The sequence below is a fragment of the Odontesthes bonariensis genome, chromosome 12, assembly GCF_027942865.1.
Source record: "Odontesthes bonariensis isolate fOdoBon6 chromosome 12, fOdoBon6.hap1, whole genome shotgun sequence".
NCBI lineage: Eukaryota > Metazoa > Chordata > Actinopteri > Atheriniformes > Atherinopsidae > Odontesthes > Odontesthes bonariensis.
The window spans coordinates 27,252,172-27,313,119 of NC_134517.1; the positions used below are offsets into that span (position 1 = coordinate 27,252,172).

Below are 60,948 nucleotides of genomic sequence, written 5' to 3' on the forward strand. Positions count from 1 at the left end.
GGGGTGGTCACACACACAGACACACAACACATGGCAGGCTTCAGTGAATACCCACAGTGCCCTCTACTGGGGACACAGAAATTAACCTTTCCCATTCATCTCTTGTCAGGAGTGATATTGAACAGGAGTCCCGGTTTTTGGATGGCATTCATGTCAATAAAAGATGGAAATTTTCTCATCTGTGATTGAACTGCCTTTTGCCTCTGCTGACTTTAATTTAACAACTGTGAAACTGTTAAAATATCTCATAAATCTTGTTCCCTCATAAAATCTCTGAATGTTCCTACATTTGGAACATGCATTTTGAAATACTGGATTTTGGGGGTTGTTGTAAATCTGTTTTGAACATGAGGGGGGAAAAAAGAGCATCACACACTGCGCAGATGTTCTGACTTCACAATGTGTGGTCCACTCTAGCTGAGTATCCAGCTCACTCAGAGCAAAGGATGCTGATGTGTTAGTGAACATAACTATACTTTGACAAGACATCAATATACATAAGACTGTTCTAATGCAGGAGCTGTCTGGCAGCTACTGCCAGCGCAGCAGAAGCAAATACCCGACCCGCCTTAGGTCAGGGTGTTTCTCAGATGCTTTAATCTTAGATGTACAGAATGTGCAGAATTATGATCTTATGGAAATGATGCAAATAATCACACTGCCGTTCTCCATTAGTATGTGACAGCCTTGCATTATACTATGTTATGCATAGTGTTCTCTCCACCCACCGCTAGTGCATTCAGAAAGCAGAGTGATGGTGTGCATGTCTAATAAATATTGCAGGAGGATACATTTGGTCCATCTACCTAACTGCATAAATCAAGAAGCTTTCCAGCCAAACACATTGGGGAGGCTTCAATTGGCTGCATGGCTGCTTGGCCCCTCTCTCCAGAAACTCTCCGTGGTTACCCATAAACATCTGTACCCATAAGTATACCCACATGTTTGTTCACTTCTTCTATGGATTGATCCCTCTGTCACACAACATAAAGGTCAATGAGAAGTTGTAACTGTGGGTCTGGTGATTTTCAAATAGCAAACCTGGATATTTGTGTGGTTTGCAGTCGTGCTCTGTGCCATCAAATCCCATTATGGATGCTGTTTGAGTAGAGCATTACATTTACATTGTTTATAAAAAGTAAACTGCAACATGAAGAGAAATCAGAAGTATAGAAAAATACACATAATGATTTTCTCCAATTTAGTCAGGTGAAACATGGTAGAAGCAAAACTATTGCTTTACACTGTACAATTAAAGAAGGGACCTATTTCTATTCTGTATTCCTATTTATTATTTGCTACTTTATAGCTATAGACTTTAAGTACAATTGGGTACAACTTGAGTAGTATTAACATGAGGGCAGGCTCAGAATTTAGTACTCTGTTGGCTTCCAGTAGCAGTAGATACAGCTGATATCTGCTATCTTTATATATATATAACTATATATATATATATATAGTTATAACCACAGTTATGTCCACTGGCTAATTTGGACAATAATGTCTTAATGCACATAATATGTTCTTATGTTTGTCTGTTATTAGCCAGAATACACGATGAATCAATATGAGCATTTGGTAGTAGTTCTGTTCAGTTCTCCTGACTGTGTTTAAAAGACCAATGTGTCCTCTTGCTTTGCTTTTTTATAGTGAGCAGAGGGCAACAAACGTGGTTGCAAAACAATATAGAAATAGATAAATGAAAAAGTCTATAAGAAAAGGGGCTTACTTTTACTTTGATTTATTAGGATAATGGTCTTAACTATAGTTTCAAGTAAACAGGATTCATATTATGTCAAGTCCACAAAACAATGAGTGATGTCATCGTTTCATCAATTGTATTCATACAGCCAATGAAGACCCTGAAACCCTTTTGTCCAAACAGTGTTGGTGGACTGCAGTCAGATGACCCTGAACAGGTGAGTATGAAGATTTGTTGTGGTTGTAGGTAAAGACAGTTGCTTTGTGCAATGTTGAAAAACAGCCTTATCTTTGTAAGTTACTTTATCATTTACAGCATAAAATCCCAAACACTTCCAGACACCAGCTGTACTCTTACAGCTTTGCTTGCTAATTTCCTCATTTTCGTTGCAACGTAGCAACGTAGCTTATTTTACAGAGGTTATCAGGACATGTACTGGGTAAAGCTGATACTAGATTGCCGTTTTCTGAAAGTTAAACTGCCTCTAACGGTCTACATCCATCCATACCACTTGTTTTCTGAAGCACTCGCAGATAATTTGAATTCTAAATTAAAAAAGGTTTCTGACAAACAGATGTTCGAACTCGGAAGAAAAACGACTGCTCTAATTCTGAGGTAGCCATCCTTTATTTGTTTTCCTACTTACTGCAGCCTACTACTTCCTCCTTCAGCAAAACAGTTCCAGAGCATCATACTACCACCACCACACAACTGTTGCATTGGACTTATAAGGGGTTGGATGCCACACCTCTTAAATTGTTTATTTTTTGGAGCAAGGCCGTCTTCCTAGAATGGCAGCCCACCAGTCTATGGTAAGTTAAAGCTTAACAGACTACAGACCGTTTGACTGTCAACAGCCTGGTGAGTTTTACATCACTTCCAGTTTGTGGCAAACCTGTATTTTTCATTGTTCCTGGGTTGCTCCTGGCATACAAACCAACTTCCTCTCAGCTGAGGGTGACAGATTAGGTCTTCTCCCAGACTTTGGCAAAAGTGGTTACAACTCCAATTGACTCCCTTTAATTGAGAACTTAGAATCTTAGGCCTTGTTATCAATGGCTCTAATAGATTTTCTTCCCTATATTCCACTAAATTCCTTTCAGCACCATTATTTGAACCACCATAAATTAAACACATATGTTGTAAATGACTCTACCTCAGAAAAGGAACAGTTCCAACAAATCATCAAGCCCAAATTTAGAGACCCCAATATTGTCATACCATTTATGTCAATCATGAGTGTAAAAAAAACCTTTGACTAAAACTTTAACGAACTGATGTTTTAGATTTGACCTGGCACTTCCTGTTATAAATAGGCTTCCCGACATTACACTGAACTTTTTTATCCCTATTCCAGATTTCTCCGACCATCAGCTTTCTTTTCAAAAGTAGCGGGTGATTCAATATTTGTTTAAAAAAACTGTACAGTACTCTGTGCTTACAAGTTTGTTATGGCATTCTGGATTGTGAAGTAAAGGTAAGTGCTCAAGCACTTAAAGAGCTCCACATTTGCTGTCTTCTTTTCATTTCAGACATTGGGTTTAATCTTGTATTAGAGGTATTTGACTAAAAAGAGAGCAGCCGAGTTTATGGAAGTTCAGTCTACTGAGAAGTGGAACTAAGACTGTTTTCAGTGTAGGGATTCTGACTTGGCTGAGCCAATCTGAATTAGACTCGCCAAAGTATATAGAGAAAAACAAATGGAGGTAAAAGACACATTTTACTTTTTCTTTTTAAAATCCAGCCACTTGGCATTCATCTCCAGAGCTGTAACTAATGCTGAATTTAAAGCCCAATGAAAAGGGTCAACTGTAGAAGTGCGGTCTCAATGACAGCACACAGACTCTTCATTTTTTCAATGCTGGGGTCTAGTGCCATGAAGGCATGAATCACAGCAATATTAGTCAAACGTGTGCAAAAATATATAAGCTCTGTCTTCATTTTGCAAAACACTGCCTCGATAAGTATGCCCTGCAGAGATTGAAATGAGCAGCTTGTGATTACACAATGGTGCAAAATTGTTCACGAACAGTTTTACTGTCATACATTAACTGGTTAAAAAAAAATGTGGTGATTTTTTAATAAACTGAAGCTTTTTCAGTATTAATAGTCAGGTCATTCAAGAATGGAAAATATATTCTATTTCAAACATCATTAAAAAAAATGTTGAAATATATCTGTTAATGTTTGATTTTATTTGGGTTTTGGATTGCCTTGCATTTCAGTATAAAGTCGGCAAGCAACAGCTCTAACTTCACATTCCGACAGCACACCACATCTGCTGAGTAGGAACAAAATCTCCTGCTTTACACCTCTATGGGAATCTGGCACACTTTGATGTTGCAGAGTGCAGTTTAGCAAAACATTAGCATTCGCTGGTGATGCATGACAGTTGAATGTTATTTTTTCCGCACTGCATGAATTTGAGCTGTGAAAGATGTCAGGTTCTATTTGACAGCTCATTTGTCACTCCTGCAGGCTTTTGTTAGTCATCATCCTTTTGGTGTCCAGACAAGCAAACCCTCCACTTGCCCCCTAAGGTGGAAACATCCTTGGACCTTATCCTATAGTCTTGTCATGCCTCTGCTGCGAGAGCTCCTACACGCACTCACACTGTTGTTTGGAGCAAACAAAGTCCACAAGAGCAGATTTTGTTCATTTTTTTCTTTATAATGAAATTGTGTTTGTCCACTAAAGTCACACCCAATCCTTTCATTTGGCTGCTTTGATTTATTTCAAAGCCAAGCGACGTGTGAGTGAGCATGCGTGCCACGTAGGAAATGTGTCCGTATTTCCGTTTATGCAACAAATGCTCAAAACAACATGATTATCTTTGGAAGTTTGTCGAGCTCCTAATATTGAGCTGTGCAAAGCTGACACTGTTGGGCAAAACATTTATGAAAACCAATGTGCCACAAAACCTTTTACTCACTGAGTGTGTATTGCATCTGACGTGTAGATGAGTTGCTAAAGTTCATCCATCCATCCATTTTCTACACCTGCTTAATCCAACTCACGGTCACGGAGGGGGGCTGGAGCCTATCCCAGCCGTCATCGGGTGAGAGGCAGGGTACACCCTTGACAGGTCGCCAGTCCATCACAGGGCAACATAGAGACAAACAACTACTCACACTCACTCCTAGGGACAATTTAGAGACATCAATTAAGCTGACATGCATGTTTTTGGGCGGTGGGAGTACCCGGAGAGACATCACGCATACATGGGGAGAACTTGCAAACTCCACACAGAGATTTGAACCAAGAAACCCCCTTGCTGTGAGGCGACGGCGCTAACCACCACACCACCAGGCCCATCACAGAACATATATGCTCTATTTACAAACTAGCATTAGTGCACCTTTGTTAGTAAAGGAGTCACATTAATTCACTTGTGATTTTTTCTTTTTTCTATGACATGAATATAAATACTCTCATGCAGAGATAGCCCCACTATTAAATAATAATAATAACAACTCATTATGAGGTTAGAGGCAAAATTATAGCTTTATACTTTACAACAATTGTGCAGACCTATTTCTGTTCTGCATCCCTGATTCATATTTGCTACTTTATAGCTGTAAACTTTAAGTAAAAATTATTATTACTTTGGGCTTTGGTACCCTGTTGGCTTCTTAGCAGCAGTAGATCCAGCTGATGTCTGCTTTCTGGTCTTTTACTCCAATATGTATCTGAAGTCTCTACTGGCTAATTTGGACTACAATGTCTTAGTGTACATATTATTATTAGCCAAAACTCATGATGGCTCAGTATAGGTATATGAGAATACAATATGTGCAGTGGGTTAGTTTAATCAAATTCCCTAAGTTCAGTTTGCCTGATAATAGAGCGCATTTAAAAGACAAATGTGTCCTCTAGCTCTGCCTGCTTTCATTTTAATAGTGAGCAGAGGGACAAGTAAAATTAGAGGAATGCTTCTTTAATCATAGAGTATTTATGTACTGATACTTAGAAAAAGGCATTAGTGCACCACTGTTTTACTGTTGTACAGGAGTCACGAGAAAAAAAAGAATCTCATGCCTTAATAAACTGACAATTAAAAAGTCATATGTACAAGCATAATTCCTCATAAAGTTTATAATTCCAGACATAGAACAAGAACAGATCATTTCATTAGCATACAGTTAGTTCGAAAAGCATTTCACACCATCACCATTTTTTACTACCAAATTATTACTTATTACTAAAATCAGCGAATTGGATGAGATTAGTTTGCAAAGCATTTTTCTTGATGGAAGAAGGTGTAATAAACTGATTACAGAGTTCTAATCACCTCTTATTGCTTATTTTTTTCCATCATATCTCAGATTAGAGTATCAGAAGTGGTGCTGCTGGAGGGAATGCGTTTTGCTTGTGCTCAGAAAAGCCGAGTATTGTTTTCTATGGCCGATGCATGGATCACTTTGGAGAACTGAGAGCACTGAGGACCTCATCACATTCAAACTCCACAGCAATTTAATGGAAGCTTTGTGTATTTAGAGTTAGCTTAGAAAGATATTTGAAAATAGAAATAATTTGGATGTTTAGCATAACTACAAAGAAGCTTGTAGTCTCAAAATACAAATACTGCTCATACAGTCACACAGCAAAGTGAATGAATGATAAGTGTCACATTTTCAAAAGGCCTTCTGAAAGCCTTGAAAGTCAAGGCTTATGCTCAAGTTTTTCATGGGGTCAGTGGCAATAAATAAAAAAAAAGTTGAACATTGCTCAGTGGCCAGAAATTTGAAGCATATGTGCCGCAAGCCGGACCCACATGACCATGACCTTAATGTTTCTGGAGGTGAGGCCACATAACTGGATGTAACCAGACAGCAGATCAATGGTTGCTGAATGGATCTCGATAAGTACACAATAAAACGCCGGGCTTTGACAAAAGCCCATCTGAGAACTCTTTATGGAGAGCATCAGCTGCCAAAATAGATGAAATTTAGAGGTTGGCCCTGATATTCTATTTATTGCTTAATTGAATTCATTCAGTAAATGTCAGTTCTTTTTTTCTAATTCCTCACTGTTCAGTGATACATGCAACAATTGTTGATTAAAAGCATTTACTTTTCCCCATCCATTGTTATTCCTTTATGACAAACATAAAAATGTGTGAGGGGTGTTCAGAAGTGTTCACTTGGGAGCGTGCCACTTAGCATGTCAGTGCATGCTTTGACAGAGCTCATGTAAGCATGGCTAGAGGATCTCACCACCATCAGTTCTGTGCCCTCATTTATTTTTCTCATTGTAGATTACTTGCGTCTCTGTTTACTGCCCTCTGGTCACCTCATTCCTAACAGCTCACTGGAGGTTATTGTCGTAAACAACTACATTCTGGAAACTTTGCAAAGCCTAATAGATACATTTAGACTTTAGTCATGTTTCATTCACTTGTTGCGCTTTGCTGACTACCCACTGTTGGGCACATTCTGCATCACAGCAGTGATTTGTCAGAGGGCGGAAATTTGTTTTATAAATGGCTGAAATGGAAATATGTAATGAAAATAAAGGTGGTGAGCACCTACAACATATGCAGTCCAATAGAACAGTTGCTCAAGAAAAAATTGTGTGTGTTAACGTTATTTTAAATGTGGGTACACCCGCTAAGGCAAGAAGATTGAATCCTTTCCAAGTCATGTATTTACCCTTCATGCTCTGGGGACAACATAAATGGGAGCATTACAGTGTATCATGCGAGCTAAGTTGGAGCAAAGCAAAATGTATTGTTTTTGACTGGACTGCAGAGGTTACCGCCACACAGCAGGACTGAAACAGAGCTGCCACCTGCCTTGTGGACATTAAAACATAATCATTTCTTCTCTTTTGTAAATCTAGTTTTTTTTTCTGTCAGTTTCAGTGCCTCCAGGTGACATTGCAGTCATCAAACACTACACACGATACAAGGACATGCCCAGTGAAAAGCCAATGTTTGTTCAACCACTAGAATGTCAGTCCAGCTGTGGCAGCTGTTAGCATCCCAGTAGTGAGTGGCAGGTTTAATGATCTCCCAAACACACCACAATCAGAATTAAACCACTCCAAGACATAAAGATTTTTTCTTTTTGTTTTCCCTCTCCTCAGGGGTCTGGTGGCTGGCACAAAAAAACTTACAACCAGAAGCAGCAGTTTTTGTCATACGAGCTAGAGTTATTCTTGATAGATCGCAACAGTCTTTTCACAAACGAAGGATGTGGGGGTACATAGCGTTACGGAAGTTTTCTTCGACACAATTTCCTGTTCTTTTTCTATAAGTTTGATTTAGGTCCTAGCCAAATGAACCAGTTTGTCACCTGTGGACAAACTCTTGGACGGGCTCTTAAAGGTTTGCAAAAACCACTGCCCTCTTCTTTCATTGGGTCTCCAATTTAATTTCAAATTTATTATAAACTCACCTGTTAATTTTACATCACTTCTGATCAACATTTACCTTCTTTTCTCATGAACCATTAACCATCCATCACCACATTAGGATGAGTTTCATATAACTAATAGCAAACACATGTTCACTGTCCCTCACCCTCGGCTGTTCATTCAACATTATGTAATCCCCATAAAGGCAAATGAAGGTCATCAACAACAACAAAAATATTTATAGGTATCCCTGTATTGTGTTTAACAATCATTTATTAAACAGCTGCTAACATTGTAAATAAGAGGGCTGTACCTGCTCCTGCAGCACTCTCATTGAAAATGAGTGCGCATCTGGAGGTCATGTTCCCATCAATGCCAATCAGAGCCAGAGCCGATAAATACATGGCGGTTATTGCGGTTTCATTTGAAGGGGGAAATGAATACTGATTAAACACTTCCACACTGCACTCAAAAGGCCGACATTTACAGATGTTAGTGGGGGTTTTTTTCACCAGTGTAAAAAGTGCTTAAGTGATATACAAATGGGTGTATTTAAACACTGTTAAAGGGCAGCTTTTTGTCACGTTTTCATACTGTTGTGAAGACTAATTTGGCATTTGTCTGTTTTTTTTAGAAACATAATCATATAATGAGCAAAGCTATGTCATGGAACAATTGGACGGTGTGTGAAACTATACAGAAAGGCAAACACAGTGACAACAAAGAGAGGTTATACAACCATCAGCATAACACCACTGACAGGAACAGTAAGAGACGCTGCTCATCTTGTTAGAACATCCCTCTGGGGAAACCTACAACCTGGAAGTCATGTTGATATTACTTAGCAACCTACCTAAACATTTTTGCAGATATGTCAGTCCACCCATTCAACCCTTATTGGTTTGTCTCGTATATTTGTGAACTTCCTGCTCCACGCAAATCTGCTGAGATTTGAACAGTAACAAGTTTCACTATGAAGCAGAAGAAGAAAAAAAAAAACTAGATAACATGTTATTCGGTGACTAAAAATGGTTTTAAGACCTGTAAATTGTAGCCCCACTGTGAACAGTCCTCAATGCTAAGTTTTATTGTCATGGTAGGGGAAGGTTTATTTGATCTACAGGTAATTAATCTCTAATTAAGGACTGCCTTTCATGCGAGTGGCATTCGGGTTTTAGACTTGCTGACAAGTATCCCACCAAGGGTACAAAAACACTGTAATGGGGGCCTCCAGACTGAGACAAGGCAGCTTTTTGAAGCAGCAAAGCACCTGAATCTACTCCAAAGAACACAGTTAAAGCCTCATATAAACTCACGAATAAAAGACAAACATTAACATGTTGAGAGACATGATTAAAACACATTATGCAGCTGTTCCATTATAACAATTTACATCACTTCTTAAGAGACACTCTTGTGGCAATAATTTCAACGAAAGTACTGAAGTGATCATCAGTGCTCGAGGGCTTAATAAGCAAATGTTAATCTGCTGTCTAAATAAATTGGAACAGCTTCTCCAGTGATTGCGAGTACACAATTTTAGCATGCACGTCTTGGGGGGAGGCAGGATGAGGCGGGGCAGCACGTTCAGGTTTTTTTTTTTTTTTTGAAAGGCAACATTATTTGATTGCAGCGTAAATCTCAACCCTGCTGATTTATTTTGATGATATTCAATTTTTGAGACCAACAATGAAGCTCCTAAAAGCTTTCAATCAGAGCTCCATAGAAATGATCGTGTGTTAAAATTAACTGCAGTCGTCAACCAGCGATTTTTATTTTCTAATTACTCTTCTCGTGTTTAAGTAGCAAGTCAAGACTGTCGAGAATAACCTTGAAAAGCAGAGGATAGTTGTATGTAAACTTTTTTTTAATAAACATTAGATCCAGCTATATATATTACACTTGTGTCCGCTGTCATTTTACAGTTGAGTTAAGTTGATAAGAGAAAAAAAAAAAAAAAAAAAAAAACACTAAAAACCTCAGGCATAACAGCACTTCAAGGTGAACCAACATGGATGATTAGCTGTGCTCTAATGCTGTTGACACCCAATGTTGAATCTAGGCCTGAGGACAAATATATAAAAATTCGTCATTCAAAACAATTTAATGAAGGCTCCATATATTTATTTTTGACATCTTATATACAGTAACTCTGAGACAGTGCCAGGGATTGGACAGCAGCATCCTTCATCAGTGACAGTCGGAAGACAAACTAGAGAATAATTTGGTTTTTAAAACTGCGGTTCAGGTCTTTGTGTGGAAGTACAATTGAGTTTAGTATGATCACTTCAGATGGGATGGTCACATTACAACCTGAGGAGACAAAACAAAGCAGCATTATATGTTGGTGTAATGTAGAACTGTGCAAATGACAAAGGCTTTATGTCTGTTTTAACACTCCCTCTCATTCATGACAGACAGGATTATATATATTTATGGTTTGTTAAGAACAAAAAAAAAAAAAAAAAACAGTGTATAACAACTAACATGTTACACCAAAGAGAAAACTCTGATTCATAGACACATTAGATAACTGTACCAATACACGCTGTAGACCGATTCAGGCATTGGTCTAAAGGAAATCCTTGACTAAACCAAAACTTAGTACACAAGATCATCAAGTGTACTGTGACACCTCTGTGATCTCATAGCTGAGTTAACTCCAATGTACACAAGAATCACTACAGCTGCAACTGAAACATACTTGTAGAGTGAGGTACTATGCAATGCATGCGCACAATGAATCAAGCCTGATCAGTCTGTGCTGGGTGCATGGTCACTGACAAAAAGTTCAAAAGAAAATTTTAAAAACTCACACACAGAGTCACACACACACACACACACACACAATGATATTTACTTCACACAAACACACAGTTTTTTTCCCCCCCGAGCTGGGTAAATTCTGAGTTGGCTTTTCCATTATATGGAACATTATTTCTATTATTTGAGAGCCCAAGGAATATGTCACATTCCTCCGTGACCTTGTAATGATGTAATAAATAATCAATATAACCTGTGACAGTGGGTGCATACACATGTTTTACAGAGACACCATTTCACAAACAGAGCTTACCGAGAATAGTAATAGAAGGTGTGAGTTTTCCTTCTCTGAAAAGTGTCTCGCTGTCAATCTTTGCAAAGGGATCATTTGGATTTGGGTCACTTGGAGTTCCTTCTACTCTGGCCCACTTGCCAATGGTACTGTCCCAGCCCACAATGCTGTTCAAAACGCAGCAATGATCCTTAAAGAAAAACAATATCACAAATATCTTATGTTAAAGGGCTGCAAAGAACTTATTATCAGATAATTGTACGATGATTTGTTTCAGATATCCAGTCTGCCCTATAAAATGCTGTTCTTACATCTGAATACGCATTGCACTTTACAACAGCAAGAGGTTTATTTTTTAAAGTAAGCTCATCTAGGTAAATGTCCTTGCAGTCTTTATGCAATAAAAACTAGTGAATCATCAGAAGCATAAATTTATTTTGAAATGGCCTTTGTCCTCGTTCTCGCTGGAGAAAAAGGATTAAATCAGACCAGCCTCAAAATCATTTAAAATGACATCTTTGTGCGATAGAAAGGCATTTCTGGTGAGACAGATGTGTGTAACAATACATTTCAGAGCTGAACTATTGATAATGTTACGAATGAAATGTAATGGTGCCACTGAAAGTGAACAGGCAGATCAAATCCCCTTCTACTGAATCAGTGTGAGATCCACTCACTGTGGGCGGAGCTCAGAATTTCATCAAACATTGCTCTGATGGAATTCAAGATCTAAATCTTAAGTTCTAAGATTCAAATGAGTTCACTTGGTAATGTGGCAAATGCGTGGCAACACACCAAAATAACAAACAAGCACACACACAGATTTACACATACTGTGCTGTCCTGTAAGTGATGGGAGAACTCTTTTCCTATATGTAGTAAATATTAATCAAAATACTGAAGGGCTCACCTGTAGAGTTGCACCATGGAGAATGATGGATTCTCGAACTCTGACCCCAGCCCCAATAGTCACTCCTGTGCCAATGGAGACGTTTGGTCCCAACTACACACAGAAAAGAAATAAACACATCAAAATGACAAATAACACACTTCGAATAAACTTCAACCCTCCATTCAGGTGTTAGAACAACTGGTCGACAGCTACCAGTTACACTGTGTTAAGATGGTCACAGTATGAAGGAGCTCTTACCATAGCAGTGGGATCAATATTGGCTGTGGGATGTATATAGACATTACCTAAACGAGAGGAAAGTGGGAATGAGCACACTTGTTTGTGTCAGTATGAGAAAGGAGCACAGCTACAGAGGTTTAATAAATGGTACCGCTTATTTTGGGTCCTCCCTCCTTATTTGTAGCCAGCCTTTCAGTATGAGTTGTGTGATACTGGTTGAGGTACAATCGACTGGCATAAATTGCAGACCTGTAAAAAAAAAAAAACAACAACAAATAATAACAATAAAGGACGTTCATTATAATCAAAGCAGTGATGTACAATTTGTCTAACTTGGGATGCAACAGGTGAGGCGACGCTCACACGGTGCATAAGACTTTAATGGCTTAAGCATTTAGGCAAATACGAATTTGATCAAATGTCTCCCCTCTTCTTCTAACATTTGACAGACAAATGTAGAAAGTATTTCGCTCACCCTGCAGATTTAATCTGGCTCCAGAAGCTGAGGGTTTTGTACACATAGAGTTTGCCCTGACCTGCTAGGGCAGTAAAAATATCCTGCTCCAGCCTGATGGCCTCTGCTCGGTGCCAGCCGTTGGTTGGCTCCTCGCTGCAAGAAAATAAATAAATAAATAAATAAAATCAGCCTGTGAACTATGCTGCAAACCTTATTTAGATAATTCAAATATTGTATAAAATGTGACAGGTTTGACTGCCTTGATTGTCCACACTCTGGCAGCTGAGGTGATCAATGTTGGTGTTTGCATTGCTTCTTTTTTGAATTTTCTTTTCAAACTTTTTTTTTTCTTTTAGAAATAGATTTGGGCTCCATTAAACATTGTGGCCCATGAGCCAGGTGGCTGACATACCATATGATTAAATATAACCAAGTCGGTGATAAGACGCTGAAGTCAAAGGCTGTCCCTCTGCCATCATGCAACCTGGCTCTGGCAAAAACAACTTTCCTTTAGCAGCTTCGGTTGCAAGTCAGTTGTGTAAAACAAACAAAGAAAAACCCTGATATTAATAACAATAATCATAATGCCCTACTATCCAGAATTTGGATTGAGAAATGAGAGCTAAAAAGCAGAAACAAACTTTGATGGTGTCAGTGCGGGGTTGAGACCAAAGCTGATTACTTGGCATTAATCCGAAACTTAAGTAGAAGAGTATACATGTTCCATATTAATCAGGGTCTCTGGCATGGTGTATTGTAAGAGCCTCGAGATGAAACAGCATTTTAAATATTGATGAAAAGAATATGTTAAAAGCTTGCACCCATAACCGAAGTTTTACCAAAAAAGGAGGGGATGTGATTGGAGGCAAAGCAGTCCCTGAGAGACTGCGGTGAAAATCTTCTCATTTCTATCAAGTATCTCTGATGTGTTCCAGGGTTTCGCTGAATCAGCACCCAGTTTGAATTAAGTGCTATTGATGTTAGTAAGTGAATTATGCATAGCGTGGTTTGTCTTTTTATAACATATTTAAGGTGTCCTTGGTGTGCTAATTGTTAGGTCAGCTACTCTAAGGCAAGAGTTAAAATACATAAGAAGTGTCGGAGATAGCTTTTGAAAAAAAAAAAAAAATCCATATATTGATCAACGGTGCTGTTTTTAGCTTCTGTGTGAGGCTGCTGGGACTGTACACATGCATATTTTTCTAAAATCCAAAAGAAGAGAACATCTGGAAGTGCAAAAAACTAGCAAAGCAAGCACTTTGCGAACACAATTCTCACTGGCTTCTACTGAACAAAGTTTGACAAACTCCATTCTATCCAGTTAAGTTGCTAAAGTTCTGATTAGCTTTAACAATAAGAACAGACCAATGTAAAATTCAGCAGAACAAGTCACAATATTGATGACATGTTTCAAGGAGAGAGCTGTATGATAAGATCACCACACTTAAATATGAGCTGGCAGCCATCAAGCTTAACAGGGAGAGGACTGGAAACCGTGCAGACACTAGCTTGAAACTGCACAATAGCTTAAGTGTAAAATGGGAAATGGTTGAACTTTGGACTGTTTCTTAGTTCTAATCGTTTACCCAAAACATCATCAAGTAGATAAATGACGTTTCTGCCATTTATCGTTCTAACAGATTAATCAAATGAGTCATTTTTGTGTGGAACTTGTCACCTCAGGACAGAGCCAGGCTAGTTTTTATGCACATTTCCAGTCTTGATATAAAGCAACACTATCAAATTCATGGCTGTAGCTTCATCTTTATCAAATACATATAGGAGATCTGCTCCTCTAACTCAGACACAAATAGTGAAAATGCATATTGCTCAAAAAGTCAAGCCAGCTAATTAGCCAAATACTTAATTCTCAAAAATAAGGAAAAAGAAGAGGTGCATTTGGTGAGAATGAGCGTACAAAGAGGACAAAGGACAGGACACATTCACACAGAAGCCTATGCCATCTCACCTTCACCGTGGATAATATGGCTACAGCTCACATCATATGCCAAGTGCTCTACAACCACACCGTGCAGCCTAAATGTACCAACTTACCCATCATATGGATATCTGATGATTATATGAGGAAACAGAAAACATGGCATGGAGGAGAAGGGAAGGAAAAAAAGACAAATGAAGGAACCAAAGAAATAAGCAAATGGTATTCACATGCATTCCCAGTCATGGGCCCCAATGAGGGAGGGAGTGAGACAACTTACAGCAACATGTCCTGTTGATTTTTCTGAAAGACGGTGCCGATGTGCTGGAAGATCTCGGGGCTAAAGAGATATATGCCGCAGTTGATGATGTCACTCACAAACGTGCTCGGCTTTTCCACATAATGCAAGACCTGCACAAAGAGAGGAACTTTCTATTATGTTAAGGTTCAACAGTAATGAGGGACTATGCATGGAGACAAGAAAATTGTTAAATGCCTCATTTGTGTCCTCGTTTTCCACAATACAGCCATAATTCATGGACTGCTTCCTGTTTGCCTGAGAAGGAAGGAAAGGTGGTATGATATTTAAATATCAAAGATCTAATACAGCGGTTCTAATCACTCGAGCGGACTAAACAAAAGCGTTAACATTTACGACATTTCACAAGCTCTTGACAGTGGCTGGTCCTTAAATCTCACCGTTGTTCCGAGGATGACGAAGCTGTTGGGTTCTCCGTGTTCTTTCTGGAAGCTGAGCATCTCAGTGAGGGGAAATGCCGAACAAACGTCTGCATTCAGGACAAAGAAAGCCTCTGGACTACCAGAGACAATCTGATCTCTGAAGTGATAGATGCCCCCTCCAGTACCCAGAGCTGCATACTCCTGTAAATATCTGCAGTGAAGAGTCAAGAAGAGTGGCATACCTGAGGTCATTCTGCAAAGTTTGTGCAAAGAAGCAGGGAAAGTGCTTCTACAGGCACGGATGACACTTAACTTCAAAAGAGTCAACACACGTCGTTAGTGACATCTTGTTTATTAATTAATCCGGACACCGTCATAATACATTCCCACAAGGTCCTAAACACTTGTTTAAGAAGAAACACAAGCCATTGTTACTCATTCGTAGTACCTGATGGAAATTTTGAACTCCTGCTGTGCATTAAACAGGAACCTGTTCAGTTCTTCGTTTGGCTGATAAAAGCCGATGAGCAAAATCTCCTTCAGATTCGGTACCTGTAAAAAGTTGTCACTTATTAGACTGATCTCATCAGAGGCTGCTGTCTGCATCGGGGGGGAAAAGATTACCAACTTAGACGATAAGCTGTTTACCATTTCAACCTCCAACTGACTTAATTAAATGACACTTGAAACCAAGCCAAAAAGCATTTGCAGAATAACATGAGGCCTTATTTGAAAATTACCACAAAACTTAATACTAGTTAGCAATAATTAAGATAGATAAATCTAGAACTTTTCATTAAAATTAAGAATACTTAGTGTATAACCATAGAATGTTATACTCGTGTTCTGCCGTGATTACACTAACTATGCAGCACTGCAAAATTAAGTCTACCATTCTGCAGAGGTATGTTGTTGCTGACCATGTGACGGTTTGTTTTTCTGGTCCAAAAACTATGAAGGTGGATTGTTTTCTGAGGAGCAGCCCTATACATTTTGATAATGAGGAGGATTGCTTTCTTTAAAAATCACAAAACAGGGTTGTGCTTTCTGAGTGTCATTCTACTTTTGCATATTAGTACAACTCACCTTGGCACATGCTTCAATGTGGTGCTGAAGCATGGGAACACCAGCTACTGGAAACAAGGGTTTGGGCACTTCAAATGACAGTGGCCTGAACCTCGTGCCTGAAAAGCAATGCCGCAGATTATTCACAAATCAGATTACAATGTGAATCCCCCCTTCTCAGGCCTCTACTAGTTCGATTAGAACCCTTTGCTAGATTATATTAGATGTCATCACCTCTTACAGTATACAATACCTCTGTATTTAAAAACAAAAAAAGCATCTAAATGTGTTTTTTTGTTTTCAAAGCACTATATGGAGAACTTCCAGCAATTCCCCTCAAAGCATCTACTCTTTCAGATAAATTGAACGTTCATTCACCAGGGCAAGGTGGTCTGAATGTGTACAGAGAGCATCAAAACTCCCGAACAATTACACTTTTATTCATTTCTTATGGAGGCTTTATAAAATGCTGATCATCTTAAAATGAGACTATTTCTAATGAATAAAGGTGCCATTTAGTTGTTCGGGAGAACAATACATTATTCAAATCCTAAATCAAGTGCAACGTATTCCTCAAACTGTTCAGTGCATCGGCAGAGCTGTTATCAATCAGTTTTCAGTCAGTGCTGTGGCCCTGAAACATTGTTAGATAAAGCCGTGTTGTTGATTATTTGTAAGGTGTCCTCGCATTAACGAACTTGTGCCACGTCAGTCATAAACAAGTTCAGTCAGTTTGTTAGCATTAGCCGCCTAGCATCGCTTTAACAACAAACCCATTACTGACTACAGAAACAAGATGACGGTGACATCATTTCTCACCTTTCTGGGGGCCTCCAATTAGAATGACTGCCTTCAACATCTTATTTGAGAAGCTGTTTTTACTACAGAGGAGGCACCAGATAACCACCTGCAGCAGCTGTGTGTTATATTTTCACATCCACTTCCTACTCGTGACGTCAACGAGATTATCGAAAAAACACGGAGGGGAGAACCGTTGGGGAGCGGAGTGGGAGAAGGGCTCCGTGGTTTTTTGTTTGTACGTTTTTTTAGCCCCTAGGAAGAGCACGGACACTTCACTATATTGTAATAAAATGCACAATGAAAGAAAATATCGAGCTATGAATTGTTCTTTGAGACTAAGCTATCAATAAGAAAATATGTAACAGTAGTACTTTTGTGATTACTAGTATTAAAAGAAGCGTATTGTCAGTAGGCTACTGTATTAACTGATTTCAATTTGAAAAACTTCCAGGCCTGTAGACTGTCCAGGGAGAACATTTTTTTTGTGTAATTAACACATCATGAGATGACAGCGAAAATGTGACATGCTTGGTTGCATGTTGGGAAGGGAGTGCCACCTTGTAGCTCAGACTATTTTTTGCTTTGTTGTTGTCTGGTTGGTTGGTTTAAGTTTAGTTTGGCTTGGAGGTGGACATTTTAATGAGATAAAAAAAAAAGAAGGATTTCAAAAAAGGACCTATCAGACACAAATTAAAACGCACCACCAAGGAACATATAAAACAACATTGATCCACAAACCAAATTACAAAGCTGACATTTATGCTTACATTGTTACACACAAAAACTATATTTTGTAGGTATTTGAAAATTGTATCTTATCTTTTTTTAATTTACAGAGGATGGCCATGTTTTTGTTATGTCCAGAAGAAATGGAATGACAGTTGATTCTAGAAGTTAGTCTTAGGTATGTGCAAGAAAATACGATTCTTATGATAAGTGTGTAAGCTCCTGACATACTAAAGACAGACTCAGTGTTAGTTGGATACTTACAATATCATGCATAAGCAAAATTCAATGTGTCGTAAATCCAGCGACACACTCTCCATGGTTTATGGTGGTTTACTTCTCCAAAGGCGAGAAGGCGAAAACTGCATAATTTGGTAACCAGCAAAGTTATTCAACCCCCATGCATTGGCAACCTTGCTGGCAATTATATATAAAAGTGTACGTGGGCAGAGCACTGTTACATGATGACACATTGTGGATGGATCACTAACTTTAATCTCAAGCTAAGCCACAACCAACATGCCAGTCTAGACTCTTTTTTTTTTTTTTGTCAAGTTGGTTAACCCCACTCATTTATCTGCATACAAATGTACAATATACACCTTTACACACCGAATACTTAATAATTGCATGTATGCTCAATTCCAAGCAATAATGTCTAATTCTAGGCATACCTTGGACTGTGTTCAGTGACCTACAGACCTCTCACTGGTATCTTAATGTTGTTAGCAAGAGAAAGAACATCGATATTAACTTGACCTTCACCTCTGTTTTGTTCTGAGAAATGAAGAAGGCATAAACCGGGACACAAAGGTTGTGATCCCAGAGCTTTATGCAATGTTTTATTACTGTGCTTTGTCAAGTGAAGCCTCGGTTCATCTTTTTTTCTTTCAGAGTATTTTCTGCATCTGCATGAAGTAGTTTATGCTCCTATTTGAACTGAGGAAAGTTATAGCGGTGGGGGAATATAACTCAGCTGTCAGTTGAGAACACTCATAAAGACAACAAATAACGCAAACACAGCCCTGCCTTCATATTTTCTCATTAAAACGTAACCTGAAGTAAAATAGTCACCCGTGTGGTGATATTCATAACTCAAACATATGCAAATAAGGTGCAGATCCGCATCAAACAGAATAACATTTTAGTCAACAATTACCAAGGGAGAATGTTTTCTGTTACAGACTCCTGTGCAGGAGTGACAGAGGAGTCTGAGGAGCTTTCAAACCTTTGCCAAAGTATAAACATTTATTTCCCCTTCATTCTTCTTTCTGGTCCTTCATCCTCTAACAGAGGGAGCAGTCTTTTATAGCATCTTTGAACCACTGTGTTTTTCTCCATCGTGTTAGTATATTGACGGGCATGGTTGAGAAACATGTAACCAAGTCTATAATTAAATCTGTTCATAAAATCCAAAATCATTTTAGGTTTTGTTGCAGGAGTTTTGTTTTCTGGCCATTTTCCTGCACCATCCGTGTACTATGATGTACGGCTTTTTGTGCAGGTGAAAAGTCTTCAGTTGTGATCGAGTATTTTCTATATTTTTGCAAGAAGAACTCGATGAAAACAATTTGCCTTCATTTCTGCCAGTGCACAGCATGAGAAAACCCATTTATTTAGGATGAATTGCCGAGTATGTGAATTCCATGAAACGGGGTCCTTAACAATTTTCACGTTTAACTTTCAGTTCACATATGTCTTTTTTGTAGTAGTATTTCGAACAAGCCAGTGGAAAGGATTTATTTTTGCACTTACGTTCGTTAGACTCAGGTTAATTGAGAAATGACCCTTGTAAGGTTTTGTTAGATCTTTTTAGAGGAAAAAAATATTTCCACTTGTTTCTTGAAAGGGAGATATTGAATCTACAATATAATTGAAAAATATAATATATATAATGTACGTTTATCTCTGTGCTTAACTGACAGGTCAAAAACACAACTGCAACAGCGAACTAATTTTCACAACCATCTTCAAAATTAGACTGCTTGAGAGTAGTTGATTAATAATCAACCTGAGTGACGATGAGAAGCCTAAAAACGTTACCAGCGTGTTTCCCACAGTATCACAATGAGTTCAAAATAAAGTTTCAAAGAAAGGTCTTAAAGTTTCAGGGCATTGTGCAAACCGTGGGGCTCATCCAAAAAATCCGATGCCAGTTTTCGTCACGGCTGAGAATGTCCTTTAATATGTTGAAAATATGCACAATTTTCGATTTTTTTTTTTTTTACAGTTTTTATATTGGTCATAAAAACATTCCATGAAAATGAATTCCAGTCAGTGCTGTACAGTGTCCTCAAAATATTTAAAAGAAAACCAAGTTTCATCACAATCTCAACATCTTTCAACCTCGATTAGAATTGGAATTTTAAAGGCTACCATAAGAAAATAGTCCCTTCAACAGCACTTCAGTTATGTTTAATACATCACAGCACATTACCAGTCAAAACCTGCATTTTTTTCAGTTCACATTCATGTAACAAATCGAAAAAAAAACCCAAAAACTTAATTATATATGGAAAATCAGTTGACACTAGATTTTAGCTGAGACGCACAGCAAAGTTCTTTACTTGAAAATATGTTTAGATGTTTTCACCCATTTGATAGTTTTATTCTCGTAAACTATAACATATATATATATAGATATATATATATATATCTATATATATATCTATATCTATATATATATATCTATATATATATCTATATATCTATATATATATCTATATATATATAGATATATATATCTATATATATATCTATATATATATATCTATATCTATATCTATCTATATCTATATCTATATATCTATATCTATATCTATATATATATATATATCTATATATATATCTATATATTTGTATATCTATATCTCTATAAAGATAAAGATATATATATATATCTTTTATTTTGGCATTTTAAAACATTCTCATTAACCTCATGCACAAAGTTTTATTTTTTTCATAAACTGTAGTACATCCACAAAAAGTATCCAAGAGGATTTTAGGATTAGTGTTGCCATGACTCTTAAAAATAATATTAAAAAAAATTCTAAATCAAACGCTCCAATCACTCGGTCTCTGCTGTCAAAACATTTTTACAACTATTCAGCAGCCCCGTAAATGTGAAACGAAGCCAGAAAATAAAGCCTGCGTACCATAGATTGTCCAAAAAAAGGCTTTTGTAAACCATTTCTTACTTGACCTAAGAACTTAAACTGTAGAACAAACTGTACAGTACCTAACAGGTTGAACTACTGAAAGTAGTGCGTTGGCTCCTTTTCTCCCTGGGTTTCACAACCCAGAATAAAAAATGTGATTGTACCCATTTGTAAAATAACCATTATCATTAATACTGTAAATCACTAAGGTGCACTACTTTGTACATAAACACGATATCACAGACAACTAAAGTACCTGCAGAGGTAAGTGGACTTTTATTAATGGTATTGAGAAGTAATGAAGACGTAATTATCGTCCTAGTGGTCACAGAATTAAGTTGAAAAGAGCTAAAAAATGTCCTAATGCCGATCAGCTTAATCTTCAACTGAGGATTACTCATTCACATCACGGCCCACTGTAGGCGAGCCCTCGCCCTGGTTCCCTGCTGCTTGTGCAATTCTCTGTACTACTATCTCCTGTTGTACAGGTCTTTGCGTTTTCGTAGCTCCTCCAACACCCGTGCCCTGAACTGGGTCCAGTCTTCATCCTGGAATTGCTGGATCCCCAGAGCCTGATGGAGCTCCACAGACTGGCTCCGCAGGAAAGGGTTATACTGCTTCTCTTCCCCGACAGTGGAGGGACACTGAAAAGAGAGTGCCAATGAAGTCAAAAAGGAGCCTTGCTCAAAACTGATGTGCTGTCTCTCTCAAGAATTATTTTCACATCGTTCATCTAATGGCAGAGAGGCATTATCTGCAGTTAGTTACTCATGCGTCTTATATCAGCACAGCTTTGAGCTTCTGCACGTTTGACCCAATTCAGCAGCAAAACATCTCGTCCATGACAAATCACCCGTTAATTCCCCTTTTAAATGCAACTACTTCAATACAGTCCGCAGTGATTGACAAAAAGGATTTATGCAACTCTCCTTTTGAACCACAAAGCTTAATCAAATATGTAGGTAATGAGTATCTATCCACAGTAGAATGTTTAACGGCAGAGACTGAATGAGACTGAATGATAAAACCATCCCGTCACGACGGGACGAAAGCAGGTGAAAATGGAAAATATGAATGAACTGTGAGTCCCATTTAGCTGCTTCAGTTTCAGAGTGCTGGCACTGTGCACGCTGGCTTACCACCACACTGTCACAGCTTACTGGGACAATACAATGAAGCCACAGTTAATCTTATTAGAAACACCTGTGGTTTCCCTGCTACGGAAAGTCAAAATGTCTAACTAAAGTGAGATCTGCTGTCCTCCCTCCAACAACACTCCCAGAATGTAAGCCAGTAATATTTGGGAAAAAAATGTATCGTTTTGAAGTTTCCCTTTTTGGAAGGTAAAAACTGGACATACTTGAAACACAAAACGCATACATCTCTGACAGCAGAAACCAGCTTTAATGGTAGAAACTGATTTCTTTTTTCAACGTATTACCTGACCAAGTGGTTAATGGCACATCAGCTTTAAACTCCTTTCTCACAATAGATGTCTTACTAAAACACTGTTTTGTTTTTGTTTTTTCTTTTAACGAAAGCACGCACTCTACGCAGAGGAAACAACACTGTTAATCATTTCATACGTTTCGGGAATAGAAGTTGACAAAATTCAGGAAGGCACAAATTTGCAAAGCAGCCTCTCGAGTCATCTAAATTCTGAATAAGCCCTTCACTGAACCTCTGCACTGTTGCAAACTGTATCTCAGATTAAAGTTGACAGGAAGCTGAAGAAGTAAGAGTGGCTTAGACTGCGATAAGCCCATCTTCCCCGGTGCAGGGCAACACGTATCCCCTTCTGGGATGGCGTGAGAGGCCTAATAACAGTGCTACATCATTCTTACCGTACAAAGCTTCTGGCCTCGCTGCTGCAGCACCCACTGATATTTGTTTTCTCGGGTAGCGTTGCGTGGCTCAACCTCAGCAGCAAACAGCAAGTTGTCCTCTGCATACTCATGACCTGTGGGATAGAAAAAGAACATAAGAAAGCCAACGAGTATTACTAAAACTAAAAGCTTATACTAAGGGAGATACCCATTCAACTCCTTCTTATGTTTTGACCATGAAGTGATGCGTTGCAAACTTAAGGTAAAAAAAACAAACAAACAAAGAAATGAGCATTTAAATCACACTGAATCACAGCTGAAAAGATTTTCCCACCAGGCCATAAGAGGGTATCGTCACTTAAGGAGCCAACGGTGTCCAGAGAAGAAAGCATCGTTGTGGCGGTGCCCTCAAACATCCTCCCTAAAACAATAAGAACAGATTAACAAGTTATTCCAACTGCAAAACAGGTCATCTATGGTGTCTTATCTGCAAGTCAAGTCTTACTTTCAAGGGCTTTTTAACTGCTACTAAGAATTCAATTCAACAGTTTTAGATTTTTTTTTTTATCTGTCCATTTTGAGGGGAAAAAAATAACACATTTCAGTCTGCCCAGCTGCCTAAAGGGGTAGTATGCCAGTAAAATGGGAAATAGTAAAAAAGGACACTAAGCTGCATTTGTAAATATGGTTGGATGATTCTATCATTCTGTACACAAAGAACACAAATCCCGCAAAATAAGGAATTTAAAGATTCTTCAGGAAAAACTTTCAAATGATTTTGTAGTAAATTCTCTCAACACGTTACTCAAAATCTCTGACAAATAAGGCATTAGAAAGCACAACTGCACATCAGTAAAATTATGGAAGCAGTCCGATTACAGTGTATGTTACAGAAATTAGCCATGCTCAACAGTTCCATTTGAAAAAAAAAGTTGAAACACTGAAACGTGTACAGAAAAGCTGGAAGCAATGATTAACAAAACACGTACATTTTGACTTGGGTATTGGCCAGTTGCCGATTCTTTCCTCATAAAATGACGCATGTAGGTGGTAGACAATAGCTAGTCTTCAAAGTATGCAAATAAAAGCCTGCGAAGCCTGACTAACTATTCTCATTTCTTAGTTTGACATTAACAGAAAAACAAGATTATTCATACACAAACAAATCGGCACTGTTCGCATCTCTACTGCATAACCCACCACATCCTGAGAGGAACACCAGGTCACCGGAGAAGAGGCTGGAGGGGGCACCGACTGCTTGGCCATCCAGGAGGTAGATCATGTGGCCCACTGTATGTCCAGGAGTGAACAGGGCCTTAAAGTGCATTCGACCAACTGCTACCGAGTCCTTGTGTGAGAGAGGGCTGGGAGGAAATAAAAAAAGAAATAAACCAAACTGATCTTAGACTAGTAACAGAGTTTCACAGTACATTGGATATTTGTAGCAGGTCCAAAAAAAAGGATCTGAAGTTGGTTCAGTTGGTCACCAAAGAGTCCAGACCATAACTCTACTGAGAATCTTTGACATTTGCTGGAGAAAAATTTATGCAAAATACTGAAGTGTGTGACCTTATTTTGGCCCGGTATTTTATAACCCAGTATAAATAAAAACTACACGAGGGTGAATGAATTACAGAGTAAAGGAAAGACAGATTAAGAAGTAATTATCACATGTAAAGCCACCAGATTTACTGTGGCAAAACAAATGGCGATTAAATAAAAAAACAACACATCTTTTAAAATTTAATTTATCTACTCTAAAACATAGAGAGAGTTTTCTGGTAAATTAGTCAACACCAATAAAATGGCTTCCAGCGACCATAGGATGACCCTCTATCTTAGGTCACAACCCCCCGAGACAATACTGAAGTTTATCATCCCATGGCAAATTACTGTGAAGTCAGCTGCTATGAGTGCTGACAGAAGGGAACAACACAGGACTCAGTACAGCAAGAGGGAAACTGTGTGTAAGGCTGCACTGCTGGGACTTACTGTGTGAGACCAGGAATGTTATCAGCTGCGTTTCCATACACTCGGCATGAGCTGTGAAGCCTTTTCAACCACTTGTTTCCCCCGCTATGGTCCCTGTGAACAGAACAGAAGGCAGAGGAAAGGTGCAGGGATTGACCAAGAGCATCCACACTTGTGCAGACACATTTGAAGCCGACATAAACTTAATATTTCTAAAAAGAGGGAAAAAATGTCTTACATTCAAAATGTCAAACATTCTTACCTACACGCACTTGATGACATGAAAGAGTTTTACAGTCAGTCATTTGGCATCTGTAGCCCTACATAAAATCTTAAAAACAAACCACACCATAAAATTAAAACAGAAAGGCTGTAAGAAATCTAATAAACTCACCAATGCTTGTGTGTGCACAAGATAGCTTCTAACAGCACTCCCTCTTCTTCAAGGGCTGACTGAAAAGTTTCAGTGAGAGCTGTTTAATTTTCAATCACCATCCAAAATCAACAGCTCAGCATAACGGGCTGCAAAACACGGATTGTCGACGCAGTAAAATCTTGATGTGCTCATTTTTTAGTACAGAGACAACGATTGGCAGTTCATAGAACATAGGAGCTGCGGATAAGATATCATGGCACCCAACGCTATCCACAATGATAACAAATTTTGTGTCGATATCCATAAAATATGTATTTGAATGCAGGTGCAGTATGGATGAGAGTGGAAAACAACGTAGAGGCCAGCAACAACAAATACTTTTAACAAATGTGATTAGCACACGTTTGTTTCCCCAAGGATATTATAGACATTTACCTGTTCTATTCATACATAGTCTCATAGGGACATTCTCACATCTGGATCCTCAGTAGGAATTTCTGTGCAAATGAGTCTTAAAACGACCAAAATGCGATGTGCAGGGATTTTACACAAACGTGACAGCAAAGGCCCTTACCTGAACTATTTGAGGGTCTGCAGGGTCCACTACAACTGCAACACTGGAGGCTGTGTCAATAATAAGGTAGCTGTAGTTGTCAGACAACACTGAAAGGGGGATTATTTTGATACCTGTGAACAGACACAGAACATATACATGTGTACATTTTCAATAATGTCAATCATTTCAACATTGATGAGCCACATAGGACCTGGCCTTGCATGAAAAAAAAAAAACTGATGAACACTGATTAATAAAACCCATGCTTGTGTGTTGCATACCATTGCACTCAACAGGACAAGATATGGAATGTCCGGCAGGGTAATGTTCCCTGGCTTTCCTCATTTGCCTCTTGTAGTACATGTACCCAAGTCTTGTCCGGGTGTAGAGTGTGTACCTGGGAGGAAAACCATTTGGCATGGAATTACTCTGGTTAGATAGGGTTTATCGAGGCTACATGTATCATATTCTGAGGAACACTGGGGTCACTCAAAATTAAGCAGGTTATCTGTTTATTCAGTCAAAACAAAAAAAAATATTTAAGTCAATTTAACTAGCCTTTAGCATACAAACCAAATAAAGAAGCCATTGTCGGTTTGGGAAAGAACCTAAATCTAAAGAGTGATGTTTCTGTCTACTAATCACACGCTTATAAATCACAACATCTGCTGAATTCAATTTGGTAGGACTGCCCCCCCTACAAAAAAAAAAACAAGATATATGTAGCTAAGCTTAGCTTGGGAATTGCTGGGAACACCAAAATATGTTGTTATTCAAAGCAAGTCATGCTATACTCACGCGATTCGGAACAACGGCTTCTCTGTGCGGGCCATTATATTGCTAACAAATTTCCTCCAAAACAGCTGTGCGGTTCGCCTGTACCGCACAAACAAACATATGAAACAGAAGAGGGATGCAGTGGCCAACAGTGTTACTATCCAGTCAGGAAGCGCCATAGCCACTGAGCAGAGCGTAATGACGTATTCAGCCATACGCTAACCCCGGAAGCGAGATGTTGCGCGCTAGATTGGATCGGAGGGTGACAGAGGTTTCTTTTGCCGTGTCGTCTTTCAGATTGGATCAACTGGGGGGACACAGCTTCTATTGGCTTTTAGGATGTTTTCCAAGCTGCCGACTGCCTCACTCGAGGCAGCAGCTAACTATGAATTTCTATTTTCTGAATGTAAATAAAAATGTGAGAAAAAATAAATATTTTCCATGAATTAAGTAATGAATTCTTAAAATTCTAAACGTTATTCCTTGGAGTTACAGGTTTATCTCTATTACACAGACAAAAATACATATGTACATGCATATATATACATGTATGTATATAAGACTTGATAAAAGTAATTTGTTGCATTTTTCCATCTGTAACTTTTTTTAGACTGGCAATTTCACCTTTAATAAGCATTTTATTCTCATTTTTGGAATCACATGAGGTTTGTGCAATTTTAAAATAATTCTGTGATGCCCATCTTTGGAATTGGTGTATTCACAGGCTTCTTAAAGTTGATTGTAGTGTTTTAACAGCATTTTGTTGTATTTCTAAATTATACTGGCCATTTAAATTGTTTTTATTTATGATAACTGCGAGACTAACTAAACAGGAAACAACAGAGTGTTGATGTATGGAAACATATGAACCCATCATTTTGTTTTTTTCTTTAACAACTGCATTTGTATTAGACTGAACAGGAGCCAGAGCAACTAGTCTGCATGCTCTCTGAGAAAGAGTAGTGTGAGTTTCAGTGAACATATCCAGTTACAAAGATGACATCTTTCTGTGCTGCAAGTCTGCAAACCTCTGAAGAGTCAGGACTGAGGTGCACAGTTCTGTCATCGTTGGCTAGATCCACAAGGTAAGTAACCCTTTCTGGCTGTTTATGTTTAATTTGTTCATGCACGTATTCGGATCGGTTTATAACATGAATTTGAGCCACTGTTCTTATGTGCCCTGCTCTTATGATGTGGTATATATTTACAGAACTACACAGACAAGACTTTTCAGAGGAAATTATGAACAGAACTTTATTTGAAAAGTGTGTTGTAGCTTTCCCATTAGAATATAAGAACAAGATATTGTTCTGTAACTGAGACAGAAAAGAAATGCACAATGATTAGAAGACAGGTAGTCACCATATCCTCCTGTCAACGTGTGTCACCAAGCCACCAGTACAATACATGTGGAGTATAATTCTGATGTAACTGTTTATCTTATCCTCTATTCATGGCAGTCCAGAAAAATGACTTCTAAAACTGACAGTCCCCCGTCCTATGAGGACGCGCTGCATCATCCTAAGTCTGGTAATGACCCCTACCAGCCACAGCATGGCGCCCCTCTTCCTCCTCCTCCTTACAGTCCCAGTCCCGGCATGTGCCACGGCCCGCCTGGCTGCTGGGGCCAGGGGGGCGTCTACCCGCAAGCCAGCATAAATCCAGGCCGTGGCTTCTGTCCAACTGGGATGCCCATACCCACTTTGTCTGCAGGAATGTCTGCGTCCAACCCAGGTTTAGAGGACTTTTCACAGGCTTCAATCAATCACTCCAGTATTATCATTATATTGGCTCCTAGATATTATAAGTTTAAAGTATCACTTTGCTAATCCCAAATTCTGCAGGAGACATGGATGATTTTTTCAGCAACCAGTGGGAAAGCACATCTGTTCGGCATGCCTTCATCAGAAAGGTAAGGAAATTGACCATTCCTGGTGCCACATTCAAAGGCAAACACAACACTGTTCTGTTTCTGAGTGCCACTCTTTCTGTTCGCTCATCTAAGCTTTTCGATTTGTGTTTGCGGACAGGTTTACTTGATTTTGACTGCTCAGCTTTCAGTCACCTTTTCAGTTGTTGCGGTCTTTACATTTGTGTAAGTCTCCCTATTCACACCAGTACAACATCCATCTTGCTCCTGAAAATATTCGATGAAGGGCGAGAAGCTGTACTCCTCAGTGATCCATTATTAACTGTCCTTACACAGTGACCCAGTGAAGCTGTTTGTCATCAAATACCCTGGCATCTACTGGGCATCTTTGTGAGTAACTCTTGAGCAACAACAACTAAATGTAGATAATACAAAGTCATGTTACAAGACATACTGTACAAGAGGCTGTTATATTATACATGACATTGATGGTGATTTATTTCCCTGTAGAGTGGTTTATTTTTTGGTTTACTGCATCCTCGTCTGCTGCAAAGAGCCAAGGTAAGAAAGGCCTCTCTCTGGATAACTTTACTGTATAACTATAGATAATTCTCTTTTTCACTCATATTAAAATATTCCTCTTAAATTTTCTTTAGGAGGCGCTTTCCATTGAATCTTGTGCTGCTGGGAATTTTTGTAAGTATTGTTCATTGGTGTGTGAGTCAGGTGAGGGTCCAGTTAGGGGTCCATGTGGGAACGCCAGGTGATGAGTTAGTATTTGAGATGAAGATTGGCAAAGTAAAACAAAATAAAAGCGGCCAATCAAAAAGAAAGGTTGAACAAACTGTTATTTAAGACGCTGATTGTTTCTATGTTTTATCCTACAGACTCTTGCCTTGTCTTACATGGCTGGAACAATTTCAAGGTTTGTTTCTGGCTCTCATTCAGTGCATTTATAATCTCCTACATAGATACAGTCTTTTCTTGATAATATATGTGTGCATTTCTTTTGCTTTAATCACACTATATGTGTCTCTTACAGCTATTATGAAACAAAAGCAGTGCTTCTTGCCATGGGGATAACAGCAATAGTGTGCATTGCGGTGACAATCTTCTGCTTCCAAACAAAGGTAGATGGAGATGTAAAGTGTTTCGCTGCAGCTCAGTAGCCTGTGGCTTGTCAGAGGATGTCTTTGTTGTCAGTGTAAAAGAACTCCTTTGTCTCATATTACAATGGGGCACTGAGTTCCTTTAAATATTTATAACATTTTGGGATAAGATGTGAATCCATCTTCTCTGCCTGATGCAACTCGAGATACATAAGTTACATTCTTGGCTCGTACATGACAAATCCGTCCCATTTTATTTTTTTACTTTAAACCTTACTCTGATCCTTTCTCAACGTCCTCCCATTGCTCCTTCATGTAGCTTGAAGCGTATTAACTTCCCTTTCATCCTGTTAATGGCTTGTTTCTCATCACAGGTGGACTTCACCTCCTGCGGGGGATTTCTCTGCATCGCTGCCGTTCTGCTCATGATCATTGGGATTGTTACAGCCATCGTGCTCTCCTTCCAATATGTGAGAACTCTTTTGTCAAATCCCTTAATTCAGTCTCTGTGTTCATGGTGTGAGCGGCAGCAGCAGCTTTGAAGGGTGTATCTGAGAGAGCGATTTCACATTCAGAAGCCTTTCTTATGTCACTCAACAGGTCCCTTGGCTGCATATGCTCTACGCTGCAATTGGAGCCATCGTTTACACTCTGGTGAGTCTACTCGGACAAAAAAATTTAAGGAGAGCGTTTCAGCTGGCTATTACAAGGGTGTTGTTGAAGAACAAAAGGGATAATAGTCCTGAATTACAGAGTAATTTGGAAGACTTAAATATGCATGCTGACAACTTGCTGTTTCTAGCCACAGGCAAGTCAATGGGGAAGACGTTTTATCCATGTTTTTGTTTATGATTTACCTTGAAAACTAATGACTTTCTTGTCAGCCTCAGATGTACTATGTGTTTGTATTAGCTTTACTAATCAATACCAGATTAATGAGACCGGCGCCAAAGCCAGTTATTAGCACGTTTAGGAAAAAGAAAAAAAAAAAGAAAGAAAGAAATAAGTACACTTTCTTTCATTTATATAATACATACATGTATATTCTGGCCATTACCTGGTCCTAACATGAGGTAAATACAATCTCAGATTAACAACTACCGATTACCTATTAAACAGTCGATATTCACCTCACAAAAACATTCCAACATTCAAAAACAGTGTGAAAAGCTGAAGTCCACTTTTACCGTTTCTATCGGAATTAGGAGGGAAAGTAGCAGCCAGATCCTGGTAGTCAAATGTTCTTTATTAACTGATCATCAACAAGTGTGATCACCTTTATAAAAACAGAAGTTTTTTTGGAATTTTGCTGGTCTGGAACAATCAAGTGTGTGTTAACACAATGTCAAAGAGGAAAGACATCACCAATGATCTGAGAAAAAGTGTAGCTGCCCTTAAATGTGGGAAATGTTTTAAGGCCATTTCCATACAGTTTGCAGTCCCTCATTCAACAATGAGAAACATAATTCACAAATAGTTAATCTTCCTACAAGTGGACAATCCAACAAGTTCACCCCCAAATCAGACCATGAAAGTGAAATCAGTGAATGACAGTGGAATATCAAAAAAAAAAAAAAAGGAGCTACAACTCAGACAGTCTCAGCTTAGGTTTGTCAAGCTGCATCTGAAGAAAATTTCTGGAACAATGTGCTTTAGACAGACGTGTCAAAAGTGGAGATGTTTGATCATAAAGCACAGCACCACATTTGGAGAAAACCAAACACAGCATATCAGCACAAACACTTCATACCAACTGTTAAGCACAGTGGTGGAGAGCTGATGATTTGGGCTTGTGTTGTAGTCACAGTACCTGGACACCTTGCAGTCACTGAGTTGACTGTAAACTCCTCTGTATACCCAGGTATTCTACTCAAATGTAAGGTCACCTGTCTTAACTCGACAGGAAACGATTCATGCAACAGGTCGCTGCTGTGTTTGAGATCATTGATCTCAAACACAGCAGCGAATCCAGAAAAGTGTGCCTGAAAAAGAAAGGACTCGGTGTGTTGCAATGGTCCAGTCAAAGTCCAGACCTCAACCTGATCGAAATGCTGTGCTGGGACCTTAAGAGAGCTGTGTACAAGTGGCCAAACACCTCCATGGACTGCAGCAATGTTCCCTCCACAATAATGTGAAAGACTGACAGACAGAAAGTAATTATTTTAAATTATTGCTAACAAAGATAAGGTGGCTCAACAAGTCATTGCATAATGGGGCGTACTTAGATTTTTACCCTGCTTATCCATTTTGGCTAAGACTTTGTTCAATGAAAAACACAGTGTAATATCGCATGATGGGGCCACTGTTAACTCTGCAGCATTGCACAATATTCCAGAAACCAGCATTTTACTGCAAAGACATAGTTAACCTCTGCGTTGCAGTTGGAGCCGCTCTGCTGGAATGTGTGGAACTACGTCAGTGACATTTCTACTTCATGTTTAGTTTGGAAAAGAAAGTTTCCCACTGCAGTATTTTTCACACCACATAGTGGCTCACACCTGTATATCTAAGCTCAGCCAACACCTGCTGACAATATATTGACCCAAATTTGGTTAGCAAATGCCAATACAGTAATTATTTTGTTATCGACTGTATCGTATTGAACAGTGGTTAGGGTCCAATCAACTGTAGCATCCACTCACTGCAGAGCGTCTATCCTGCTTAGTCGCAGCATCGCAACCCTTTCTGGCACAGAGCTGAGCTGAATACAGACCTCCATGTCAAAGAACTGCTCAGCCTCAGTGTCGCAGGTAGAAACGTCCTCTCGGTGACATATGAACGTAGAAAGATTCATTGAGTTCGTCTCAGTCATATAAAATCCATATTAAATGTCAGGGCAGTAGTTCAACAAAGTTATGAAGTTGATTTGACCAAACTGATCAAAGACAAACACAAAGTCACAGATCTGCAATGTTTAGTTTGAGGATAAGAAGAAGAAAAGTATTTCAAGTACAAGTCCGCTTTTCTGGTTCGTGCCGCAGTGATACAATGAACTTGTTCTCTTTTCACTTTGTTTTAGTTTTTAGTGTACAACACTCAACTTCTTATTGGGAATCGGGAGCTGGCCATCAGCCCAGAGGAGTACATCTATGGAGCACTTTCTCTCTACGTTGATATTGTTCAAATCTTCCTCTTTATCCTTCAAATCAGTGGAGCGGTAACAGAATAGACCAATGCTTAGAAGGCAATTTTCTTATCTCGAAGTTGGATTTACAGTAAAGTGCATTAACTGAAAGCAATGTTACACGTGTAAACGCGTGTTTAAAATCTGAATGCATCATTATCATCAGTGTTGAGATTTTTAACTGTTAATTATTGTATATAGTTTTATTTGTATGTCAGTAACACTGGAGCACTTTGACTGAAGCAGGGTTGTATTTATAGTTTTTATGTATGAATGAGAGAGACACTTCGGCTTTGCATTATATTTGTGATTTACTATTCATGTGCATGTTAAACTGTGTAAGAATCTGAACAATTACTTTTATCAAACTTAACCATAAATGCATCAATTCACAGAGTTATTCCTATGAGTGAAACCTTTTGACCCCGCCCCCTCCCAAAATATGAAAACAAAGCATACAAAGGGTTTACTGTCAGTTTTTTTTATTTTATTAATTACTTACAAAACAAGTGTTGTTGCAGGCATACTGCTGGACACCACAATCATTAGTCCAACATCAGTGCTGGTAGTAGGAGGGACTCTGATCTGCATTAATCTATTTTTACTCTCCTTATGTTCAAAACCTCAGAAAAAGACTGACTCAGAAGGTGAATTAGGTGTGTTCAGCTTTCCCAAGAACATGAATAAGGGCTCATTTCTTCTCTGTATTGTATCTGTTTTTCACTGTTGTTAGAAAACTACACACCGATCAATAAAGTACATCCTGCTGTTGCAACTGCTTTGTTCTTATTGGTTAACATCTACTGGCACGTTAGAGGGTGGCACTAGCTCCTACACTCTATCTTTCTTGATTGTGGATAAGTAATATTTTCCGTCACCAGTATCTGTGAGTTTGTCCTCAGTGGGGACTGAATTCGTCCACACAATGGTGGCTTCAAGGTGTTAGGCGCTTGGGGTCACGTGGGAACATGGAGGTCTGACGCACATTGTGGAGACCCAGGTAGAGCATGCAGACTCTCTCCAGTCCTATGAAGGATAAGTTTAGTCACTTAACGTACTTTCTGTTGATGCCCTGCTGTAACAAACAACAACATATGGCAGATGTATTACTTACCAATGCCACCACCACCATGTGGAGGAGCTCCATAGCGGAAGGAGTCGATATATGACTTGATCTTCTCCAAATCTAGAATTATAAGAGAAGTGATGTTCAGTTGTTAAAAACTGCTTTACTTAGGGCTTTTTGCTTGTTTTTTTTTTTTTTAAATCAACATTAGCAATCACAAGTGCTGCTGTTGCAGGTGCCACTGCTCGCCCATAGAGGGAGACAAATCACTAAATTCACTCAGTGCCTTTATGTCAAAACCACCCTGACACTTCATCTTACCAATCTGGTGATGAATGGCCCTTTCGGTCAGCAGCTGGGCATCGTGGACTCTCTGAGCTCCAGACAGGATCTCTTCCCCCCTCATGAACATATCGTAAGAGTTGGAGTATTTCTGCATGAAAATAAACAAGTTTAAGTATGAGATCATCCTCACATCTGTCACATAAAGGAAGGAATAAAAACCTGACGAGTACATAGTTCATGTTTGTTTTCTTCATCGACATCACGACTAACTGTGTTCATAATTAAGTTAAATCTTTCATATATTCAATAGTTACCAGGTCAACCATAAATCTAATCTGTAAAAGTTCTTCTTACATCTTTTAATGAACACTTTTATTCTGTCGCTGATAAGTGCCTGTGATTGAGAGTTTGTGTGTGTTTATGAGTCACTCAGAAACTTACAGGGTTGTTTGGATCAGGCATCGTGTAGAAGGGTCTAACGGACAGTGGGTATTTATCCAGCACGTAGAAGTCAGTATCGTACTGTTAAAAAGAACAAAAGATTGATCAACAAACGATCGCTGTGTCACTGTGTGGACCAATGAAGACACAGGAGCAACAAGCAGCAACGGGCTTAAATAATAAAATACTTTTCCTGTGGATGTGGGCTGCTGTGTATTACGCACTACAACTACAGCTCATGGACATGCTTTGATGAGGTTTCTGTTTCTCCTGAAAAGGCCTTGATGACTACAGCTCGGTTGTTTTTGCTGTGTGCTGTAATAATAATAAAGGCTATAAGGTAGTAGTTTCGGTTCAACCTAGAGAAAAAATTCCCTGCGCCTTATGACTTATAAGAAGATCACAGACGGGGTTTTTGAGAACTCTGCTGAAGCTAAGAAAGAGGCTTTTGTCAACCTGCTGACACATTTCCTGCAGTCAACAATGCATCAAGTAATTATAAAATCATTACAATCTGACCTTCGATGATGGAAACATATCTGAACATACCTTTTCCTTGACAAGACGACCCAGCAGTTTTTCATTGGGTGTACTGCAAAACAACAAAAACAAGACAGACTTTAATACAACTCCACTAATGCCACACTTATCATCGGCCTCTTTTCTTTAACCGAATGTTGTGCATTTCTTTCATTATCTGACATGTTTCACACTACTAACACCTCTATTCAGGCGCCAGCCAGGCTGGAAATAGTTAAGGAGAACCACTTTGATCACAAGAATTACTTTCTTATGCGTTTAACATCCTCCCTTTTTACTGTTGACAAAACCGACTTCTGCTTATATCAGATGATAAGACGCGTTAGATGCAGGCCAAAGGGTGTGTGTGGTGCATTCTGACCTGAGGTCATCCTCGTCACCCATCTCCACCCCAGCCTCATGCAGCATGGCCACGGCCTCAGTGTACTCCAGTCTCAGAGTAGGCTCCAGGAATTTGAAAGGCTCACTTGGGAACTGCTTGTTCACCGTCTGAATCTCTGTCTGGAAACTGAAGAAGGAGCACATACACACACACGTGTCTGTTTGAGAGGACATTACACAGACTTCAATTCATTGCTGCAAACTTAGTATAATCATTTATTTTTCAACAATAATACAATGTCATTCTGATCTTAAAGGCAGGGTAGGGGATCTTTTTCTGGAACATTTTTTTACATATTGCTTGAAATACTCTTCACACCCCCATTGCAACCAATTAATTAAAAGTTTTGACACAAATATGAAAAGTTTTAGTGGCCTCTAGAACGTACAATCTAGGAAAAACAGTATCCAATCATTGTGAACGGACCATTCACAATGATTGGATACTGATGCCGTCTATCAAACTGCAATCTGCTCCTCCCTCCCCCTTCTTCCCCCCGTGCGCGTACCCTGCTCCGTGAACGAATTACACGTGCCCAGAGGCTTGGCAGGAAGCTAAACTAGAGCCAGCTTGGCTAGCACCTAGCATTATTAAACGTATAGTTATCATATACTAAATACTAAATATGGCAACGATCGATGCTTGCTGTCAGAACAGCGCTCGTGCACCTTCGTGCTCGTGCGCGTTCATGTACTCTAGAGGCGTGCCTTCGGGGGGAAAATGAAGAAAAGGGTTGGGACTTTTTACCTGTGTATTTTCAAAATGCAGCTTCGCTGGACTGAAAATCCAGGATCTCCTACCCTACCTTTAAATGGAGTCAAAACCTTAAAATTGATGAAGTTAAATAATGGGGTTTTGCTTTTTGTAACTGAGTTGTCACAATTTGAGTGACACAAGCAAACACACACTACAACCTACAACTCAAGGTTTCTGCATTCCAACCCACACAGAGGCAAATTTCAGGCAAAATTAGTTGATCACACAATAATGGCCACAGCGCACATTTAGCTTTTAAGACCATACAGTTTCGTTGGTTTAAAAATGTCTTCAAGAAATGTATTCATATCTCCACAAACACCTGACAAGTACAAAGTTCATGTTTGTAAAAACAAACAAATTTGGCCAAATGTGACTTTGACTACAGATCTGACACAGATTTCACCTTAGATAGTCAACATATCACTTCAGCACACATTTAGCTTTTAAGACCATACAGTTTTGTTTGGTTTGAAAACGTTTTCAAGAAATGTGTCCATATCTCCATAAACACATTTGTTCTATCCATCTAAAACCAAACAAATGCAACGCTGTTATGAGAAACACTCTTTCAATAAAGGCAGAAGTCTAATCAGTGACACTATTCTTTTTAAAAATGCGATGTCCAATATTCACGATTTTGATATGTTGTCAAAGCAACAGGTGAGATGAAATAAATGCCAGGTCATGCGTCCCTTCGGTGCTGGAACATCAGACAACAGCACATTCAAAATAGTTTATACGTCAAAGGGAAGAGTCTGGAAAGTCATGAGAAGAGAAGTGTCAATGTACCCTGATAAAGAGGAACTGCGGTCACAAGCTGAAACTAACCCACCACAGGCACGAGTACAGTAGTAGTGGTATATTCAGTTTAAAGTAGCTGGTATATAACCTTACTCAGTCCACTGATTCAACTGTGCTTCCACAGGATATATGCTCGAGTTTACGTGGAAGGTCTTTCGTGCTGAGGGAGTTGCAAGAGTTTGAGTTGTTCTTGTCAGTCCAGCGCAAAGCGCCTGCTTCTTTTCTCACTGGTGCAGAAAAGCCTAAATATCACTACCATAGATATTTGAAGTCAGAAACACTTCAGGCTCAATACATGAAAAGATCTTCACCCAGCTCTCACTTTATTCAGTCATCAGCTTCTGAGGGGCTTCATGCTTGCTGTACTAATTCCCACCACTAGGAGGCAATAAAGCCCCACCATACCATTTTCACTAAACAGAGTGAGGGAAATTATTTGTTAATCAGTAATGCGAATGCTTAAGGTGGAATGCTGGAGGCAAAACTGTTTTTGTCATAATGTCTGACTTCCATAACACGTGTTCTTTTAGATTAAAAATGTTACACAAAATACACCATTTGGCATTTATTTGACTACATTTTGTCAATGGGGGACTGATTAAATCACCACATATTTCATGAAATTTGTCCTTTGAAAAAAGGCTTAAAAAAATGTAGGGAATTTTACAATATGAATTCTTAAAAGCTGCTTTCTAAAATGATTAGTTTTCATACTTAGAATCACTCTTGTAGTTTCCTACTATATAGTAAAGGTTTTTACTGATAGATGTCGTGATATAACGTTCATGGCTAATATGAAAACAAAATGAAAAGATCATTTTGATAGGAGTTTGTACATTGTCCAGATTTTTGCTCTTATCATTTATAAAAAATATGTGCATATTTTGATAGATGTCCACCATCTATCATGTAATCACCAGCAGTTTGTCACCTTAAATCAAAGTTTCAGTGCAACTTTGTAAGTTTTAAGCTTTACTGTATAAATCTTACTTGTCTCTCAAGCCCTTGAAGATCTGCACCATGGTGTCGGTGATGGAGTCTATCACTTCATGGTAATGATAGTTGAAGGCCATCTCAATATCCAGACCCACAAACTCCGTCAGGTGACGGTGGGTGTTGGAGTCCTCTGCCCTGAAAACTGACAGATCAAAACAAAGTAAACAGGAGCAGAAGGGAGGCAGAAAAAAGGTTTCAACATCTGTTGGTGAAATGGCTATTCATTCAGTGTAATTGCAGTCCTAGGTGCGCAGCCTGGAAAAAGCATGAAGCATGGGAGGCTGAACTGTCTGCGACGGGCACTCAGTTTAGTTTTTCAGAGGGTATGCGTATGTATATATGTATTAGCCTTTCTGCTTTTGTACGGATACACAAAGTTTTTATCTGGAACTTAAAAAAAAAAAAACTCTTGCATCTGACCTTTACAAACATTTAAACAGAGGTGGGGAAAAAAAAAATAAACATGACCACATTTCCTTCTCTTGTGAAAACAAACAGCTGCATGTGTATATGCATTGGTTCCCAGGTGGAACTTTATTGGACTCTTTCATATACTTGTTCCATGGATGTGGACTTTAAACACAGTCGAGCTTGTGGCTGCAGGGATTTTGAGTTGATCCCAGTTCTCTTAACATACAGAAATCATGTGACTGTAACTAAGGCAACAATGGTAAGTACAATGGTGCCCAAGAAGCACCAATGACCTTAAGCCCTTTCATTTCTCTGGTGGAGCTCTACAGCAGCAAAAAATAAATAAATAAAAACTCCTCAGTTCAGTCAGTAGGATACTAAATGTGAATCCATCTTCCAAAAATGTAATTCCATCTCAGGTGACAATCCTAGGCCAGCTATAAATTAGACAATGCGGCAGTTTAAAAAGGATGGCACCGAATGGGAAAACTGCATGAAGTATACAATGATGAAGGCGTTTGCCTAACTAATCAGATGGTGGCAGTGTTTGCTCAGCTGAGGAGCTGGGGCTTCTTTTATTTCAGCATATAAAGTCTTTTACAAGTCCCATTGTGTGACCAACAAATGAAGCTCAGACCACGGTAAAAGCAACTGAGGGAGGTCTGTTAAGCTTTAACAACCTTAAACATATTTGGAGCCATTTTTAAATGTGTCACCTCAGTTAATAGGGTCTCCATTTTTCATTATGCCCAAGCTGCTCATTTTGCTGTCGTGCTGTAAGTGCTTTGCCAACATATGAAGGGACAGATGGGAGACATCCTTACCTGGACCCACACAAAAGACCTTGTCAAAGTCAGCACAGATGCACATCTGCTTGTAGAGCTGAGGGGACTGGGCCAGGTAGGCGCTGGTTTTAAAGTAAGACACCGTGAAGACGTTTGCGCCACCCTCACTGGCAGCTGGAAGAGGACAAAGACCACTTTTAGGAATGATGGGAGAATATCACTGCCCCAAAGCACAAACTGACATTTACAGCTAAGAATGTTCAGAAATAAGTTTAAAAACCTTGGCCCCTCCCACCTGACGGTTATGCACATCACCTGTTCATTAGATGTTTGTGATGTTAGTTCAATTTCACCAACAAACAGTTACTCTTTATTTGCACAATAGAAATCGTTATTTTGAACCTTCATCAGTTGAGTATTGACGGTTTATGAGAGCAGACAAAAACAGATCACCGAATTATATATGAGGGAGTGGTCTTGCGTGACACATCTGCACTTCCCTTTTTGACCCACGTCATAAGGGTTATATCTGATATTCTCATGTGAGGGTGGGGGTTCACGCGCTTCACAAAGTATACGCTGTTTGTGCGGTGGGTGTTGGCATGCAGGAAGATGTGGTTTTGCAGAAAGTACACCGTGTTTTTTCAGTTTCCACCAAAAAAAAAAAAAAAAGAGCGGCACTTTTAAATCTCGCTGAGGCCACGATCATTGGTTCCTTCGGAAAAGAGGAAGTGAGAACACACTGTTATTTTCAAAAAATGACGGCCACGCGGGAGCCCGAAGACTGCAGTACACGACTTATGTGCTTTAACATCATATTAACACAGTACTGATTGTTTGAAAATGAGTTTGAATGAATAATTTCAGATCTAATTTTGTTCCTATTGTACATTTATCCATCATCAGCAATAGCTAGTTCAGTGAGATTGCTCTCGGCTTGGAAAAAATATATTTCAGAAGAGGTTGATTAATTCTCTCTCTAAGGCGGTCTCTTTTTGCACCCCATGTTGAGAAAGTAACAGCAGGAAAAAAGACACGACTCAAGGAAAAAGACCTCTGTACAGCATTGGGAAGATTAATTTTATCTGACTTGTAAGTTTTTCTTTTAATTTCCTCCTTCAGTAAAGTGAGCTGAGCTCTTTCGGGAATAATCTCAAGGAAAGCCTGTGGGAATGTCAAAGCAGAGCAGCTGATGAGAGAGCTGGTGAATGTGTCAAATTCCCAATGGGCTGGATTATTGACTCCGACTACGTATTGGTTTTAAAACTCTGAAATTATTTGTGTGCTTCAACTGAACTTCAAATTCATGATATGAATTTGTAGTCCAGAACCAAGCCTGTAGTGGAAGTCAGCAAGTCAGCCTTAAAACTGTCACACTGACTCACAGGACACCTGTGAGTGGCAGAATGGGGGGGGGGGGGGATAGTAAAACAGACCTCAAATGAAACCTCAAATTAAAAAAAATAATAATAATTTTTTTTTTAAAAACGTGTCACATAAACGTAACAGCTTGACAGCAAGTATGTTTTACCTGATATTATTTTAGGCGTCTGGATCTCCACAAAACCCTTTCTGGTGAGGGTGTCTCTGAAAAGCTGGCACACTCCTGACTGCAAGCGAAAGATGGCCTGGCTGGTGGTTGTCTTAGTGAGGAAACACACACAAACACAGAAGGCCATCACCACACAGGGAGTGATTCATTAGATTCATTTCACAATCCTAACAGATGTGCAGAAACAAGACTGTTTCTTTTTTTCATGCACCTCCCGTCTGCACGAAGGTTGAAACATTTATTTGCTGGCAAGGGCGAGACTCACATTCAAGCCCAGCGAGAGGCCCAGGAACCTAAAACCCATCATTATCAATGTAAATGCTGAAGGCAAGGCAGGGAGTAAAAGTGAATCACGAGATCACAGTAAAAACCAAACCCCCCCCCCCCCCCCCCCCCCCCAAAAAAAAAGTCCAGAAGTGTAATGGTTAGGCAACAAAGCATGTCGAAAAATTAAAACCCTTTTCTCAAAATTCCACAGACTCATTTCCAAAGTTTTTTTTACAGTTTACCAGCTTTTACCTCCAGTTAATATGCATCCAAATGAAGACAGACCTAGAGATCTTTGTCCCATTTATACTGCTTCACCAATGCTAAAGAGGCTTTGTCTGATTAACTGCTGGCAGAAGGGAGAAGTGATAAATACTGGAAAGCTTGTTACTCTGCAGACAATGCTCCAGGGCTGTCTGGCTGTAATCTGAATCTTCAGCAGAAAGAAGAAGTGAGGAAAATTTGAAAATGTTCCAGATCAAGAACACTTTTACCAACACCTCTGCAAATCTTTCAACCACAACATCTTTGACTCATTGGCATCACTCGTTGCACATGGGGCTGTGCCCCACGTTAAACCTGGGAAAATCAACTCAAAGCAAGACTGAGTAAGACCGTGTACAAAGCTTCGAAAGCACTTCCTGTTTACAGCACGTCTGCTATGAGTAGGTGTGATGGAGGATGGGTAGGTAGCTGTAACTGGCAGATCTTCTGGGGGTTTGGTCTTTAATGTATACCTAATCATGGCATAGCTGTCAGCCGCAAACTGCCATGGTTTGAAACCCACCTGCGGTGATGATGCACCACAGGCAGGTTTCAAATCCCATTAGAGTTTACATTTTTTTTGCCAGGGCTCAATTGCAGACACACCTATATAACTAAAAAGGGGTTTAGTCATAGCTGATCATGGAATATGTTGGGAAATTGAATATTTTTTAAACAACATAAACAAGAACTATGGCAACACTTGAGCAGGTTACAATACTGGACATGTTGACATTACAGCAGAGATAAAGTTTTCTTATCTCTTAGCTTTTCAAGGATACAAGTCTCATTTCTGATGAATTACTTCATCGGCACTCAAGAAATGCAGAATACTTCAGCTAGTCATGATGTGCATATGTATCAGGTGGATGGCCGGATTATCTGTATGATTACATTTGCAGGGGTTTAAGACTAACTGGTATATTCACAAAAGCACTGTACTTAAGTCAAGTTTTGAGTATTTTCAAACTACACTACTATGTACATCCACTTCCTGACACTTCAAAGCAAAAATCGTACTCTGAACTTTTATGTGGCATCTTTGGATAAGAGGAACGGTCTCTTTTTCCGCCCGAATCTTCAGAATCATTTCACTTCAGCTTTTATTTATTTATAGTCTCGACTCAGAGGCTTCACATGTTTCATTTCAACTGTCTGACCACCCCACAGACTTGTCTGGTGAACTTGTACATCAAACTTTATTTCTCAGCCTTGACAAGAGTAGAAACAAAAAAAAAATTGAACGATTTGAGAGGTTAAACCTTTTTTTTTGTAAATGATTGATCTTTGCACATGCCGTTTCAGGTATGAAAGAGATGCCTCCGTACGCTGCATCACGTCTGAAGATGTCTTTATCATAGCGCACCGAGCAGGGGGACGAAAATCAATACTTTTACTTTCATATTAAAACTCTTGGCTTCTTTTTTTAAGAGTAGAATTTTGGGGGTTTTTTACATCACATTACTGCTCTAGCTTAAGCAAAGATTATGAATGCTTCTACCACTGGAAACCTGCCTGTTACACATCGTACTTCTTTGCATTTGTCCAGTTGGCTCTAATTTTCAAGCTTAACTTTAAGTTTGCACTTTCCCAATTCATTTGATAAAATATATTTTAATCAATTTACAGAACATAGGCACTGATAAAAGATTTCAGAAGAACGGAGACAAAGAAACACAAATCCATCTGTGTCACGCAGCTGAAAAACAGCAGCTGAACCATTTTAGGTTCCTCAGAATCGATAAGAAAAATTTGGAAAGTTCAACTCCCCAAGAACAAGAGAAAGGATCTTAACTGAAAACATCACTCACTGACATGAGATGTGCACGACCAAGACAGAAAAACTCTGCAGCAGGGGATTAAACCTCATCATCAACATCATCTCACAGTGATAGCACCGAGTCGAAATGTCTGTGTGTGTGAGTATAAAAAGCCATGCTGCTATCTGAAGTCATACTGATGTGTCCGCTTCAGTATCACTAGAAATCAGAGCAGTTTATACCCTCAGGTTGTGAGAGGAAATAGTAGTGGAAAGTTCTGAGATTATTCTGAACATCCCAACAATGATTCTTTAATTCAATCCTCAATTGTCTCAATCAATAAATGTCCAGGTGTCTTGCAAAAACTAGATTAGCACAAGTGAACTTTTCCACTGTGTTTTTGTGTGGAGCACCTGATGTTTAAGTATGGTATAAGGGGAGTTTCATAGGAACTAAATTATTATTAGAGGGATTTTTATAGGTCCCTCTTGGAGTGTTTGTCTGCCAGTGTGGGAACCACTTTATAGCTTCACTGGACTCTTAAGTGCAAAGCTGATGACAGACCCTCATCTGGGAGCTCAAAGTGCACTGTGCTACAGAAACAGGTGTTGTTATGAGGCTTGTGAGCTTCATGGGTCTGTGCTGTGTTTGGTGCCTTCCTGCCAGCCACATCACCCATATATGTGAAAAAAAAGACACACTTTGTGGCTCTGTGCCTTCTGCTGCTCGCATAGGTTTAGCACATCTCCCACACAGCAACAGCTCACTAAATCACAGACGCTTTCACTTCATGAGTTGCAGGGCTTTGTTCTGTTTATCTTTTTTTTTTTGTTTGTTTTAAGGCTGTCTGCTTTCTGTTGGATATAAAAAAAAAATAAACTTTCCATTCCTCCTGCAATCGATTCATCTTTTCTTTTGAAACCCCTAAATACACTGCAAAAAACAAGTTGCAAAGGTTTCCTATTTTACATAATGGAACATTGAGACATTAAGTTATTTTTATCAAGGTATTTGCAAACTTGTTTTGCATTACAAATATCAATCTTTCAATAAACCTGTGAATAAGTGGTCAGTTTAAACAGATAAGGCTTCAAATATCTAAACTAAGAGTTTGTTGCCCTCATTATGTGCAACTTAAAACAGGGCATGAATAAAATGCAGGCTTTGATCCACCCGCCCACATGTTTTTCTAAAGCTCTGGTAGCAACTTACCCTGAGATCAATCACCCTGTTGTCCAGTTTGGTGTCCTGGTTAACAGTGGCTCTGCCTTCCTGAGAGAAAAACGAGAACATCACCAAAAAATTCTAACACTAGGATATTTTCAAAAGATTTGAACTGCTCAGTTGCTGTTCAAATGTATAATCGTATACATTGCTGAAATCTTTCCAATTCTCACAAAGGAAGAAAATACAAGATGAGGTGCATTTCTAATTGGTGCAATTTGCAAATATGTTATTTCCTAAAGGTGTCACACTGCTTACAGCTGTTCCACGCAGTAACAATTACAGAGTCAGCTGCCACAAGATAAAAAACAAAACATCTGGATTCTGAGACAACAGGGACCAAGTAAAGAAAAAAAAAAAAGGGGAGAAAAAGAAACAAATGAAAAAGTAAATGTTTCAACACAGGAGGAACCACTACTTCCAGGGTCATGGCTGTCAGGCTTCCTCGGAGGATCCACTGGGGTTTGAGCTAATAGCCTGCTTAGCCACATCCTGCTCCAAACAGCCCCATGCAGAGGGACAAAATGTTGGACTGGCAGACAGTCAAATAGACAGGGCTGTTGAGGCTTGTGCCTCTGGGGATGGCAGGTGCTGCTACAAGTGTGTGACTGACATGCTGAATCCCCCCCCAGAAAACACCTGAGATGCTGCTGTAGAGGTGAGCATACAGATAAACACAGGCGGGCCCACAGGGATATGGCGAGATTCATATTTTCAGCATCTACAGCTGACAAAAAATAACAGCTGTTGGCAGGTGACATTTCACTTACTGCATCCTTTACACATTAACAATAGGACGACTAAAGCAGGACCACATTTCCACTTGTAACGTTGAGCGCTGCAGATAGTTCTTTCTAACAGGACATAAAGTCTTCTGTAGTAGCTTTACAGAAAAGAATAAAGGAAATAGGAAAGAATAAACTCTTGAACTGAACAATCGATCGTACCCTTATTGAAGTGAATTGCTGCTAAGGCAACGATTTACACCCGACAACAGGAGCCTCAACCGCTAATAACACTTTAACTGTGGCTGGGGAAAAAAAATTGCTTTTTAAATGCTTCATGATTCTCTCAAATGACTCAGCATCAGAGCTCGATTCTTTCATTTTAAAGAACTCCCACAACGCTGGCTCCGATAAACAGTGTGTGATGAAATAACCATTTGCATTGAGAGGGGTGAGTAGAACAAGGAAATTAGATTTAATTACTCGATCTCTGAGTCTGCCAAAAACATAGATCTCTGTTGATTGTTTATCATTTAATTGTCACAGCATGTCCAGACCAAACCTATCTGCGATTACTCAACACACTCTCAAACACAGTGACCGCCGGCCAATGTTACTCTTCATTTTTCAGTAAGTTCAGCAAACTGGACAGAATTTTTTTTTGTTAGCTGATTTTGAGCCGTCTGGGCTGAGCTCTGAATTACCAAACAAATGCTCAATATGTCCCTCAATCTTTGTATTTAGGAACTTGGATGACAAGTGCCCCCTCCTCCATCCTCACCTCTTCTCCTTCTCCATCAGGCCTGACAGCATCCTCCAGCTGCAGGGGGAGACGAGGCTCTGCCTGGCTGATGACGAAAATCTGACGGGAGAAAAAAAACAAAAAGAGCACCAAAATCAAACGTGTGACAAAACGCATAGTTTCTTATTAGACATTCAGAAAACGGAAATTACCCAGACTCCACATACAGATTAAGTCAAAGTGAAAGAGGGTGAGCTTCATCTGTTAAAGCCCCACCTGGTTGTGAGACGCTGCCTATAACTGACTACAATGTCAAACTGTCGGGTTTCTGCTGCTAACAATCATTTCACATTTGCTGTTTTTCACGTTGCTGGTATTTTCCTTTATTTTAGCAGGCTTATGGTGAAAGTAGACTGACTGATATTTGAATATGTCACATATTCTGTCTGGCACTTATAACATCTGATGAATTTTATACACTGAACACAGCAAGTACAGAGTCAGCTGCCCATAAATGAAGAGCTAAAAGGAGGAATGAAATGCATTGTGATGAGGAGGTTTGTCTATCTGCATGGGACCTGTGTGTTTCCTATGAGAGCAGACGTGTACCTGCCTGAAAGATATGAACTGTGGATGCCTCAGCATCTGGACGCTTAAGTGGAGTTGGGCAAAAAGCACAACCTTGTATCTTTATTTATGCACAAAAGGGAATTTTGGTTCATTAGAAGGAAGTGTATAATCTTCTGTGTGATGCTGGTGAAGGCAAGCTAACCCTCTCAACATGGAGCTCCACGTCCTGCTGGGAACAGCTCTCGATCTTCTGCTCCACTTTCCTGACCACCGCCTCCACGTCTATGATGCTCTCCTTGGTGATGCTGACAGAGTGTAAGCAACAAACAGCACTTAGCAAACAAACTCATACATTTGCATCAAACGCCACATTACATTTTTCATGGTGTAATGTGCAGAGTCCGGCGTAGCATATGGGCTGAGGCATTTTTGACTGGGTGCTTTTTCAGTTAGGCCAAAAATAACAGTGTTGCAATAAAATTTGGGGTTAGTTGAGGTTTTCAGAACAAAACCACTATCCTGTTTTCGATCTAACCAGCCTGCGACAGGGCACAAAATGTCTTACAATGTCTTTTTAGAAGAGCTGTCATGGTATTTCAACTGCCAAGTCTGAGAAAGAAATGAATAAATACACAATTACACCCCAATTTTATCCATTCCAAATGATTATTTAAAGGGTGCTTGTTTTACTTTTTGTTTTAAGAAAAATATAATCTAGTTGGACGTAAGTATGAAAGGTCCTATTTGGTTACACCTGTGAACCAGAAGCAACCAATGTAAAAGGTGAATGAGAGGATTGGTCATTGTAATGTGTATAATCACAATTTACAGATTGGTTTGACTGTTTTCTATCAGTCACAAAGCAAAGGATGTAAATAAACTGAAGAAGTTGAGCCTTAGGTGCATTTGTGAGCTGAGAAAACTCCTGGTAAGTACCCAGCTCTACAGCAATAACTGATATTGAGAGCAGTGGTGAGAATTTCCCCCAAACACATTAGAATGAAAGTAAACTAAAGAATACGCAGGGGAAATGTTTTTAATTTCATCACCACAGGCTTTAAAAAGAATGCACGGTTCTCTAGTCAGACTCCAAGCTGAAACTCTGAGTATCATCCAAGATGAGAGGAACACCACCCACTGCCAAACAGTGAAAGGCCAGATGGGAAGCCTGCTGTAATCCGTCACTCATCCTCATTAAAAAGCAGTAATGAGGGACTGAACAGTGAGACACTGCTGCCCCTTCAGCCCCACGACAGCTGCCACCACAGTCCTTCCCATCTAATAGATCAGTAAAATAAATAAATCTACACATTAATAACCACTGCAGCCAGGCCCCAAATACGGGTGGTGACAACACAATGAGCTCACACAGAGAGAGAGAGAGACGGAAATTTGACAACATCACTAGAAGATGAGACATATGAGACATATGAGACAGAGAGAGGAGGGTGACAGTCAGTGACCCAGGAAAAGCATGATGGTGATGTCAGCAGCCCTGCATCCAAAGTGGTCTTCATTTGGGTCAAATATAAAAGTGTTTAAAAATTCAAATATGACTATAATTAAGTACCTGAACCACAGGGTCTCGACCAGTTAACGTATGAAACAGGTAGTCGAAAGGATTAGATCGGATTTTTCAAAGATATAATGGATGCTTTCCCCTACACTGTTGATCTCAGCCCAAGAGGTCAACAATCATAAACTACAGTCATCATATAAGAGACAAAATATTTGCCTAAACCATCCTCGGGAACATAAAATCTCAAATCTTCATGATCCAACACGACTTCTGACTGCTCACTAATCAATAAAACTAATAACGCTCACTTAGCAAAACTAAGTTAGCAGAACTCATGTGCAGTAAGGTTCAACCTTTCGTGAGTCATACAGGCGCTGTGGTTTGGAGCAGAATAACTGTTCATGGATGAATGATGACGGTTTTACACAAATCAGTCCTCTCGGAAACTCAAGCAGAATGAAGGTGGTAGAAATAGAAGATTGCTTCAACTGTGTGTGAGAAAAGGAGGATTTGGACACACAATACAAGAAAGCAGACTTCCCCCGACATATCATCTCTTCGGCATGATTATGAGAGGATTTCCTCTTAATCCAGGGCCTCACTCAGCTTGTCAATCATTGCACCAAAGTGTGTGAAACCAGATGAGGGGACACAAAGCCACAGAAACTGGGGGCGTCACCTGTTCTTACTGATAAATATAAAAACACATTTTGATAACAACGACTATGTGCATTTCACTATGTTAAACTGCAGCGTGACTTTGCTGTTTTCTAGTTTTGATACAGGACACTGTTGTCTTGGCAACCGTGACATCACTTTCACTTGATCTGTCGTTAGGTGGTAAAGTTTTGCAATGCGATGCAACTGTCCTATTGCAACATTCAACAAGCAGATTGAGGAACTGCTGTCCATATAAGATGTGAGCAGTGAACAAACTGACATGTCAATGAATACTAAAAAAAAAAAAAAAAAAAAAAGGAGAAAGAAACTTTTGTGCGAAACATCAGGACTGCTATACCAACCAGCTCTTAATGGGTGACAAACTTTACACATAGCTATGTGCTCAGTGCAATTGTGCAGCAATAAAACTGAAGCCGAAAAAGAGGAACTGTGGCACAGCGAACGGTTTGTGACACGACAAAGAGGGGTCAGGTTGCCAGGGTCAAGACTCTGGGCTGACCTGCTGTGGCCTCGACATCAGTAGGAACATGTTTGCTTTTGGGACAAGTTTCCGGAAAACTTGAAAATACTGCAACAATCTATCATGAAGCATCCGCAGGTTTAGTTTAACATAACATGATATGAGAAACGTATACACACGCGTGGGCAGTCAAACATTTAATATCTGACCCGTTTTACATGTATGATATTTTAGCTGTTTAACAAAACAGGTTCATGTTACAGTTATATAATAAAAAGCTCTGGTTAATGTGGTTAAAAATGATAAATACAACCAAAAACTAAACATTCGCTTTTTATTCTCTCTTTACATTGACTCAGTCGTTGGAAAATATTCCACTTGTTTACCTTCTGAGATTTTTTGGGTTATTTGTGCAGTATATACATTTTCATCAGTACATTTTCCATCTGTACGGTGAGGTTTTGTCCAATCCAATCTGATTCGCTGAATCAGTTTACCCATGAACAAACACGAGTAATGCAGTGCCATTGGAAACCATACATGCCCAAACCATTACGCCACCTCCAAGAGTTTTTACGGATCACGTTAACGTTAAACTTTTTCTCACCGTCATTCTAGTGCAGGTTAATCTCAGCGTCATGTGACCAAAAGACGTTTCTGTGCTTTAAGCCCTCGTTCATTATACAATATAAAGCTACAAAGATAAAGCAAAAATTGCATCGGCAGCCACGTATGTCTAGCCGTAACTGTCTCTACAACCCAGACAGGAGGGAGCATCCACATTTTACTTTCCTCCAAGTCTTGCATTTTCAAAAAAGCTCAGACATCGCCATTTTTCTTTTCATGTATTATAAATTCTCTGTAATAAAACAGGCTGTTTTTGGAAATACTACTTTGCTGCTCATTTCAAAGCAGACAGAGAAGCTGGGGAGAGAGGTACAGGTTCGAGTCAAGGTTTCAGGGCCTGCTGAGCGTGTGAAGCAACTATCTGAAACACCTTTCAAAACACTGCTCTGTTTGTACCGTCTACAGATAACGGCGTTCAATCAAATCATTTCCTGTCAACTTTTTATTTGATTTTTCTGAAGAACGGCAAATCATACAAAGCTTGGGAGACATTTATGAGCCCATAACAATGTGTGCTACTGAGCAGCAGGCCTATTTCAAACTGCATTCCTTGCTGAAATCTCTGCATTGCTTAAGCTCAGGACTAACTGCCGTTTTGGTGTGGCCGATTACAGCTGTGGGTGTTACCTTTGCCTAATTTGGCAACATCGACGGAGAATCCATTTAATGCATGATAATTAAGGTCTTCCATATTTAATTCACTAAACACTGGGTGTACTGCAAAACAAATGCTTGTTTTGAAATCAATGCATTGCGTCATAATGTTTTTCTATTTAAATTTAAACTCCCATTAGAGTTGCTTCAAAACGAGGTCTCTTGTGAACATTTAATGTCAGCCTAAAGCAGCGTTATTATTAGCGCTCCCCTCTCCATTCCATTTAATACAGTACATATCAATGGAAAGTTGCATTTATTGATAGGCTGCCATTTAGCTGCTAACATGACTAATGATGCTTGGCACTTAAGTATGCCTTCCTCCTCCGATCCGTGCTGCTGTATCTGCCATCTCCCCAGGAAGTGCTCCATTAAAACACCGCTGTATTCCGCCCTGTTAAAAGCCAGCTTTGGCTGTCAAGTGAAAAATGATTGATTTGCCCTCCCTCCCCCTTTACTCCGAATGTGTGAAAATGGATCAGTGGACGATTAGGGCACTGGATTTTCCCACCATTGTTTTTGCTACGTCTGACAGGAAAAACAGTCTCTGTACTCACTTTGCTGCAAACTTGACCATCTGCTTGCTGGCACGATCTCCCACTGCGACCAGTGCTTGCACGTTGAACTGCTGCTGACGCAGGACCAAGAAGCACTGCTTCCCTGGAAGCAAAGCAGCAACAATAGATAGTGCACGCTTAAGAGGTTTGTCACAGCAAAACCCTGGGCAATCTGTTTGAAGCGGAGTAAGTTTGTTGTGCAACCCCAGATGAAGAAGGTGTCCTGCAGATGCAAGGATCGGGTCGTGTCAAACATTTGTGAACAGAGCCTTGTGTTTGAAGAGCACTGTGTGGACTCAGAAGGTGTGATTGCTACCTTCCTATCAAACACGTTAACACACACACACACACCTAGGGAGAGTGTAAACAAGCAAGCCAACAAAAACTCAGAGCAACAGATAGCGGGACCACCCAGATACTTTGAAGTTTGCTGCCTGTGAGAATGAGGAGGGTGGTGGAGATAATAGCAATGCCAAAATCCCACCAACAGATGCACCTCATCCCACACCAAATCAGGATGTTGTTCTGCTCTCACGGACATCCTACAGCGAGCACAGAGAATGACTACACCAGTAAATAGGAAGTGACTCTTGACTCTGGAAGTTATCCAGAGAGGAAATGGCATAAAGACTATTATCGTTAAGGCCTCAGTTTATTTGTAATCACAGTTTTACCACAGTAGAAAAGAAACGTGAGGTGTTTCAGTAGAGAGGTGTAATAACCAGGCAAAGCTCAGTGGGTTCTTTGTATTCAAACAGAGAAGCTTCATGGCTGCCAGAAGCTGGAACCGAGAGGGGACAGGTTACCTGATCTTTCAGTTGGCAGAGACATGCCAGTTTGATAATGATATCAGAAATACCCCTGGGTTGTCAAACTGCTTGACAAGGAGAGACTGAAAAAAAAACTGCTTTGCAAGTGCACACAATCCTAAAATGTGGTTAAGTCTTATCAAATTCTACTTTTTCTGGGTATGTTTGGTGTATGATGTAACAATCAAAGCATCCATTTTTTCTTTTTTTTTTTACAGTGCTGGACAAAAAGAGAGTGATGTCACTTATTGAAACCTTAAGAAGTCCATCAATACCAAGTCAGAGTCAGCTGGCGGTGCTGTTTGATCTTTAAGTGGAAGGAGCGCGGGGGAGAAATGGCCCAAAGGCAGATGTTTAAGACTTTGTTTGAGTATAGCACATCGGGGATTAGAAGAGAGGGCATCTCATCTGGGCCGTTTGTAACGTTCACAGAGCAGAAAGTCTCTATGAGCCAAAAAAGGTGAACAAAAGGCTTGGGGGTTGGATGATCTCACCTTTGGCTCGGCTGGTGTGGACTCGAGCACGCAACCAGATCAGCTGGTCAGCTTTCTCAGGAGTAAGGTCTTGGACCCGCACCAACATCCTGTCTGGCTCACACACACACACACAAAAGTATATACAATTATTTCAAAGAACTTTCTTCCCCCATTTCCCCACTTGTGAGCCCTCATTATCTTCCCCTCGTACTCCCAAAGGCAGAGAGAAACGAGAAGAAGCATGAATGTGATTGTGTAGAAGCAAGCACAATAAAATGATCAAATTACAGGCATGCCTAATAAATAAGACACACTAGGAGGCCTGCTGAAAGCTGTCTAAATCTCAGCTATTCTCTTTGGGCTCTATGACAAATTGACTTTAGTTTCACCTGTATCACTCTGAGGCGTGCTTACTTCTTATTATCAGCAGGCAGGAGAGGCAGACACAGAGGCTACACTGGAGAAAACAGAGCCGCCCCTTTGGCAGGGTACTCTCTGTCAACCCACATGAAAGAGCTCAAAGTTCGCCCCCCCCCCCCTTCCCATCCCTGTGGCTGAGCTTGGCATGCAGGTAAGGGAGGCCCCACTTTGTCTGCTGCCACTGGAGCTGAAAGAGCAACGCGACAGATGGACGACATCAACAGGTCCGTCTGCTGCCTTACTCATCGGGGAGTTCTAAAACATCACTAGTTAGAGCAATTATCCCTGACATCTGTGAATTTATGACGAAAGGTAACAACAAAAGCATCTTTCGTGATGTTAATCACTCGTAATCGTGTTGAATCTGTACTTTTGACAGCTAGACCATGGATATCTCCCAGGTTGCGCTGGAAATAAGTCTTAACTAAATGTACAAATGCAGGCTCAACCTGTTTTTTACAACAACCACTTGAAACCATGTGTGACATTATTGAAATTGTTGACGTACCGTTTTCTCATGTCTGAAAGCAATACGAGGATAGTGTGCAGCTTAGATGTGATCTCCCGGGGTGATCTTCAACTTTATCACCATACCATGTCACCCAACGTGTTTTTTTTTGTTATGTTTTTTAAAACACTGGCCCCATTAAATATTTCACTACGGTAATCCATCAACTTATTGGATACATTTCTGAATAACAAATACATACAAATAAAAAGACACTGCAGTGTGTTTCAGCAAAGACGACAACGTCTTGCAAGCAACACATGATTGACAGGAAGCCGAGCGTACTGCAGTATGCAGATAAGACATAGACTTGAAATCTGACTTGAAATGACGTGACAAGAAAAACCACGAAAATGATTCCAGTCTTTGCGTTTGCTGCCTGCGCTGTATCGTCTCTCTCGGTTAATCTGTTTTTCACACTTTGTGATAAGGAATAACTACATTCTTCTGAAATGCAGTTTTCCTTCAGTTGGAAGCTTTTCAGTGGAGAAGACATCAAATAGCAGGCGGACACACATACACGTTAAAAAAAAATTGACTAAGTCCAGTGTGATGCTTTGAGACATGACCAAAGTGTTACTTCATGTAGGTCTATGGATATGAAAATACAGACAAATTGAATTCCCTTTGTTTGAATTAACACAGAGTTCATTTTCATTACCCCATTACTCTTTTTTCCAGTTATGAGTGTGTGGGTGGGCTTGTGAATGAGGGTCACTGCCATACTAACCCAGCTTTTGTTGCGACTGAACCATAACTGACGCACCATATCGGTCCTTGGCAAAGTCCTTTGAGAATGGAAAAAAAAAAAAGCAAAGCACATCTATTACCACATACACAACAGCTCTCTCCTGTTTTCAAGGCAAGTTCTGCTGCTTTGATTTCACCAGTTTCAGACGTCTGTCTGTCTACTACACCTGAGATAAGGGACAAACCGAAAAGATAACGGACTTATCACAATCTTAGGAAAAAAGCTGTAGAGCAGAAAAATAGTAATGCAGAGTCACGCATGCAGGTAACCGAGTACAAATTGTTCTAACAGTGTGAAGGCAGTCTGAGACTCAAAGGAAAACAGGGAGCTGGTCTGAGAGGAAGAGTGCTGTGATCTGTTGGGGATACTTACGTCTTCCTCTGTGCTTTGTTGTTCAGCCGCCTAAAACACAAGAAGGCGACAGAGATGTTATGGGGTGTTGCAAATAGATAGTCCTCTTGTTATATCCAGGCCATTAAATCCAAAAGCAAAAACTGATTCAAAACATCCCTCTTCAAATGGAGACACGTTTTGCTACAACAGTTTTGTAAATTATTTATTTATTTATTTTTTAAATCTGGTCTTATCTGGGATTTGAATGAAATCAATAAATCACAACTCAGTACAAGAGCCAAGCCTTAGATCCCTCGAATGCCCAGCTCTTCTACACATTCCTCCAGCACATCACAGACAATGAGTAATGGCAGCAGGAGATATTGCTATGGAACAGAAACGGTGTAAGTGGACAGATATTCTTTATCAATGCACTGACTTGTAGGCAAATGACTCCCAGAGTGTGATGAGATCGAGTCTTGGCAATGCTACAGTTCCATTTTCTATGCAAATTGATATTGGTGTGGGGAAATGGTTGGTGGCAGTGGACTGGAATCACCCATCCTTGATATGATAATCCAGTCACATGATGGATGATATTGCAGCCTATGATCAAATGGATATGGACTAGCTATAGCTATAAAGCGACTGAGCCACATCGGTCCCACAAAAGTGACAAGTGTTTGTAGAATAAGTGCAGAGCTGAAACTAACACTCACTCAATAAACATTCAACTCAGCTTTCAGGTCTTCCCCGAGGCATTGCTCACTATACCACACTGATGTCGGCAGCAGGAGTCAGTGGAGCTGACAACCACAGCACCTGCTTCTTCCATGAAACAATCCTGACTGGATGAATTCAGCTGGAAGACTTTATGCTGATTTCACCCCTCAAAGCCACCTGATGACAGGGTGTCAAAGTACAAGACTCCTTTTAATATAGACTCCTGTACTATGCAGATTTCAAAGTAAGGTTATACCCATTGAAAATATTTTGTTCAATTTCACTGCTTTGATCAGTGAAGGTGCAGCAGGAAGATAAATAGTGAGGGTGAGCAGGACTGAAATCTAAGTTCTCCTCAGAAAAACTGAACGAGATCTCATATAAGATGAAACGGGTAGCAACCAAATGCCACGAATCCAAATTTGTTTAGCGTAAAACTATTTCACGTTCTCCATGAGCCACCACAAAACACATAATTGCAAAGCAAATGGAAGGCCTGTTACTGTGAAAACCGACATTAGCGTTATGAAAGGCTAACTGAATATATAGAAACACAAACTGTCACATGAAAACGGCAAGTGCATTCCTACTCTGACCTGTAAAATTAGAATTTTGGCAAGTCATATGCATGTCTTAAAAGGTCCGTTCATGCTCGCACTATTTTCTTAGCGGTGGCGGAGTAATATCAACGAACATCCAGGACAAAATGTCAAATAAAACACGACAGAAGCAACTTTTCGCAACGAAATTTGATATGGATTACCAATGCACACCAGTAACCACTCCGGTGAGTTGATGATTTTGAAAACGGACGTTTATGGTGCTTTTACGGACCTTTTAAGACATGCATATGACTTGCCATTCTGAAGCAGGTTGAGATGAATCAAAATTAGGCAAATACCGGAGACAGTAGTAAACATCAAAAAAGCGGTGAGGGGGGTTCTAAAACATTGCAGACGACTCAGAAAAGAGGCTTAATGTTGAAAATACCGGAGTTCCCCTTTAACTGAATTAAAAAATGAAAATTATCCAAATACTGCAGCAGTATCATTAATGACAGTGTTCCTGCTCTTCATTGTTTTCTTCTCCACTTTCGTTGTTGTAGAGTAGTGGTAACCTTCATGTGGGCAGCACCCACCTCTGTGATGGAGAAAACTGCAACGACTGGCGCATCGATTTGCGCCACTATATATTGCGGGCACGAAATCGTGACGTCATCAAAACCGCTCACGCTAGCAGACGCGGCAACCATGCTAGAGCCTTTAGGAGGTGAAAGGTGGACCCCGTTAAAGGGCTGGTCTCCAGACTTACCTTTTTAATAGTAGCTCGGAATATTTTCAGTTAGAAGCACCAGTTTTACAAGCGAATAGTTGGGGGGAAAAAATAATATCCCTTAATATTATTATTACCTCTTGTGCAAAATTTAGTAGCACCACTTAAATCGACTTTGATGCTACATAAATTTTTTTTCCATACTGACTGCAGACACATTGGTAAGAAACACTGATGTGCACTTTTATTTTGAATGAAAAACCACACGTGTGAAGTCTTTGAGTATTATTATGCTACACTGGCAACAGCTCCTCATGCTTTGATGAGTAGAATGAAACAGTGCTCAGCCTGCAGATCTGTGTGCTTTCATTAAGGATTTAAAAAAAAAAAAAACCTTTAATTTCTTTAGTAAATTATGTCCACAACATCTCTTAACGCAAAAGTTACACACTAAGTGTAATCTCAACTGTGTGGAATGGTTGTAACGTTATGTTAAAGGTAGAGTAGGAGATCCTGGATTTTGAGTCCAGCGAAGCTGCATTTTGAAAATACACAGGTAAAAAGTCCCAACCCTTTTCTTCACTTTCCCCCCGAAGGCACGCCTCTAGAGTACATGAACGCGCACGAGCACGAAGGTGCACGAGCGCTGTTCTGACAGCAAGCATCGATCGTTGCCGTATTTAGTATTTAGTATATGATAACTATACGTTTAATAATGCTAGGTGCTAGCCAAGCTGGCTCTAGTTTAGCTTCCTGCCAAGCTTCTGGGCACATAATTCGTTCACGGAGCAGCGTGCGCGCACAGAGGGAAGAAGGGGGAGGGAGGAGCAGGTTGCAGTTTGATAGACGGTATCAGAATCCAATCATTGTGAACGGTCCGTTCACAATGATTGGATACTGTTTTTCCTAGATTGTACGTTCTAGAGGCCACTAAAACTTTTCATATTTGTGTCAAAACTTTTAATTAATTGGTTGCAATGGGGGTGTGAAGAGTATTTCAAGCAATATGTAAAAAAACGTTCCAGAAAAAGATCCCCTACCCCACCTTTAACTGCATGCACTCTCAGTCAAGAAAAAAATAGCACTTTGTTTGGGTCAAAATAAACACAGCCAAACTGACAGGAATACTTGAACAATGGACACTTTTGCCCCCCTGTCAGCTTACCAACCCTGCTGGGCCAACAATGCCCACCAGAACAGCACGTCACAGTCTTAGCCAGCTGTAAAAGGGGTGGCGGATGTGAGACATCAAAATAGAGGTTTGGGAAAAAAAACAAAAAAACAGCACGACTGACCAGCTTGGCTTGTTTCTCAGCTTTCTTTGCAGCTTTCTCTGCTTCCTTCTGCTGTTTCTTCAGGCCTTTCTTTGACTGAGCCTGCTGCTCCTCCTCCGTCGCACTGAAACAGGAGGAAACACACAACATAAACATGAAAGACTCCCTATTTCTTCTGCATCCCACGAGGAAGTAGTTGACCGCCTGGGAAAATGAATTCTGAGCCATCACCACCTTCAGCTTTTAAGTCTGCACTACCTTTAATCCTATTGATCTTTTAAACAAAACGACTGCAGGATGAAAGAATGGGTGAGAGTTTGGGTAGCAGATAAAACTGAGATGTCAGAAAGAAAGATTAGCTAAATAAACACTACGCTTTGAGTGAACGTCAGCCTGAGAGACAAACTAATGCTCTAACACAGTTTGTGGAGGTTGCAGATTATCAAATTATGATAACATTTTATCTAAAAATGTAGGCGTCTTTATTTGCTACATAAAGCAGACACAATGAACAATGTTGGTACTGAAAAGCATGTGGCATTTGCCAAAAATTGTGACAGCAACAGGGTAGTGGATAAATACAACTCCATGCTCCTTTGGTTCTAAAAAGAATAGGGTCACAATACAGCACACAAGACAAGAATGTATTTAATTAAAAATCATGTCTTTGGAACTGAATGGAAATGGTTTAAGCTGCTCCACATTGGCGATGAGTCTGTGAAGGTGATAAGCCTTTAGATTTGGTCAAAGAGAATAAGGCGGTAAAAGCTGAAGCAGTAATAAACCAGCATGGCATAGACCAACTATATTTAACAGGCTGAACTTTGCACTTACGTATTTATTGCTACAGTTATGTGCTTAGATTGCAGGTGAATGAATAAGCACTGTTTGGCTTCCAAAACACCAGGTGTCTCAACCTGAAGGAAGCCCGTGAGGACTGTGGGTTAGGGTTAGCCTGCCCCTGTTTAGTAAAAGGAAATAACAAGGACCAAAGGACAACTATGAATAGAAATAGAGCCTAAACAAGAACCAAAATCAAAACATATTATCATTTCCAGGGGAGGACTTCAGACCACAATAGCACTTCCTCTACTGCCAAAGGTGAGGCTGACACCACTTTCCCAACAACCAAGTCAGTCCAACTAGTACACAAAAGCAACTAATTCAGCGCAGACAAATGATCATGTGTCGCAAAGTGAAGCCTGCTCTTACTGCACCTGTCAGTTAACTATGTCCAGATGGCACATGCCCAGGAGATGCAGCAAGGGACAGTTGTTACACTTTGACAGACATTATTGATATATGGTTCAAATTTGTGATATCCCAAAGGGTGGGAACAGTCGAACATAAAACAAAATGGCACAAGTCCATGTTCAAGGTTCAGAAATCTGAAATCCACAAAGTCATCAGAACGACTGAAAGCTCTTTCCACTCAAGTGCATTTCAATGCAACCAGTGCAGGCGTACTTTTTAGATTTTGGACACATATTTCACTAGGGGGGTGTGATATATCTTTGCTACATCCCATTTAGGGGACAATGTTTTACTATATCAAAGCTGGTCTGTGCTGCGCCTGGCAGTCTGAACCCAAACATGAACAGTTAATGTTCGTTTTTTTTTTTACAGTATGGTTGAGTTGTGAATCACAACGTATTAGTTATCTTGGTCCCCTTTCACTGATTGCATTGTCCGGATTAAGCTAATATCATTAAAACCTATGTAACACATCAAAGCCACGTTTAACTGTAAACGTGGCTCATGACAGGAGGAGAAATTGAAAGGATCTGTCGGGAATGTGCACTGACAAAATCCCTCAAGTTAAGCTTCCCAGACCGAAAGTGAATTGTTGTCTTTTGACTGATGCATCTTGTGGTTTGTGGTATATTTCTAACTTTTCACACGTGCTTTCCACACGGTTTGAACATAAAAACATATTCAATTCAACTGTCAGATGATGCAATCTGCGGCATGTAAAAGCAATGCATGCTAGCTGCTATCAGTGCTAGCACCGTTCAGAAGTGGACGTCCCGGTGCAGCTATGACACACTGCAGACACAACTTTGACACCATTCTTACCCCTGGACTCCCTCCTTCGTCATGTCGAGCTGTATTCTTGAAAAACTGGGAAAATGGGTTTTGTTTTTCTCAGCTGTCTGCAGGGTAGACGAACCGTATCAGCTGTTCATAGCATGGACACGAACAGGAAGGACCTGTTTTGTCGAAGCACGAACTACCGGATGCTTGGAATTCCGGCTAGAAACGATGTACAGACTGTAGTTCCGACTGAATTATATTTGTCCGGCAGCTGGACAGAGTAGACAAAACAAGCCAACTGTAAAAACATGAAGGGAAATTGCATTGGAGGTGTGCTCAGGAAATGCATATCGCTCCAAAACTGAGGGTGTTCTGCCATTTCAGAACAAAATTAGATACTCTTCCATTAATTCTGGAAATAAAATGGAAAATTTAACAAGTGAATTGGAATCAATTATAGAGTCTCTCGTAATGACAGATGATAATACATGTCATAAAACTAATGACAATTTACAAGGCTTTTCCTTTATGTATTTTTGTGAGAATTTCACTGTCTTCAATGAAACATTTTATCTAAAGATGTCTATCTATCTGTCTGTCTGCCTGTCCTCACATATTTTTTTTACAAAAGTTGGTGTGATCTATATCAAGCTCAGGAACGCCATTTCAGACCAGGGCGGCAAAGCGTGGCGGAACGGAAGCGATTTTCACCGGCGGAGGTGAAAATACATGGAAACAGATCTGTCCTTGCACACCGACGCGGCGGTAGTCGGGCGGTAGCGGCGCGGAGACGCCTCCGTCCCGCGCTGCTTTTGGAAAATAGAACTCGAGCGGAATTTGGACGGCAGCGGCCGGCGGCGGCCGGCGGTGTCCCGTTGAAATGAATGGGGAATGCGGCCAGGGCTGGAGCAGAATTACCGCGGCCGCGGACTGTCCGGTGTGAAAAGCCAAGTTGAACACACCGCCTGATAACCGGCGTAAGACTGCCGTGGTTTCGCTGCCGCCACGCCACGCTCTGGTCTGAAATCGGCCTACGCCGGTTATCAGGCGGTGTGTTCAACACGCCACGCTCTGGTCTGAAATCGGCCTTACTATAGGGATATTTTCTTGTTCTGTGTTTTGTGAGTTTTGGGTAATGACAGAGCCTCAGTTACTCACGTTGCTAGGCATTATCATATGTTACTTACCCAATGATATTACTGTCTAATTTTTTACTGTTAATGTCATCGGTTCAACTCTAGGTTGTGCTCTAAAGAATCTTGTTTTGATTATCTTACATACTGAAAAATCTTCAGATCTATATTATACTCATGATTATTATAAGAGTGGCTAAGTACATGATGAAATAGTCACATTTTGATCTCATCATCAAAAAAATTAGCATAGCCCATCAAAGACAAATAAAAACAACAATACCAATAAAAACAAATAACATGAACTCAAGTGGCCACCATGTGTGGGGGGATTTACAACCACATGAACAATAAAAGTGTGAAATTACTTTGACACCTTTGGTTGAGTGCACCAAGTGCATCCAGGTATCCATTGACCTTTGCAGAAATGGTTAGGCACAGCAAGTGATGGTGGTTTGAATACAG

General features: G+C 39.9%; 4 protein-coding genes across 5 annotated transcripts; 1 reads left to right on the forward strand and 3 right to left on the reverse strand.

The window, feature by feature from the left end:
• Positions 1–9,908: 9,908 nt before the first annotated feature.
• gmppaa (GDP-mannose pyrophosphorylase Aa) lies at positions 9,909–17,349 on the reverse strand. 2 transcript variants are annotated; one of them, XM_075479928.1, is made up of 13 exons: positions 17,208–17,349; positions 16,410–16,507; positions 15,772–15,875; positions 15,342–15,534; positions 15,139–15,198; positions 14,923–15,053; positions 14,759–14,773; positions 12,722–12,856; positions 12,398–12,495; positions 12,265–12,311; positions 12,025–12,117; positions 11,136–11,304; positions 9,909–10,372 (listed from the first exon to the last, which is right to left on the reverse strand). In XM_075479928.1, the coding sequence occupies exons 1-13, from the start codon at positions 17,245–17,247 to the stop codon at positions 10,272–10,274; spliced, it is 1,284 nt and encodes a 427-aa protein (XP_075336043.1). In that variant the 5' UTR covers positions 17,248–17,349; the 3' UTR covers positions 9,909–10,271. The 2 variants fall into 2 exon arrangements, with proteins under 2 accessions (XP_075336043.1, XP_075336044.1); XM_075479929.1 differs by lacking the exon at positions 14,759–14,773.
• A 3,449-nt stretch (positions 17,350–20,798) lies between these two features.
• Positions 20,799–26,759, reverse strand: pnkd (PNKD metallo-beta-lactamase domain containing). The gene is made up of 9 exons (XM_075478752.1): positions 26,601–26,759; positions 26,084–26,199; positions 25,821–25,933; positions 25,265–25,323; positions 24,892–24,984; positions 24,100–24,263; positions 23,234–23,320; positions 22,918–23,033; positions 20,799–21,717 (listed from the first exon to the last, which is right to left on the reverse strand). The coding sequence occupies exons 1-9, from the start codon at positions 26,756–26,758 to the stop codon at positions 21,544–21,546; spliced, it is 1,080 nt and encodes a 359-aa protein (XP_075334867.1). The 5' UTR covers position 26,759; the 3' UTR covers positions 20,799–21,543.
• A 1,289-nt stretch (positions 26,760–28,048) lies between these two features.
• Positions 28,049–33,700, forward strand: LOC142396818 (protein lifeguard 3-like). Its single transcript, XM_075479931.1, has 11 exons — positions 28,049–28,313; positions 28,424–28,491; positions 28,610–28,674; positions 28,786–28,839; positions 28,960–29,010; positions 29,106–29,145; positions 29,337–29,374; positions 29,492–29,579; positions 29,933–30,028; positions 30,159–30,212; positions 32,578–33,700. Exons 1-11 carry the CDS (start codon positions 28,049–28,051, stop codon positions 32,725–32,727), a joined length of 969 nt encoding a protein of 322 aa, XP_075336046.1. The 3' UTR covers positions 32,728–33,700.
• On the reverse strand, positions 33,135–59,542 carry dars1 (aspartyl-tRNA synthetase 1). Its single transcript, XM_075479930.1, has 18 exons — positions 59,393–59,542; positions 57,338–57,440; positions 54,087–54,116; positions 53,694–53,751; positions 52,054–52,146; positions 50,751–50,853; positions 46,455–46,557; positions 45,722–45,802; positions 44,204–44,263; positions 40,680–40,791; positions 39,188–39,322; positions 37,947–38,094; positions 35,376–35,522; positions 35,024–35,066; positions 34,475–34,555; positions 34,070–34,181; positions 33,797–33,868; positions 33,135–33,708 (listed from the first exon to the last, which is right to left on the reverse strand). Exons 1-18 carry the CDS (start codon positions 59,413–59,415, stop codon positions 33,617–33,619), a joined length of 1,596 nt encoding a protein of 531 aa, XP_075336045.1. The 5' UTR covers positions 59,416–59,542; the 3' UTR covers positions 33,135–33,616.
• Positions 59,543–60,948: the final 1,406 nt, after the last annotated feature.

Excerpts from the sequence above, each read along its gene's own strand:
- gmppaa (XM_075479928.1), bottom strand. The coding sequence starts at position 17,247 with ATGTTGAAGGCAGTCATTCTAATTGGAGGCCCCCAGAAAG. Across the intron at positions 16,508-17,207 it reads AATTGGAGGCCCCCAGAAAG|GCACGAGGTTCAGGCCACTG; the intron begins GTGAGAAATGAT and ends ATTGCTTTTCAG. Across the intron at positions 15,876-16,409 it reads ACATTGAAGCATGTGCCAAG|GTACCGAATCTGAAGGAGAT; the intron begins GTGAGTTGTACT and ends AACTTTTTACAG.
- pnkd (XM_075478752.1), bottom strand. The coding sequence starts at position 26,758 with ATGGCGCTTCCTGACTGGATAGTAACACTGTTGGCCACTGCATCCCTC. Across the intron at positions 25,934-26,083 it reads TTGTCCTGTTGAGTGCAATG|GTATCAAAATAATCCCCCTT; the intron begins GTATGCAACACA and ends GTCTGTTCACAG. Across the intron at positions 23,034-23,233 it reads CGATACCCTCTTATGGCCTG|GTCATGAGTATGCAGAGGAC; the intron begins GTGGGAAAATCT and ends TCTATCCCACAG.
- LOC142396818 (XM_075479931.1), top strand. The coding sequence starts at position 28,049 with ATGACTTCTAAAACTGACAGTCCCCCGTCCTATGAGGACGCGCTGCAT. Across the intron at positions 28,492-28,609 it reads GGCATGCCTTCATCAGAAAG|GTTTACTTGATTTTGACTGC; the intron begins GTAAGGAAATTG and ends GTTTGCGGACAG. Across the intron at positions 29,375-29,491 it reads ATGGCTGGAACAATTTCAAG|CTATTATGAAACAAAAGCAG; the intron begins GTTTGTTTCTGG and ends TGTCTCTTACAG.
- dars1 (XM_075479930.1), bottom strand. The coding sequence starts at position 59,415 with ATGACGAAGGAGGGAGTCCAGGG. Across the intron at positions 40,792-44,203 it reads ACAGGGTGATTGATCTCAGG|ACAACCACCAGCCAGGCCAT; the intron begins GTAAGTTGCTAC and ends TTCCTCACTAAG. Across the intron at positions 33,869-34,069 it reads GGCCATTCATCACCAGATTG|ATTTGGAGAAGATCAAGTCA; the intron begins GTAAGATGAAGT and ends TTATAATTCTAG.